Source organism: Panthera uncia, unplaced genomic scaffold (genome assembly GCF_023721935.1).
Source record: "Panthera uncia isolate 11264 unplaced genomic scaffold, Puncia_PCG_1.0 HiC_scaffold_276, whole genome shotgun sequence".
Taxonomy (NCBI): domain Eukaryota; kingdom Metazoa; phylum Chordata; class Mammalia; order Carnivora; family Felidae; genus Panthera; species Panthera uncia.
Genome location: NW_026059403.1, coordinates 8,459 through 70,678, shown reverse-complemented (window position 1 = coordinate 70,678; position 62,220 = coordinate 8,459). Strand labels below are relative to the sequence as shown.

At 51.8% G+C, this 62,220-nt stretch overlaps 1 protein-coding gene across 2 annotated transcripts; it reads right to left on the bottom strand.

Annotated features, from left to right (window-relative positions):
• Window positions 1–4,453: 4,453 nt before the first annotated feature.
• LOC125917884 (kelch-like protein 25) lies at window positions 4,454–38,874 on the bottom strand. 2 transcript variants are annotated; one of them, XM_049623979.1, is made up of 3 exons: window positions 38,732–38,874; window positions 12,360–14,163; window positions 4,454–6,390 (listed from the first exon to the last, which is right to left on the bottom strand). In XM_049623979.1, the coding sequence occupies exon 2, from the start codon at window positions 14,150–14,152 to the stop codon at window positions 12,383–12,385; it is 1,770 nt and encodes a 589-aa protein (XP_049479936.1). In that variant the 5' UTR covers window positions 14,153–14,163; window positions 38,732–38,874; the 3' UTR covers window positions 4,454–6,390; window positions 12,360–12,382. The 2 variants fall into 2 exon arrangements, with proteins under 2 accessions (XP_049479936.1, XP_049479935.1); XM_049623978.1 differs by lacking the exon at window positions 38,732–38,874 and adding an exon at window positions 19,515–21,111.
• Between the last annotated feature and the right edge of the window lie 23,346 nt (window positions 38,875–62,220).

The window sequence follows — 62,220 nt, the reverse complement described above, 5'->3', positions numbered from 1 at the left end:
TCTGGGGTTTGCCCATGACATGCTGCCGGTATGTACTGGGGGGGGGGCATGGGAGGTGAGGCCTAGTCATGCTCCCCTGAATTGCTGTCAGCCTCCAGCCATGGTGCCCAGGCCAGCTCCAGAGCCAGGCCCCCTCAGCCCAGGGGGCCAGCAGAGGGGACACAGGTGGGGTGAGCCCCTGTCCTGGTCTGTATGTCACTTTCCCACATCCTGGGAGCCCCTCAGCCCCAGGCAAACCAGGGTACAAACTCGCCAGGCTCTCCACCAAACCCCAAATTCTCCCGGTGGACGTCTGCACCCGGCCCTCCATGCAGAGGCCTCCACTCTGTCCCACTCAGCTTCCATCTGCAGGCAATGACCTCTGCGGGCCTACACGGGAAAACACGTCCTGGAGAGCTCGGGGACCAGGGACAAGCGTGCTCCCCCAGGGCTGCATCCCACGTCCCCCTCGGAGCCCGAGGCGGAGACCTTCTGGAGGGGGAGCGGCTGGCTCACTCCTTCCTCCTCACTCGCAGATCTCTCCCATAAGGCAAGAAAGAAATCCACGTGTTCCTGTTTAAGCCCCCCAACTGTGCTTCCAGGTGGGTGGCTCAGGTGAGCCAAGTCCGAGAATATCTTGCACAAGGCAGGTTGTAATTGGGATCTGCTTGGCTCTGAAACCAGAGTGTCAGCTGGCGAAGACCCTGCCCTTTGACCTTAAGCCTGTGTCTTTTCCATTAAAACTACACTGCACTCTGACCTTAAAAGTCATTTGGGGGGCGCCCAGGTGGCTCAGTCGGTTGAGCATCTGACTTTGGCTCTGGTCACGGTCTTGTGGTTCGTGGGTTCGAGCCCCATGTTGGGCTCTGTGCTGACAGCTGAGAGCCTGGAGCCTGCTTCAGATTCTCTGTCTCCCTCTCTCTCTGCCCCTTCCCTGCTCGTACTCTGTCTCCGTCTCTCAAAAATGAATAAACATTAACACAAAAATAATGAAAGAAAAACATTTGGGGGGTGGGGGGTCGCCTGGGTGGCTCAGGTGGCTAAGCGTCTGACTCTTGATTTTGGCTCAGGTCATGATCTCATGGTTTGTGAGTTCGAGTCCTGAGTCGGGCTCTGGGCTGACAGCTTGGCTCCCTCCCGGATCTGGACACCAGGAAGGCATGAGGTTACTGTGCTAAGCGTGGGTCCTGGGCTGAGGGCACCCCGCAGGACTGCAGTCCTTGCTGGGGTACCTCCAGTGAGCAGAGAGGCATGGCAGCCTGTCTGGACAGGACCCAGCACCCCTCGGCTCACCCTAGGTCAGGGCTTCCAACCCTAACCTTGTCGGTGCTCCAGCCCCACGTCAGCGGGTGAAGCCTGTGGACTCCTCAGAGGAATGGTGGTAAGTAGGTAAGTGGTAACATGCAAGCTAAGGGGGAAACCTATTGCATTAGTTTGCAAGGACTGCTTGAGCCACAGAAATGTGCGGCCTTGAAGTTCTGGAGGCAAGTCCAGGATCAAGGTGTCGGCAGGCCCGTGCTGTTGTCACACTAGGGAAGAGTCCGTCCTGGGCCTCTCTCCTATGTTTTTTCGTTTTTTTGATTTTGTTGTTGTTGTTGATTTATTTTTGAGGGAGAGAGACAGAGACAGAGCATGAGCGGGGGAAGGCAGAGAGAGAGGGAGACACAGAATCCGAAGCAGGCTCCAGGCTCCGAGCTGTCAGGACAGAGTCCGATGCGGGGCTTGAACCCACGAACTGCGAGATCATGACCTGAGCAGAAGTTGGAGGCTTAACCGACTGAGTTGCCCGGGTGCCCCTCTGCTGTCTTCTGATAGTGCCCTGGCCTGTGGGGTATAGCTTCAATGTTCCCTGTGTGTGGGTCTGTGTCCACATCTGCCCTCTAAGGACACCAGTCAGATTGGGGTAGGGGCCCGCCCTACTCTGCTATGACCTCACCTTAACTGATCACATCTGCAAAGACCCTCTTTCCAAAATGGCTACTATCTAAGGCACTGGGGATTGGTGAGGACTTCAACATAGGAGCTGGGGACACGGTTCTGCCTGGAACACCTATGAAATATTTTAGAAACCAAATTTATAATCTGTACTTTTACGTCCATGCTTCTCTACTCACACATTAGTAACGTGATCTGGTGGCCAAAGAATTACTATAATTTGGACACACAGTCATGAGTGTGTGTAACTTCAAGGTATTTATGACTGTAATGCCATGAAAACATCCAGAGAGAGTCATGGAGGCTGCTGATACCAGTGGGGTGTTTCCCTACGTTCCCAGTTGAAGAAAGTGTTGTCATTAAGAGATTCTTAAAGTTAAGGGTGTTAATTTTTTCCCCATTCAAGTGCACAGACCCAAATTCGATCCTGAATCCCAGGTTGACAGCTTCTGTCCAAACCCAAGCCCACAGCCCAAGGTGGCAACCAAGCAGGTGAAAAGCCAGAGCAGCTTGCTGTCCCCGCTGGAAATCGGCCCCGGGCACACCTGCCTCTGGGGCAGGGCACAAAGCCAGCAGGTGCTGTGTGGCCAGAGGCTGGAAGGTCAGGTGGGGCACCACGCTGGGGAAGCCGGCCACCTCCAAGGCCACCTATGTTGTTGCAGAAGACTGTTCCCCCTCCTGTGGGGCAGGGGCTGGGACGATGGACTTTGTTTCTTACTGCACAAAATACCCACCTACTGACAACCCAGAAGAGCTCTTTCTGAGCTGCCTCATTAAAGATAATTGCTGCTTGCAAGGCTCCTTCTTTCCCCAGCAGGATTTACATACAGCCTTGGGTGTTGAACAGGGATGGTCTCCACATGGCGTTGGGGTTGGTGGTCTGGGCTTGCCCCTCATCGGCTCCCGCTCTGGGAGGAGGGATAATCGGCCACCATTCCTGGCCCCGGGGAGGCTGACAGTGCTTCCCGTGGCCTTCCTGTCCACTTTTCCACATCAGGAACTACAACATAAATGCTCTGTCACCTTGAGACGAGGTTCCCAAGGACTTCATGCTCCGTCACTGATGGGCTCCCCTCCCCAAAGCTCCCTCCCAGACACGGTCTGGCCCCTGGGTGTCCAAGGAACCAATGCAATTGGGTGTGCTGGCCAGAGACTGGGTGCAAATCCCACATCCACCACTGGGAGGATGGCAGCCATTCTCACTGCAGCCAGGCTCTCCGGGTGCCCAGTGTGGTATTTAGTGCTTTACAGAACCTGACCTCAATTCCATTAGCCCTGCCATCACTGAATTGGGGACACACACACACACACAGACCCACAGCCAGCTGGTTCTGCCCCCTGCCGCTACCGGTATGAGCCCGTGGGGAGGAGCTTCAACCTCTTGCCTGGTTCCTCACCAGCAGGAAGCAGACAAGAATGCCCATCTCTGGGGTCACTGTGCGAATTAAAGGAGGCAATTATGCAAAGCGCTGGTCAGCGGCAACACAGAGGCTGGCACGCACATGGGGCCAGGCTCTGGAAAAGGCCCGCATGTCCCACGTCCGCAGCTCCAGAGAACGGGAGGCAGGTCGGCTTAGGCAGGCTCCTTCCTTCCTTGGCCTTCAGTATCCACCGCTCCTTGATTTAGACATCCGCTGGAGTTGTAGCTGGCGTGTCCCGCCTCCCTTGGGAATGCGCAAAGGTTACGTGTGCAAGTTTTGGGGCGTGCCCTTAAAGAGGCTTGCTGGTCCAACGTCCTCTTCTTCCCTTCCTACCAGCTGGAATGCAGAGGAGATGGCAGGAACCGGGTAGCCATGTTGGGCCAGGAGATGGAAGCCTTGCACGCAAGCTGCCAGAGCAACAGGATAGGAGACGGCTGGGGACCAACCCTGTGGAGCTACCCTGGCCTGGGCTCGCTTACACTCACACTGAGGCTGCATAAATGCGAAATACACCTTTACTTACCGTCTGTGCGGGCTGTCCTGCGGCCCATTAGGAGGTCGTCCCACCCCCTCCTGATGGCCCCTGTCTGGGTCTCATGCCTGCAAGGTGGCTGGCTGTCATTGCACCACCGGGGCAGGAGTGGGCAGTATGAGGGCTGGGTGTCCCTCCCAGGGCTGTGCCTGGGGGCCGCGGAGGCAGCTGGGAGGGCGTCTCTGCTCGGCTGTTCGAAGTGTGCCATCTTTTTGAGATTGACTCACTAGTTCAAGTGATGCTTGTTGAACCTGGTGAGAAAGGAGTTGTGACACTCCTGGGGCATCTGAATCAGCTCTTCATGCCATTAAAGGTCAGTTTGGGTTCTGGGGGCCTGCACACCGCCGAGGTTCCGAGCACCCGCTGCCCTGTCCCTTCGTTCACATGTGCCACGAAGGCTCATAAAGGGACATCAGGGGATGGGAGCGTCAGAGAAGCCACCTTGGGCTAAGTAATGCTGGTCCCTGGGGCGATGACACCACCCTACCCCTCGACCGGGGCTCACAGAGATGAGTGCATTTAGAGTTCCCCTCACAGGGGCTTTTCAGGAAAGCAATCTGGATTCTGCTGCTGAAATAATCCGAGGAAAGGAACCTCTCATCTGGGTGCCGGAGGGTCCCTGGGGAGGGGGTCTCCGCACCCCCCAACTCACCAGAGGGGCAGACGCCAGTGAGTGGGGGGTAACTTCGAGCCCCGGCTAGTGGGGCAAAATCCAAGTCTGCCCGCGCCTTGGGTCTGAAGACTGGTCCCAGCACCCAGGGGAAGAAGCAAGGTTTCAAGATTTTTCTCAGCTCTTTTATTAAGTTAGAAACAGAAGGAACACAACTCGGGGGACACACCACTGCAAGGCCCGCTGTGCTGTGCGCGAAGTGTGGTCACTCCACCTTGGCCGTCCTGCAGCCCGGGGCCTCCGGCGGGCGGCTTCCCCGCCACCCGCCTTCCCGGCCTCCCTGGTGGAGCTGCCTCCCGGAGCAAAGGAGGCCGGCCTCTGCTGTGGAAGGGCCTGCAGCCTCCAAGGGACTTGGGAACACACTCCGCTTCCAGCTTTTCCCCAGGTGGCAGCCGATCGATGATGCCCAGTGCCCGGTGCTCCGGGGTGGGGGGCAACCTAGCCCCCGAGGTCCCTCCCCGAGAGATGCCCACAGGCCCAGCGGCAGCACAGAGGTCCTGTGAGGGGGCAGGGCGAGACCACACACAGCAAGTGCTTTGTGATGTGGCCCCACCACCAGTTCAGCCCGCTCCGGGGCCCCAGTCCCGAACCGGCCAAGTAGCACCGAGTGAACAGCAGGCAGCTGGCAGGCGGCCGGGGAAGCCACAGGTTTGGTGCAGGCCCCTTCCCCCTCCGGTGGTGCCCCGGGGACTGGCAAGGGATGAGCCAGAAGCCCGAACACCAGGTGCAAGCTGACCCCTCCAGAACCCCAGATACTGGGGATGTGCCGGTGAGGGACCCAGTGGCTGGGGAGGTGGAGAAATGAGCGAAGGACTGGCAGTTCTCTCGGGGACCACACTTGCCTTTTGCAGCTCAGGGAGCAAACCGGCCAGCTGGACGCTGAGGGTCACGGGCCTTGCTGCTGTCCTCTATGCTGGTGGGCTCCAGAGTGGGTGCCCTAAGGTGACCCTGGGGTCCCCAGCTCACACCTGCTCCTGGTCTAAGGGCCCGCATGGTCATGTCGGGAGATGATGGGGTCATTGCCACCTCTTGGGACCGGGAGGCTCTGAGGGGGGAAGCCCCTGAGGGCACCCTCGTCTAACAGGACAGGGGGCCCAGAGTCCCACTGCGATGGGGCATGAGTGTCCCTCTGAACCTGGCACAGCTGCCCTGACTGGGAGGAAGGTGGGGAGGTCACAGAGAGCACAGCCCCACCCTGGGGAGGGGCGCACAAGGGTTTCTGCTTTAACGCTGGGGGGGTCTCGGGGCCATTTGCTAACGAAGTCCTGCAGGTGCCATGAGGTCACCCTATGGGTTTCTGCCCCCTACACAGTGTGTCTTCATTTCTCCCAGGTAGCTCTGCTCTCAGTCCTGGTGGACCCAGCTTCCATGAGGCCCGACACACCCCGTGCTGGGTGACATTACGGTCACAGCAGGGCGACGAGGCAAAGGCTGTTTGGTCGGTGCTGTGTGACTGCCTGGTGCCGCCCACCCCAGCCCACCCAGGGCTCCTCTCAGCCCCCCGAGCGGGGTTTGCGGCAACAGGACACGACTCTGCGGATGTGTCTCTGCCCCAAGGCCGAGGGAGTCCTGAGGTTGGTCCACGCCCCTCTGGAAGGTCCTCTCCTCTGCAAACCACCTCACAGAGGCCAAGGCCTCAGGCAGACACACAGGGCTCTCGAGACAGCTTCTCTTCCCTTGTCTAAAGCTCACAACAGCCCCGAGAATGCTGCTCCCAGAGCCGGTGGGGCCAGCTTCCGGCCACTTCAAGTGCTGGTGTGGGGCCGGGCCGGGCTTCCTGCAGTGGCAGACAGGGTCAGGGCCACTCTGGCGGTGAGGGCTGCGGCCGCGGGGTGGGGACAGACACACGGAGTCTGCAGAGGAAGAGAGGGAGGGAGGGAGACAGAGTATGAATCATGCCCACATGGTTCTGTCCTACCCTGGAACAGAGTGATAATCAAGAGGCCACTGTGAGGGGCTAGAGCCTGGGGCCCGACAACAGAAGGCCTGGGTGTGAGAAGGCAGCTCTCTCATTTACCAGCACTGCGGCCCCGAGCCCTGGTCTCCCCCCCGGAACAGGGGAACTACCCACCTGTCCATTCAGCCACTCCAACCACATGCCCGGCACACCCACGAGCCAGCAGGTGCCACACTAGGCCCTGGGGGACAGGAGGGCAAAGAAATACAGCTGCCATCTCCTGGATCATCCCCCAGGTGGGAGACACTGCATGCTTGTACCAATAAGTGCATACAGTAATCACAAGTTGACGGAAGTGCTATGCATGAAAAACAAAAAATTATGGATAAGAACCAGGACTTTATTTTGGTGGAGGGTATGGGAAGGTGGCAATAATCTAACCTGAGACGTGAAGGATGGACAGGAGTTTGCCAGAGGGGGAAACAGCAGTCCAGGCAGGAGGGACGGCATGTGCAAAGGTCCTGAGGTAGGAATCTGGCACATTTGAAAATTGAAATAAAGTAGGCCAGTGAGGTGGAAACAGCGAGGGGGTAGACCTGGTCAGAGAGTAGGGGGCAGGCAGGGGTGGACCGGCCATGTGGTTAGAAGAACGGGCCAGCTGTGGGCGGCAGCCAGCACATTCATTCACGCCCTCGACAGACATTCACTGTGCAGCCCATCGACCTGGGCCGTGATACAGGCTGTGGTGGCTGATGGTGGTGAATGAGGGGTGACCCTGCGCCCACCGAGCTCACACTCCAGTGCCAGCTTCCCAATCAATGCAGCGCCTGCTCTCTCTGAGCTTCAGCTTTTCCTGGGGAATACGAGGGGATGGATCTCAGCCTCCCGGAGAGGATGATGTGGTCTAATGCACGTGGAAGGCTTTGTGCAGAACCTCCTTGGAGCAGGTAAGATAACCCAGCAGCTGGCCAGCGCGGTCATCTTCAAAGCATAACCCATTGCGACAGCTCAGCATGACCCTGCGCGAGTTCGTGTGGAGATGTGGCTGTGGACGTGTGTCAGGAAGGGACACCCTCGGCTGGAGCCAGCAGGCAGAGGAAGAGGAAGCTCTTGGGACAGCGGTGGGGCCGTAGTCTACGAGCAGGTTCTCTGGAGTCCTGTGCGGAGGGGGCCGGGAGTTCTCCGGAGGATTTTCGGGCGTCCTGCTCGTCCATGCACCATTTCAACACCAGATGCCACTTCCTCTGGCCAGCGCCGTAAGGGCCGTGGGCTCAGAGGTGGCCCTAACCAAGCAGGCCCTTTGTGCCCGGGACACGGATGATGTCTGGCCAGCATGATGAGCTGCCCGAAGCAGGTGTCACGGTGGCTCCGGAGAGGCACAGATAAGCCAGCCCTTGGCACGGGCAGGGGGAGCCCTCCAGAAAGCCTGCATGTCCTTGCAGCCAACAGGCAAAGAGGCAAGACGCTCTCTGCAGAACATCAACGAATGATGACGCCATTCTTGGTTTTAGAGCTTTGGTTCTATTTAGCCAGCATGCTTGTGTCCACTGCACAGCCGTGTAAGAACTACACACATAAGGGGCTTTTACCTACTTGTCAGTCTGCACGTACTCAAGTAACATTTAAAAATTCAAGCCAGCACTGGAATCCGTGGGGCTTTCTTCTTTCAAGTGGGGTACACCTTCCCTCTCTCCCTGCCAAGGCTTCTAGAAGGTTGACTTGAGCTCTGTGGGGTCAGCACTCCCCAGGTGGTAGGCAGAGCAGCCACTGCTCCCTCAGCGGGGCTGGCGAAGGCCCTTCACAAGCGAGAAGCTGGGTCATGAGGCTTCTAGGACCCCGAGATACTCTTAAGGTGGCAAACCTAAACCTTGGGCCTGTCTGCCCCACACCCTCCGGACGCATGAGGCAGATGGGGCAGGGTGCTGTTCCCCTCTAGGCAGGGCCCCACTGCTGCCCCAAACCAAACCTCTGAGCCACCCACACCATGAGACCCTGACCTGGGGAACGGGGGCCCCTCTGGGCTGTCCCTTGTTGCTGAAGACAAGACTACACCTAGGGGCACCCTGAAAGGCTGAGGAACTGGGGAGCCACACTGGCTGGCTCCTGAATTCCCTCCCAGCCCACACAGCTGCCCCCAGACTGGGACAGCCATGGGCCACCCCAAATTTTGGCAGGTGCTTCTCTGAGGCCTAGTCTCCTCATCTGTGAGAGGGGACACTCCTCCACCTTGCAGAGACAGGGCGTCAATGGTCACCCTGCCCGCACACAACAGGTTTGCCCTGCCGGACTGCAGCAAGGGAGGGCGCTGGTGTGCTGATCCCAGGCCTGGCATGGGGCCAACCCTGGTAAACACAAGCCCAATGAAGACTCCAGGTGCATGGATGGATGTGTGGACAGACAGACGGAGCTGATGTGTTTCAAGAGGCCTGAACTCTTGCCTGGGTACCTTTCTCAATATACCAGGCCTGTCCGTGTAGGTCTGCGCTCTGGGATTTCCTCTCGGTGGTGATTTCTTTGAAGGCAGGACAGAATGTGCTGAATTGCCCTCTGGTGGCAGTGACTGAGCCCCTCGTGGGGCCCCGAGGGGGACTAACCGGCTCAGCCTTTCCCAGAGCTGGGATTGGAGGCCCCTCCGCCCCCACACCCCAAGTGGCTGGGGCCTAACAATGCCTGTGCAGAGATGAGCTCCTGGTGGCCTGGATGCCTGCACGACATGCTGGGTGGGGGTCAGGGGAGGAGACATGAGGGCAAGGGTTGTGCCTTTAAAGGGCTTGCTGGGGGCAGGGGGACTCAGTGGGAGAGAAAAAGAACTTTCGCGGCTGATCTACACTTGGTGAGTAACCCAGGGTAACCCAGCCCGGGCTCCGGGGGCCTGCCATCACCCACATATGTAGATCTGGCTGGGACACTGGGGCTGGTCCTGGAGGTCCGCCCTGCCTTTGACGAGGGCAGGCGGAGCTGAACTGAAGCAGGGCAGTGCAGGGCACGGGAACCACCCAGGGTCAACTTGGAGGGCAGAGCCTCGGGAGGGGCCGTCTCTCAGGCCCCAGAGGCACTGCGGGGAGGCTGGCTGGTGGGCTGCTGGGCCACGTAAAAAGGAGATGGCTGGGATGCGGGACAAGAGCTGAAGCCTAAAAAGGCCCTCTGTCTCTGATGCAGATGTTGCTCGTGCAGGAGTTCGGGAAACGTGCAGGCTGGAGCTGCTCAGTCTCACCAGGCAGCGTGACTCTGGGAGGGTAGGGCCCAGGCGTGGCGTTCCGGTCCCGTCCAGGACCGGCTCCATCTTGGGCAATCAGCCTCTTTGCACCCGCTTCCTCGTCCCGGAGATGGGGCTGACGACAGCACCCCCACCACGGACTGGGCCGGACTGGAGGGACAAGGCCCCTGTTGCACTCAGATGTGCACATACAACGTGCCTCGTGACTATGGGCGATGGACCCTTCTAGAAGAAGGGGCTAGCCCAGGGACGTGGAGAGGGCCCCCACCGCCCAAAGCATCCCCAAACCATCACGGCCACCATCCTTCTGCATCACTGACTCGCATAAGCGCCAACTCTCAACCTGCCCCTCACTTGGCCTCTTCAAATACTCTGAGTAACACGATTTTCACTCCTGTGTTTGAGATGGCAACACTGAGCTCAGGGGAGTTAGGTAACCGGGGTCAAGCAGCCAGTAAGAGCCAGAACCAAGGAATGATGTGTCCCTGGAACGGGGGAAACTCCTGGAGAGGTAAAGGGCTCACTATGTCCCCTGGCCTGCCCCCACCTCCTCCCGCACGGGGATGAACCACTGGTCAGGTCCGTGGGGAGGGGTGAGCACCAGCGGGAGGAGCCCTCAGGCTCCACAGGTGAGCACCCCAGGGTGCAGGAACTGGGGGGGGGGGGTGACAGGAGGCACCACCATTCTCTTAAAGCTTATGCCCCAGGGGACCAACAACTTGGGCCGCTCAGATTTTTCTCTCCAAGAGAGGGGGAGTAGATTAGAACAAAACTGGACAACTCGGAAGCCCCCATCTATCTAGGCTGGCTTTTGGGGGTCCAAACACCCTGGACGTAGGAGGCGATGCGACCTGGGCCTGCCTGGCTTGTCCCCGTCAAGGCCTTGAAGGCCCGGCCACGCCGGTCTGGCTGGAGCATCCGCTCGCCTGGAGGAGCAGTCCCAGCGAAGTCGAAACCGCTCTGCTGTGGACAGCCTTCGGCACGCAGGCCAGCAGCCGCCATGTCACGGAGCAAATTAGGTTTTCGGTCCGGGCTGGCTCCTGAGGGGGTTTCTGTGATCTGCACTGAAGGGGGCACCTGGCCTGAGGGCCGATTTCTCAGAGCTGCCAGAGAGCTGCCCGGGGGGTGCAGAGGCTTCCGGGTCAGCCTCAGAGCTGGGACTGGTCACCAGCCCTCCTGGGTAAGGAGAGCTGGCCTGTGCCGGAGGCAGAGCCTGGGATCTCCCACCCCAGGCCCCAGCCTCTCAGAGTCCCTGGGACCCATGCCTCCCTGCCTCCCATCCCAGAACCTGCTGCTCCTGTCCCAGGTGTGAGGGATCCAGGAGGAGGACTAAGGGCCGGGACACACAGCCTGGCTTCCCCAGGGCCTGACCAAAGAGGATGGAACCAGAACTCAAACCTTTCCCTTGTGTCTACAAATCCACCAGCCCCTATTCCTGAGCTCCCTGACAGGCTGGCTCGGGACACCCTGATCCAACCTCAGGACTGGCACTGACCCTGCCCCTCAAAGAGGCCGGTCTGGATAAGCTGGTCCTTCCCTCCACTTGACTCTGCACCTGCCCTCAGGCCTTGGGCAAGTCCCTCCCCCCAAAGGGCACCTGTGCCCCTTAGCCCCCTGCATCCAGTGTCTCCTCCCCCTTGGGTGAGGATCTCCTGTAATAATGGCACTGAGAACAAGGGCAGGAGCAGTACCTTGGGCAGTGCTCTGCAGCCGTCCTGCCCGGCCACGGTTCCCTCCTTCAGCATGCTGCCCGCGCTGAGGCGGCCTCTCACCACCTCGCGGGACAGGAGCGCCCTGCTGCCTCCACCGGGGGCCTGGCCCCATAGCTCCGGCACCCCCCTGGCCCCTTGAGCGCTCTGCCCATCATCCATGTTCCTCACAGGTCCCCGGGGTGCTGCTCACGTGTTGGACACACGCTAGAGTCGCCTGGTCTGGGGTGTGGTGTGGGCTTTAGCATTCGTGTTGTAAGGTGGTCTGGTCTTTGCCCCTGGCTTCTGGGAGATGATCGGTCATACCCATTAGACTGTCTCCACCTAGGGCAGGATTTGGGGTGGGCACATCTGTGTGACTTAGGGAAGGGGCTCTGGGTCACGCTGTATCAGCTGACCTGGAGGCAGAGTAACCACGTGGGCCATCAGTCGAGCCTACGTGATGGGGCCCTGGTAAAAACCCCGGACACCTGAGCCTGTGTGAGCCTTCCGGCTGGGGAATGTTCTGTATGTACGGTCAGTCACTGATGTGGGCACAGTGACACCATCCTGACCGCGTGGGGAGAGGACCCTGCCCTGTTCGTCTCTGTCCTTGGCTGATCTCAATCTGCATCCCTTCCCTGTACTTGACCGTGACCGTGAAGAGGATGCCCTTATGTGGAGACTGCCCTCGCACTTGGCCGGCTGGCCTCAACTCCACGTGGTGTTGTCTGAGGACCCCAGTGACTCTGACATGCAGCCGTGTCTGGGAAGCACCACACCTGTCTGAGGGGGCTGTCTCCACGTGGCAGGGGGCTGAGACGCTTTGCTCAAGGTCAACTGCAAGCAAGGGGCAGAGCTAGGCTGTAGCTCCAGACCCGGAAAAGGGTCCCGGAGCACCCGGCCACCTGCTGCCCCATCCACCCTCCCCTGGAAGGACACAGTGACCCTGACCCAGGTGGAAGGACACAGTGACCCTGACCCAGAGCAGGCCCGGGCCCCGGGGTGCTGGCGGCTCACCTGGCTGGGTCCTGCATCGCTCCTCACGAAGGCAGGTGTTTCCAGGTGCTGACAAAGGCAGTGGGGATGAGCGAGTAGGGCACCGTGGTGATGCAGTTCCACGTGTCCGACGTGGGGTCATAGCAGTCCAGGGTCTTACACCTCTGGGTCCCGAAGTAGCCCCCCACAACGTAGAGCTTGTTGCCCGAGGCCAGGGCGTGGCAGGACATGCGTTTGGCGGTCATGTCTCCGATCCGCGTCCACTGGTTGGTCTCACAGTCGAAGCGGTAGGCGGAGGCGGCCGTGAACTCGGTGTCACCGCCCATGATGAAGATCTGGCTGCCCAGCACGGCAGCCGCCGTGTACCGCCAAGGCTGGGGGCACTCGGCCTTGATGCTCCACCGGTTCTCCGAGGGGTCGTAGCACTGGACTTTGGACACCATGTCTCGGTGGATGCTGGTCCCCCCGAAAACAAACAGCTTCAGCTTGGCGCTCACCACCGCGGCATTGCTGACGCCATCCCTCAACGGGGCCACCATGGTCCACTTGTTAGCCCCGGGGTCGTACTTCTCCACTTGCTTCAGGGAGACAGACGGGGAGGCCGGGAAGACGCCTGCCAGGGACGTGTGTCCCCCGACCACGTAGAGGCAGTTCTCCAGCTCGGCAGAGCCGTGGCCGAAGCGGGCGATCAGCATGGGCGCCGCCTTGGACCACTCCTCGTGGACGGTGTCATACACCCACACGTCCTTGGAGACCCCATTCTCGGAGCCCCGGCCCCCGGTCACGTAGACCTTGCAGCCGATGGCTGAGGCGCTGAACTCCTTGCGGGGGCTGGGCAGGTCCGCCTTGGGGATGATCTCCTTGGCCTTGTGGTCCACCTGGTAGATCTTGTCGCACATGAAGGTCTGGCCCCCCAGGATCAGCAGCGTGTGGCCTGCCTTGCGCGGCCGGGCGCAAGGGCTGGTGACCACCCCGTCGTTCTGCAGGATCTTGGTCTTGCAGCGGAGCGCCTCGTCCACGATGAGCCTGGTACGCTCGTCGGCCATGAGGAGGGCCTCGCCGGAGACGGCCTCCTTGAGGCAGTCGGACGGCAGCAGGGCCAGCCGCACGCTGCGGAGCAGCTCGGGCAGGTGCACCTTCCGCCGCTCGAGGTCGTGCTTCACCCACTGCAGGATGGCCTCGAAGACCACGCGCTCGTCCTCCGTCTCCAGCTCGTCGCTGGAGATGAGGTCCAGCAGGGTGTCCTTGGACAGGCTGTTGAAGTCCTCGCTCTGCCGCACCGCCTCGAAGTGCACCAGGCACATGCGCCACGAGAACTCGTACAGCCGGCGGCACTGGTGAGCGTCCGACAGGAGCATCATGCCCAGGCAGTTGGAGGGGAAGAGGTTCTTCTCCAGGAACTCGGCGGCGGCGTCCCGCACGTCGTGGAACTGCAGCATGTCACCGGCCTCCAGCAGAGACTCGGCGTTCTCCTCGTTGATGACGATGCGGGACGAGTAGGCGAAGTCCAGCAGCAGCTCCAGCACCTCGGGGTGCAGGTTGTCCTGGAAGTTGACCGTGTCGTCCCGGCTCTCCCGCAGGCCGTGGCTGAACATGGCCTCGAAGTAGCGGCTGGAGGCGGCCAGCACGGCGCGGTGGCAGGGGAAGGCACGGTCGCCTGCCCACAGCGTGACGTCCGTGAACATGCAGTGCTTGCGCAGGGTGTTGAGGTGGGCCAGCACGCAGTCGGGGTGGGAGGCTTTGTGGAAGAGGGTGATGTTCATGGACCCCGTGCTGCTCCGCGACTTTCGGGTCTCATGGACGCTGACCGACATGCTGAGCCGACCTGCCAGGGGACAAGGCCACACGAGGTGAGAGGGGCTGGCCCTGTGCTGGCTCACCCTTCAGCCCCTCCTCTCTCAGCTCTGCCCCTCCCCTTGACCACGTGGCCAGGGAACGTGCGGGTGGCAGTGGCTGCTCTGACCTCTGCCCTTCAGAAATTGCTTTTGTTGATTTTGGACCAGCTGTGGAACCGAACGTCTCTGGCCTGGAGATGAGCCACGTCTGGGTGGCTGTGAGCTGTGGCTGCCCACCCTGGGACAAGAGAACATGCAATATGGTGTCCCTGGGCCACTAAGCAGATAGCAGGTCGGGGCGGTGCTAAGTAGCCTGTGCCCTGGGCCACATCCCACCCTCGAGCTGCCCTCTGGGGCCGAGGCTCCCGTGGCCCGTTTCTACAGCTGGGGAAGCCAAGGCTCAGAGAAGCAGAGTGGCTGGCTGCCCAAAGTGCCGGAGCCAGGATCCCCATGTGGGCCCTCCAGCTCCAAGCCCAATCTCCACTCTCCACAGGCCCAAGGAGGCTGATTCTTTCCGGGTTTTCTGTGGCAGACTGGAAACAAGGAGCCCAGGGAGCCATGGAGCCCGAGCAGGGCCTCACATGCCACCACCCCCTCCCCCACCCCCCTGCTCCCAGCCAGACCTGGGCTGAGCTGGGCTCCTAGCAGCACCGGCCAGAGTCCCTCACCAACCCTGCCCTTGGGAAGTTCCCAAGAGCCACCACTACAGCCTAAGGGCTGTGTAGACACGTTCTCCAAATCCAGGGTCTTCAGAGGCCAACTGACCCAGTGGGGATGAGCAAGGGTTTGAAGGCAAAGCTGGGCCGACCAGCGGCTCACCTGAAAGACACCGGCTCAATTCTGAGGTCCCAAAAAGCAAGCCACAAGAAAGGTCCAGGTGACAGTAGGGCATGCTGACCACTAACGCAATCCAGATTTGCCTCAGCAACTGAGTTTCCAAATGAGCTTCCCTAGGCCCTACAGGCGACTCCAGGATCTTGGGCCATAGTGAGTGTCTCACCTGCCTCCCTCCTGTGTTCTCCTCTGCCCCGCCCAGGACTTGGCCCTCAGAAGGCTGCTCTGTGTGGGCAGACACGGGCTTGTCACACACTTGAACGTGCAGGATTCCAAGGCATCTTCATTAAAGTCCAGTAGACAGGAGCACCTGGGTGGCTCAGTCAGTTAAGTGTCTGAATCTTGATTTTGGCTCAGGTCATGATCTCATGGTTTGGTGAGTTCGAGCCCCACGTTGGGCTCTGTGCTGACTACACAGAAACTGCTTGGGATTTTTTTTTTCTCCTTCTATCTGTCCCTCCCCTGATCATGCTCTCTTGGTCTTTCTCAAAATAAATAAATAAAACTTAAAAAATATTAAAAAAATTTTTTTAATGTTTATTCATTTGTGAGAGACAGAGTGAGCAGGGGAGGGGCAGAGAGAGAGGGAGACACAGAATCAGAAGCAGGCTCCAGGCTCTGAGCTGTCGGCACAGAGCCTGACATGGGGCTCGAACCCATGAACTGTGAGATCACGACCTAAGCCGAAGCTGGACGCTTAACCAACTGAGCCACCCAGGTGCCCCAAAACTTTAAAAAATGTTAAAAAAAAAACACCAAACCTAGCCTTTTTTCCTTTTTAATTTTCAAAAGTATATAATTCTCCCAACCCCCACTCCAAGTCAATTTTCTGCTTAAGTAATAATCTGGTAAGGGAAGGAAGCGATTTCATGCTTCAGTGAAATTGTAAATTAGTGTCCAAGTACAGTGCTGTCTCTCTGCCTCACTCCTCCCCTGGCAAAGAACCAAGGAAACCACAAACTGACGTGATCCGAGCTGCCTGGGCAAGGCCCCTGCTCCCTGGGCCCAGGCTGGGTCTGGCCCTGCTGCTCTGGCCCCCAAGCTCCAGGCAGACCTCGAGTCGATGATGCACCAGAGACACCGCTGTGCACACCAGCCACTGGGCTCTGGGGTCATGAGGTGAGCCCACGGGGATGGGGGGTGCAGCCAGCACAAGAGTAAGAGAGGTGGGCCAAGGCTGGACAGGATAGTTCCTGTTCGATCGTCATCCTGGGGCACCCCTTCCCTGCAGCTCGGTGTTCTCTTCTGTAAAACGAAGTCCTGTCCTGCTCAGGCCTCAGGGGCACTCAGCTGTTGGCAAGTATTTACGGAGCATGACCTCTCAGCCTGGCCCTGGGGCTGGGTGGCACGGGTATCGGGAGGCCTCAGTGGCTTAGCCCCCCGAGGCTTTCCTGGCAGCTTGGCACGTACCCCAGATCTGAATTCCGGACCCTGCACCACGTTTCCCCGAATCTTGTTCACAGACATGTTCCCAAACATGGACGTTCATTGAGTTGACTCTATCCATCCTGTCCCCACTGTGTCTGGGCTGAACAGGAGCGATGGCCTTTGACCTGTGCGCCATGCTGGGGGTGCGGCCCCAAGGACTCCAACTCAGGGGTCCAGGTGGAGACTCCCTACAGAGGGGGTTAAGGACGGGACAAAGCAGGACTCAAAGAATGAGAAAGCATCAAAAGGCAGGGCAAACCCACACAGAGCAGCCACGTTTGCCCTGGGAATGAGGTCAAGTGGTGGCAAGGCCAGTGCTGAGTGGGCAGCCCAGGGCCCCAGAGCTGACTGATGTCTTGCTTAGCACCAAGATGCCTGCCCGCTGACGCAAATTCCCCGCACAGGCAAAGAGCCAGGGATGGGCGTATACACCCAAGCAGGTTCCCACCCCCAGATGGCTGCCTGTCTGGGCACCTCCGTGCTGAGGGCAGAGGCACCTGCCCGGCTGTTTCCTCAGATTGTCCCACCTCCTTGTGAGCAGTGCCTGCATCTGAGCCAACCTCCCAGAGACAGCAGCCATCAGTCATGCACGGACTTGCCCCGGTCCATGAGGTGATGTCCCAGAAGCATCGTGATTCCAGAAGGTGGAGGGTCTCATCACCCCAGTTTACAGATGAGGATGCTGAGGCCCAGACACAGGAATGGAATCATGTGAGCTGCAAACCTGTACCCAGGTCCCTGAGGATCCCCAGGGCTGTGCCTCTGCTCTGGGCTGGTCGGCGTGGGAGGACCGGCCTAAGAGCCAGAGGCCCTGGGTGCTACTCGCCCTGTGTCGGGCCCCTCACCTCAACCACAGGACATCTGGAAGTGGCTCGCCTTGACCGTCACGCGTCCAGGAGAGCCCTCAGCATTTCCTCCAGACCCGCTGCTCCCAGGCCAGGCAAACGGGAAATGGCACCAGCATGCTCCTTCTTATTCAGGCCAAATGCCCAGGCTCCCTTCGTCCCTCCCCGGCACCAGCACCCGGCCCCCACCAAGTCCTGTGGCTCCTAAGTGAGCCCCGAGTCTGATCCTTATCCCCACCTCTGTCCCTCCCTTGACCTCTGGAAACCTCTGACTGGCTTCTGCTTCTTTCTCCACGATCTGTGCTCCATCCAGAGACCAGAGTGATGATCCCATCACGCCCAGCTCGAAACCCTCCAGGGGTGTCCCAGCGCCCTCAGTGAAATCCTAAGTTCTCACCGTGGCAGCCAGGTCCCACATGAGTTGGCCCCTCCTCAGTAGCTACCCCTCTGTCATCACATCCTGCCAGTTCCCAACTCGCTCGCCCCCTCAGGCCACACCGGACTTCTTACTGGGCCTCAGGACCTTTTTCACAGGCTCCTCCTCGGACTGGAATGCTCCCCTGACTGTCTACATGGCTCACTCTGTCACCTCCTCAGAGAGTGACCTGACCACCTTTTGGGGTCACCTCCTCTCCACACCTCACCCAATTCTGCCTTCCTCACAGCACCCACTGCTATGTAACACGCGTTCGTCCCCAGTCTCCCCAACGTGCTGAAGGTGGACACCACGGGTAGGGCTAACTGATGCGACCCCAACACCCAGTGGGACCTGGCACAGAGCGGCCACTCGCCTCGACTGAACGAACCCCGCCTTTGCTCGTGACGAAGCCTGGAGATGCATACAGTGCATGGAATCCCTTCACCTTGAGCGCTCGTCCAGCCGCCCCAGAGAAGACGAAGGCTGGGCTGGAGAAGGCACTCGAGGGGGCCGCCACGATGGACGCGTGTGGTGGACACTCACAGCCTCACTCGGGTCAGCGCTGGCAGAACCCGAGGCTGGGCATTTGGGCCCGGCTGGCCAAAGCGGCAGATCACCGGGCCCTGGCCCTGAGCGTGGAGCCCGATCCATGTGCAATCCTACCGGCCACCGCGATGGGCCAAGCAGACTCTTGTCTGCGACGTTTCCTGAACTGCAGGGCAAGGTAGAGGTGCCAAGAGCACTGGGGCAGGGCAGGGGCGGGAGTGGTCGGTGGCCGTGCCACCCAGGACGGGAGCTGCACGGAGGAGGCAGAGCCCACGGACAGGCTGCCCTTCTGCTCCGAGAGGGCTTTCCGTCCCTTGTCGCCTAGAGCCGCAAGCAGTACGAGCACTCACTGCACATCAGTTCCTGGGGGTCAGTGACCAGGGGCTGCTCTCCTTGCTAAGGGGTCTTCTACCTTCTCCACCTGCAGGGAGGGCACCCCCCCGCACACCGAAAACGGGTTGTATGAGATGGTTTTCCGTGTTCACTACCAGTCACACAGGCAGCCCCACGCAGGGCGGAGGATACGCAGGGTGCAGGACACAGGCTCCCGGCCAGTGGAGGCAAGGGTGAACGTGCCAGAGTGTGTGTGCCCAAAAGCGTGTCTGCCCAGAGCCTCCTTGGCTCCCTGCCTCGGGGGCCACGATAAATCAGACGCTCTCATGCTGTGTGTATCACAGAACTACTCTGACTACCTAAGCGTTGTCCTGGGCTTTGATGGATTTAAGGCACATGAAGTAATAGCCATGCTCCAAATGAGCAATTTCTCATCCTGCTAAGAGGTATTGACCCACGTCAGACCACACTTCTGCTCACACTGCGATCCTCACCTGCACAGAAGCAGTTAAAGTGCACCCAACAACAACGTGCCCGGCTCATTTCTCCCATCACCCTTGGAAAGTTAAAGAAACACACAAGGAAACAAAGTAGCCAGTGGTGAGACCTCCAGAAGAAACTTGCCCTGTTCTCCAAAGACCCCAGCCACAGGAAGCTGAAGGCCCCCACTCCCAGGGAGAAATGCGCCACAGGATCAAACTGCTGCCACTGTCCAGAAAGCCCGACTCCATCTGGCCGCAGCACCGACCCCCTCCCTGCCTCCCTCCACCTGCCAGGGGCCCGAGTTCCTCAAAATCAGGATGTCAACGCTACTGCTCCTTGCGGGGGGCCAGAGGGAGCGGGAAAGCCCAGGGCCCCGCCGGGGGGTTGCAGGTAATGTGGTTCTGACTCACTCATCAACCATAAGCTTCCCGAACAATCCCCACGTGCTACGTACCAGGCGTGGGAGACAAGGACGGACAGAGACAGGTTCCTGTCCCTGTGGGCCTGCGGTGTGGGAGGCAGAGACAGACTAGCAGTGAGGAAACAAAACAGCAGTAGGTCACGGTGACAGGAAGATGGTGGGGTCACTTAGGCTTCTGTGAAGAGGGGACACGTGAGCTGAAGCTTAACCAATGAGCCAGGCTATGACGACAGGGGAAAGGACGCTTCCAGGTGACAGGGCTGCGGACACAAAGGCAGGGCAGAAACAAGGTTGGCCCGTTGAGGGGAGAGAAAGGCCAGGCCGACAGGTAGGGGCACAGTCACATGGGGCTGGGGGACGACTAAAGATGCCCACAAACTGTGACACGGCTTCCACTGACAGGCGGGGTCTACGTCCCCTCCCTTTGAGCAGGTTCTGTGACCGACCAAAGGGAGCCGGAGAGACGCTGTGCCCATTTCCGGGCCCAGACCTTCAGACACTGGCAGCTTCCACTCTTGCAGTGCCCCCTCCAGGGGAAGCCAGACAACGGGAGGCCTGACCACACCGCGAGGAGACGGCAGCCTGCCACATGGAGGAGGGCAGCCCGGCCGTTCCCCCTGCCCTTCTGGCCACGGGAGCCCAGGCACCACACACGAGAGTGAGGAAGTCGCCTTGGACGGCCCAGCTGCAGCAGGTGGGTCCCCGCCAGCAAGTCGGAACCGGGGCCCCAGACACTGGCCCCAGTGACTGCAAAGGTCACGCATCACCCAACCTCAAACCCTGAGACAGATCCTGACTGAGCAACTGCTGGAGACCAGGCTACGTTGAAGGCCCACACCAAATCAAGATGGCGGCTCTCACTCTTGATCTCGGGGTCGAGATCAAGACACACGTAACAGAAAGGCCAAGGTGCGAGCGAGGTGGGAGGGGGCCTGGGGGTGGGGAGAGAAGGCAAGTATTCTGCAGATGCCTCTCTGGTGGCGGCATTCTGACGGCTGTGACAAAGTGGCCTGGAGGGAAGATCAGGGTACCTCAGGGACGGCAGACAGAACGGGGTCCCCGAAGGCCACAGCCATGACCGTGTGGCACTGGGAAAGTTCACTGGTCTCCCTGGGTCTGTTTCAACCACAGAGTGACACTAAAAGCAAGTGAACAACCAGACAGTACACGACACGCGCTTCCAGTGGCCTGGGCCTCTCGCATATGCTCACACGGCCAGCTGTTCCAGTATTGTTGCTGTTACTACCACGTCCGCTGAACAAAGCACGGAGCAGACACTCCGGATCCTGACTCCATCCCTACCCTCCGCTTTCTGGTTTTATTTTGTTTGTAAGTAAGCTCTACGCCCAACGTGGAGTTTGAATTGACGACCCCGAGATCTAGAGGCACCCGCTCCACTGACAGCCAGCCGGGCGTCCCTCTGCTTTGCTCTGAATAAGGCAGTGCTCACGGTCTATTCGTGTTTAGGTTGTTCGGATTTTTTAAATGATTATATGATATTGTTGCGATCAGAAAAAAAACACTAAAGGTTTCTGTCAAGCCTGTGAGATCTGTGAAAAAGGAAGGAGTTAAATGCTATTAAACACCACATAAGCACAGGGCTGTGTGATTCAACACCCGTTCCCAGGCAGGGATCTCGGTACTGACGCGTGACGCTGCGGCCCAGATGCCTGCCCCACCCCACCCCCACATCTGGGGATCCAAGCACCTCAGGGAGCCTGCAGGGTGGAGGGGTATCCTTCTTCCCCTTGCCAGGTGGAAAGCAGACTAAGCACCCTTGTAGAGCACACAAATCTAATTGTTAATTGAAAGCAAATCAGTATGACCAGGGTAACTGAATCAGAGGCGCAGATCATTCTAGATACGAGTGCACTACCACACAAAGGGCCCTTTCCCTAAAAGCCTCTGCCTTTCAATGGTCCTTTCTTTAAGAAAGTAATAACACTTTATGTACATTCAAAAAATTGTAGGTACCTTTTTATTATTTTTATTTAAAATTTTATTTTTTTGACAGAGAGAGCTAGCATGCACTCAAACGGGGGAGGGGCAGAGAGAAGGGGAGAGAAATCTCACGCAGGCTCCGTGCTGTCAGCACAGAGCCCGATGCGGGGCTTGTACCCACGAACTGTGAGATCATGACCTGAGCCGAAATCAAGAGCCAGACACTTCACTGACTGAGGCACCCAGGCGCCCCGTAGGTGCCCTGTTTTTAATTTAAAATGCAAAGGATTAGAATTATTTGTATTTTTGTGTGTGTATTTATTTTGATTTTGTTTTCCATCTCTTTATTGTGCAAGACTCCAATCCTGCAGTAAGGTCGTGATAATTGTGTAACACACGCCTTGTGTCGGCTGGATGCAACTTTGCCCCACGCCAGCCCACAGCCTCACCCCATCCCTCCTGCAGGGGAAATGGGGTGGCTGTAAGGGCGGTTCGAGAACGGAGCCTGGCTCAGGGAACAGGTGAGGGTGTTGCTTCACCCAGCACTTAGTAACAAATGAGGTTCCTCTTTTGGTGGTACCCAAATGACTCTGCGTCGGATGGCTCCCCATGAAAGGCAGAGAGCAGATTGGTTCGCCGCTGAGCTCATCTCACGGGGCAGATTTCCAACTGCCTTCCACACCTCTGACACACCACACTGCGGGACAACCCGCTTCTCGCCTGCTATCTGAGGTCTCGATCACCAGTGCCACCGTGCCTCCCCTACAGTGCCCCGTGGTGGGCGGTTAGTCCTAAGGCCCACCCGTCCACCTGCAACCAAAGCCTGGAAGGGGATGGGGATCCCAGGAGACCCCGAGGGTGGGCAATGGCTTCAGCACCTTCTCCACGTGCTCTTGCCTTTTCCCTCGGTGCTCCCGCAGGTTAAGCACACTTGAGGAAGGACAGCTTCTTTGGCTTCCGAGATTGAGCCGGGATCCAGGCTGCTGCAGCCTCTGCTAGCCAGGAGGCCGTGCTCTTATTACAAGCTGATAGACCTACCGGAGTGGAAGCCAACTCTGCTAGTGTGCAAACGCTGCTCTGGGGAAGGGCTTGGGGGGTTGCTCTGCGCTCGTTTACCCAGGGGAATAGGCCCCTCCCAGAGGAGGCACAGGACAGGAGGTGAGGGGTCAAGGCTGTGCAACCCTCCTGGACGATGAAGCAACACTTGTTGCAAACGGTAGAGAGTTCTGGTCAGGAAGGGAGCCAGGCGAAACGCATGACCACCGGGGGCCTCTGCCGTGCTGGGCGTCGCACGCAGAAGGGGTGGTCCCCCAACCACTCCCGGCCCGCTCAGGCCTGTCCGCTTTAATCAGGATGGGCCAGGTTCTGCAGCATCAACAAACACCCCCGTATCTCAGAGGCTTCGGAGGATGGCGATTTCTCTCTGGCTCATACCACTTGCATCATGGTTCGGGGGTAGTGGGGGGGGGTGACTGTGAGAAGTGTCCTTGTCATCACTATCAGCCCCAGGGACCCAGATGACACAGCAGCACCCTGTCACCGGTCAGTAAGCCACAGGGAAGAGAGAGGGCGCTTGGGAACCCCGCACACGGCCTGGAAGACACACGCCTCTTCCGCTCCCATCTCCCTGGCCCAAACCAGGCACATGGCTTCACTCACCCACGAGGGCCAGAGGCGCAATCCTGCCACCTGCCCCACTGTTTCGGTAACCTGCACGTGGGAACGGGAGCTCCGAGATTAACGGCAGTGACAGTTCCACCAGCACTAAGTTACAGTCACCAAGGACTTGCTCCATCGCGGGCGCTGCTCCAAGCGCTTTCTGTGTGAACGCGTGCAACCCTCACCACGGCCTTATGTCCAACCCTCACCTGCACCTCACGGGAGGGACGCTGGGCAAAGAGCTCCCACCTCTGCGCTCTGTGAGCCCAACATCACAAGCTGCTTGCGACCCAGATCTGTATCGTTCTTTCCCACACACCAAAGGGACAGAAGAGAGGCTCTGGGGGCCACAGCCCGGGGCTCCAGCCACCGGACACCCTTCTCCGTACCCCCCTTGGAGCAACCCTTGTCAACCCTTCTGCACACCTGGAACAGTGCCATCTCGAGGAGAATGAAGCCTCCGTGCTCCGAGACCCCCAATGCGGGTAACGAATCAACTTTTCTCCTGTGCGTGGCAAAGGGTCCTAGTGCGAAAGCGGCCTCTAGGGTCATTTTCTGGGTCCTGTTCAGATGAGGACACCCGGCTAAGCAAGGACACCTCAGGGAAAGGATCTGATGGTCCCCCACGCCGTGTCTAGCTGCTCAAAGACAAGGTCAGGATTCTGTCAGCTCCGCACCGGCCAGGTTTTGTTCTTTCAGAGAAGCCATCTTGCTAAGGAGAGAAGTGAACCCTCAGGAGGGGCTGTGTGGGCCACGTACCCAGCCCACAGCAGCCACGGCCACGGTGCTCAGCACCCTATTCTCTGCTCACAGCCCTGCCTTCTCAGTGTGAGCTCCACGGACCAAGTTAGACAGGCCAAGGGGCATACCCAGGAGCTCAATAATTTTTACTGACAAGACAATGTAGGATTGAAAAGCACAAGATACAAAAGACGCAAATCCCCTGGAATGTCAAGCCGGAACACAGGCATTTTCATGAGGGGGAGGGGGGGAGGGGGATGATGGCTGGGGACACTGCCCTGCGGGGGCAAAACCTCATTCTTGGCGGGGGGGGGGGGGGGGGAAGAATCTTGTTTTTTTTTTATACAAAGCATAGTTATGTACACAGCATACAGACTTATATCTGGTATTAACATTTATGGGAGGGTAAGGAGAATCGGGGGGGGGGGGAAGTTCTAAGAAAGTTTTGGGGGAAGGTGATAAGGTTAAGCCAGTCTCCGAACAGAGTAACTATTTTCGTGTTGGCTCATTTTTGCCTTTTATCCCCAAACGTTTTACATTGTTGCAGTTACAGAACGTTATTTTACATTGTTTTTACCTATTTACACAGTTTCCATATTCCTATCCTTCACTCACTACTGAACAAAGGTGGATTGAGCGCCCGTGGGGTGCAGGCCCTGGCATCCAGTCTTCCGGGCTCCCTCATGAAACGGCCCAGCGTCTGTGTGGTTGTCACATGTAACTTTTGGTGTCTGTGAAATGCAGAACAGCTATGACTTAGGAAGTCATTCATCCACAGTTCTAAAAGTTTCTATCAAACAAATCACATCTCTGCTTATGTTGAATTACTGGTATTCTCTTGAGATACAATCTTGGGAGAAGAATTCTAGATGTTTGATGTCACAAAGTCCTAAAAGTTCTGTTTGCCATGCTTAAACCACCCCTGCAACAAAGCAACTTCTTTCAGCTAAGGGGGAGGGGGGGTGGGTAGTGCAGACACCTCCAAACTCATCAGGGCAGGGCAGACAGAAGCTACCACTCAGCTTCTTCTGCCATATCCTGTCCCCCCTCAGCTCGGTGGGGCCTCCTGGACCATCTCTGGCCCCCAAAGCCGGGAGTCTGCAGGTCTGGCTGTTGGCTCCAGCTGGGATCAGGGCCAATGTAATGGATACCACTGCTCTAATCAGAGAGGGGACAGAGAACTCGGCACTCAGGCTCACCCATCTGTTGAAATAACTTGTTTCCTTTCACTTATCCAGAGTGACACAGGGAGAAACAAAGGGGGCAGAGAGAACAGTCCCCTCCAAAGCAAACATTGCATCATGACCCCGGGCTCCTCCCTTTTCAGAAGGATTAGCCTGGCCCTCAGCAAACAGAGCAGGGGCTGGGGACCCAGAGGGAGGCAGTCTCTTTTCCTGTCTGGTCCCTTGAAAGGTTCAGGGTCCCACAGATGGAGCCGCTGAAAGCACTCTCGCCTAGATATCACTTTCAACGAGCCACCTGGAGTCTTGGCGGCAAATGAAGAAGGATACAACAGGAAAATAAAAAAACACCAAGAGTAAAGCGCTAGCCATTTCCTGGTGTGGGTCCTTCTCCCTGTTCATTCTTCTCCAGGCTGTCAGTGCCGCTGTGCAACTGTAATCTGAGTGCTGTTGAACTCCCAAGGCCCAGGATGCAGCTCTGTCTTCTCCGTGGAGCCGGAGAGCGATTCGGAGTATCTTGCAAACTGACAGCTGCAGGCGCCCTCGGCCCGGCATTCCTTCAGTCCTACTTGCACATGGGCCTTTGGCTGCAAGCAAAAGGCTGGAAACAACTCAATATTCATAAATAAGAGCCCTAGTCAAATACACCTTGTTTCATTCATCGAGTGGAACACTGTGCAACCAAATATATACACATACATATTTTTTTAGAAAAATTTTTTATTATTTTTTCAATGTTTATTTGAGAGAGAGAGAGAGAGAGAGAGAGACAGAGAGACAGAGCATGAGCGGGGGAGGAGCAGAGAGAGAGGGAGACACAGAATCCGAAGCAGGCTCCAGGCTCTGAGCTGTCAGCACAGAGCCCAACACGGGGCTCAAACTCACAAACTGCAAGACCATGACCTGAGCCAAAGTCAGACACTCAACTGACTGAGCCACCCAGGCGCCCCCAAATACATACATATGTACATACATATACATACATATATATATTTACATAAGAAACCAGACTGCCTATGCTCACACACACAGAGACATGCTATACACACACCCGTATATACGTACAAGGACTATCTCCGGCAGGCTGTGTAACAAACCGGTTGACATTAGTGCGCTGGGGAGAACAGTGGAAACCCCGTACCCCTCTGAACCTGCTGAATTCCATGCCAGATACAGTATCACTTTTTCAAAACCCTGTCATGTGTGAGCCTTTGTGCTGGGTGCTTTAAATGCATCCTTTTACTTAATCCTTAAGACTCGTCTTCAAGGTCCCAATTGTAAAGATGGGCAAACTGAGGCTCACAGAAGATAAAAACAAAAAATGCACACACATCTTCAGTATTCAAAGCTGATTTGCTCCCAAGTCCCTGCTCAAATGGCACAATGGGGGCTATTTACGAAGACAAAGAACCTTCCTGGCCACAAATACTGGGTACATACAGCAGAATGGAAGAGCATATTTTAAATGAAAACCCCTGATTTCTCAAGCACCCCTGCTGCACTTAGCAGACCTGCATCCTCCCCTCCTGGGCTTCAGGAAAGGAGAGAGCGTGTGGGCTTAGTAAAGCCAGAAGAGTGCCAGCTGCAGAGGACAGTGGATGACCCGGGGACACACCAGGTCTGTGTCACAGGCTTTCTCTCAGGCACCTGCCTTCCCCCTTGCCTGGAGAACAGCCACATAGGCCTGGGGCCTCCCCTCTAGCTGGCACTGCCACGACTGTGCTGTAAGACCCGTGCCTGGTATTCAAATGCTCTGGGCCTTTGTTTCCACATTTGTAAAATGGGGATGAGAATAATCACACAACCTCACAGGAGTGCTGAGGGGGCTAAAGGCTGAGAGCCTTTAGTACTGAGAGCTGGGCTCAGGGTCTGGTACTCAGCTCCCCGTTTACAGGTGCATGGGGCAGCACAGTGCTTTCAAACATTTGGTCTCAGGATCTTTCTACAAGTTAAAAATGACTGAGGACCCTAAGGGGCTTTTCTTTATGTGGTTTTGCCTATTGATAGTTATCAAAATTAAATTTTAAATGTTTTAAAATTAAAACTGGGAAAAAGCTTAAAATGTGTATTAGTTAACAACAGGGGCGCCTGGGTGGCTCGGTCGGTTCGACGTCTGACTTCGGCTCAGGTCATGATCTCCTAGTTCATGAGTTCAAGTCCCGCGTCGGGCTCTGTGCTGACAGCTCGGAGCCTGAAGCCTGCTTCACATTCTGTGTCTCCCTCTCTCTGCTCCTCCCCCACTCATGCTCTGTCTCTCCCCCTCTCAAAAATAAACATTAAAAAAAATTAGAAAAAAACAATAAACCATTATATGTTAACATAAATAACAACTGTGTTTCATAAATCTATTTTCAAAAAAAAACTTTTAAAAAAAATTTTTTAAATTGAGAATACTGACTGGATCCCCATATCTGCTTCTGCATTGTTTGCTGTGAAACATTTCCACTGAAGAATGTGCAGAGAACCCAGCCTCACGGGGGCAGGTTGTTAGAAGAGGGAGACTGCAAGAGCCTTTTCAGATAATTTAGGATATTCTTCTTGGATACCACACCAAGACCTGACAAGTGGTAGTTTCCTAGAGATTCACTGCGGTGTAGAACCTGAGCCTGAGTCAGTGAACTTTTGTACTCTGTGACATTCCGACCTCCTGGTCTACCCTACACTTTGAATGGACTGTTCCACATTGTTCGGTAATACCGTGCAATGGTCACTGGGAAAACATCAGCTCACTAAGCTATGTGCTCTGAATCAGTGGAAAAGGCAAGTAACACTTTGGCATTGCCATGGAAACAGTTTTGACCTTGTGGACCCAGAAAGAGACTCCGGGATCCTCCCGACCACGCTTTGAGAACACCGGGTTAGCAGAATTCCCTTACCCTCCACATTAGCCATGCTTTTTGGGAAGAACTCAGAGGAAAATTTCTGCGGAGAGCATGGGGTGACTGACAGCTGGATCGCCTGCCCCTGCTGGTCTTGGTCCCCTGCCTGCTTGCACGGAGCAGTCACATGGGCCAGTGCCCTCTAACCCACGGCTGGCTGGCCTCCCCACCTGCCCTGCTCCTCCCTTCACCACCAGCCACTTTTTTCTTACCACAGGACCCCCTCCTTTTCCCCCAAAATAACAGATTTGGGCACCTTGTACTGGGCAGGGCCTCAGATAGCAAAGTACAGGGGCCACGCATGGGCTGCTGCCCTTGGGCTTTGCAGCTGATAGTTCTTGGTCTCCTGAAATTACATATGTGTGTATATTTATAGCCAAATGCACGGGTGCCCAGAAATCACGACTCACTCATATACATTTTTAGCACATCGTTTGGCCACCAAGTTCTATTAAATCTTCCTTCCCGGTCCATCGTGTCACTGGTTCTATGCTGGAGATAAGGTGAGGCCTTCACCTCTGCAGGCTGGGCTACCAGAGGCCCCGGCCTCTCCCACGCCCAGCAATCTGAGGCCAAATGCTTTGCTCCTGACCACCAATCTCTCCTGCTCAAAAACCTTCAGTGAGGGTTGGACATCCAAGCCTTGGCCAGCCTGTCTCCCCCTCCAGCTTCGTGGCCCACCCCAGCCCCTCTCCCTGCCTCATGCAGATACAGGCTGGCCTTTCCAGCTCTCCTGCCAAGTCTCAACTCCTCCATGAAACCTCATGTCACCGTCACGCCTTTCTCTGGCTGATATGTAGGGGGATTGCATATACAGGATGCTCAAATTCACGGGACAAGTAATCTGAGTACCCACCATGTGCAGGGCCCTGTACTATGTACCAGGGATGTGGCCGTGGTAAATACACATTTTTGTCTTGTTTCCTGCAGCTGACATTCTGATACCCGTTGACCCTTTCCTACAGCATTGTGATGTTTCTTGTCCGGCACTCTTACTCCTTCAGGTCATTGTGTGTTGTGCCCTTATTTTAATTTCCAGCTCCTCCAGGACAGTATTCTGTGTCATCTCTGCTGCCTAGAATGTATGCGATGCTCAATAAATACTGCTCAACGGAAAGTGGATAAGCCACGATACCCACTGAATGAGAATCAGAAAGGTCCAGACATCTGTCAAACCCAGGTGAGATGTTCCTGATGTCTGCTGTATTAACTTGCAGTATGGTTGACAGCTTTCATATTTAAATATTTTAAGTGCTACATGGGAAAGCGCTCTGCCCTGCCCTCAACCCTGCCCTGGACGGTGTCTCATAAATTGTAGGAATCAAACTGGAGAGGCCAATGAGGTGGCTAGGCTGGCTCTAAGCCTCTGGTTGCAAAGCCCAGTATTGCTGTCTGTACCCCAGATATTTATATTCCATGATCCTCGGCTTTCTCATCTGGAAAATGGGGGTGAAAGGAACTGTCCCTCTGTGAACATACTATCCTGGGATTAAAGGAGAGAATCCATCTGTCTCTGTCTCTCAAAAATGAATAAACGTTTAAAAGAAAAAAGGGGGGTGGGGTGGGGAATGCCTGGGTGGCTCAGTCGGTTAAGCGTCCGACTTCGGCTCAGGTCATGATCTTGCAGTTTGTGGGTTCCAGCCCCGTGTCGGGCTCTGTGCTGACAGCTCGGAGCCTGGAGCCTGCTTCGGATTCTGTGTCTCCCTCTCTCTCTCTGCCCCTCCCCCGCTCACGCTCTGTCATTCTCTTTCTTGCTCTCGCAAAACCATTGAATTTTTTTTTTTTTTTTTAAAGGAGAGAATCCAGGTAAAGAGCTTAGCACAACAGGGCACACAACATTTACTCAGCTCATGAGAACTGCTGTTCTTAATACTGTCCGTGTGGCCCCTGGTGGCATGAGCCCTGTGGCAAAGATGGCTGGCCCCCTGATCTCCACCCCTGGCTTTGCTCCTGCGACCTACATGGCATGCGTGCCACTGTCACCCATGTGGCAGAGGAATCTGTAGATATAATTAATGATGTTACTAACTAATCAGGTGACCTAGAAACAGAGAGCTTATCGGGGTGGGCCTGACCTAATCACAGGAGCCCTTTACGGCAGAGTTTTCTCCAGGTGATCACAGACATGGATGCCAGAGATTTGAAGCAGGAAAGGATTTGATGCCCCACTTTGGGTTTGGAGATGGAGGGGGCCATGTGGCACAAAACGTGGCAGCCTCTAGGAGCCAAGATCAGCATCCAGCTGACAGCCAGAGAGGACAGGGGACGTTAGTCCTACAACCAACCACCAGGAACTCGATTGTGCCAAAAACCTGAATGGCCAGGAAGTAGATTCTACCCCGGGGCCTCAGGGTAAGAGCTCAATACCTTGACCTTGGACTTATGGTCCAAGACCCTAAGCAGAAAACCCAGTCCAGCCAGCTTAGGCTTCTGCCCTACAAAGCTATGAGCTAATAAATAAGTACAGCCTAAGCCACTAAGTTTGTGGTGATCTGTTGTTATGCAGCAAGAGAACCTAATATAAGGCCAGCTTGGCCTTTAGCCATAATGCACATAGAGGAAAAGCATACCAGGTGCTTGTCCAAAGGGTTTGGGGACCATTCGCACCTTCTGTCTCCTTAATTGCTGCCATATGTGATGCTTCAGAGTCAGGACTGTCTTACTCATTTCCACCCCTCGCACTTAGCAGTGCGGGAATCGTGTAGCAGGCTGTCAATTTCACTGAACAAAACTTCAGCTTCTAGGGCAGTCAGGAAGAGAATGGCTTAGCTGGTTAGCTTCAGTCCCACGACCAGACAATTATAAGGTGATGGGGTGCAATTATCTGGGCAAAACCCAGCAAAGGCCTCTTTTTTGCCGAGAGGAGAAGTCCAGACCCTGCAGAGTTCAGAGGAAGCCACTCCCAGCAACTAGGGGAGGTATGTGTCCACGTGCAAAGTGTCTTGCTTTACACACCAACCGACCATGCCGTGGTTCCTGCCTCAGCCTGCGGCAGCCTCCCAGGGCTCAGCTGGCCAACCAAACCCTGACATTTTGCTTGTAATTGTACCTTCCAGTAAAAAGTCCTAGTTGCAGTGGTAAAAATAGCAACTACAACTTCCTGCAGCACCGATATACCAGTCCATCTCGGTGCTGGAAAGGAAAGCTGGGGTCTGAGCTCACTCCAGCTCCATGAAACGCCCACAAGCTGGGCTCAGGATGGCAGTGGGGGGGCCCAGCAAGGGCAGCTCACTGGTGCCCCTGACCCTGTGAACCACCCTCAGATCGGCTCCCGAGATGCTCCCCTCACTCCCTTCCTGAAAAACCCAACCCTCAGAATCAGAGGATATCTGAGAAAGGTAAAAAGTTGCCAGCAGCCAGGCTTCCCACCCTCTCCTCCTCCTACTCACTAGCTGCCAAGGTACAAAGAGGGGAGGCCTTCCACCAAAGCCCTTTGGGGATTCCAAGGTGCCCTTGTTCATCTGCTCTTTATTACCCTCCCCCATGTGTGTCTACCTTCCTGTCTGTGGCCCACTGTCCCCTGCAGCTGTCTTAACCAGGTCGAGATGGTGGGGATAACAGAAGCCTCCACCAGGACTTACGTCTGAGTCATCCCCAGGCGGCAGGGCTCAGCCCAGCCTGGATGCTGTCCCCCAAGAAGTGGAGGGGAGTTGTTAGAGCTGACTTAGGGAATGACAGGAGAGCCTGGCTAAAATGCCACCAGGCACCAGCATCCCAGCAGTCAGGTTGCCTGCCCCTTGAGGGCCCAATGCCACCCAGGAAACACATGGGTGAGGTTCTCCCTGGCCCCAGATTCCTCCTTTCCTCATCTACCAATATCCAGAGCTTCCCATCCTTCTGTCTCTGAATCAAGTGCAAGGGCCCTTTTGTCAGTCTTTTACTTGTTTTAAAGCCTCCTGTTACAGGAAAACTGACCAGGACCCCCAAAGTAATAGAATCAATAAAGTTCTAAGGGCCCCAGCCTTCGGTCTCCACCAACAGGTAAACACAGGGATCAGCCTGTGGTGGCCAATGCCCCTTTCTGAGTCTTTTTATGGACAGGCTAGAGAACTTTCTCTACCTTCCTGGCTCATTTCTCCATTCCTGCAGGTGAGACAGGGAGGAACACACCTACTCAGCTAGCCCTCTGACTTCTCTCTCAGGCCACGTGGTGGATGCCAGGCAGGTGTCCCACCTAAAGCCACCCCAGCCCTTCCTCTAGACACACTGGCTGTTTAGAAACACTCAGATTCACTCACATGTTCTAGGCTTCAGATATTTCGCTCTCACTGCTAAACCCCATGATGTTTGTAGAACTTTTCAGCATAAAATGAACTTTCGGGAATGTTTTCCCAAGCGCAATGCACAGCAGCCTGGCTGGGGCAGGACGGGGATTAAAAGGGCCTCATTTCACAGATGAAGCTTCGCTGGAGGTCAGGAGACCAGGCACAGGCAGAGCCAGCAATCACTAAACCTTGATATTCTGGAAAAACAAAGATGGATGAAAACAAAAAGAGAAAGCCTGGATAAACTGGATCACTTTTGTTTTGTTTGCTTGTTTTAAAGGAATAATGACATCATTCCCTCCCCCATCACATGAGCTAAAAGTGAAAACGTGGATAATATCAAGTATGGGTGAGGACGTGGGCAACCGGGCTCCCAAACACTATCAGTGGGCGAGTGATGTGCCTAAGTCTTCGGGAAAGGTATTCGGCTTTGACGACGAAAATTAAAAATCAGAAACATGCACGGTCAAGGACGCACAAGACTTCATGGACTGTATGAAGGGAAAAAGAAAAAAATATCAGACATGACCTAACATCTCCCAGGGGACAGGGTAAGATGAAAGATGGTGGCTTGTGTGGCTGTGCCATGAGGAGGGGTGCCACCACACACAGAGTGACATAAACACAAAATCTGTACAGGAAAAGGGGGACCAGAATGGTATGCACCAAACCACCGATGGATACCAAGGACGAGGTGGACCTCCACACCAGGCTGCATTTTTTTCCTACGGGGTTATTCTTTATGAAGGAAATCTACTGATGTATTACCGAAATGAAAGAAAACAAACAACTTTACATGTTTTCTGTAGCCTCCGTAGGGATCAGAAGATTCCAGAATGTGATGGCTGTCGCCTATCTCTGGCTGCATCCCCCTCCGCGGCCCACGATGTTCCCGGCCTACACACTCACCTGCTCCCTGGCTGGCAGGCCCTTCCGCAGACCTTCCCATGGGCACCTCGGTCCAGTCTTGCAGGTCTTGGCTCAAATGTCACCAGCCCAGAGAGGCCTTCTCTAGGCCCCCTTGAGCTCCCACCTTGACCTTTTCCTCCCCACCCACCTCCAGCAGCCCTAATGGCAGCTGTATTTATTTTGTCCATGTGGTGTCTGCCTCCCTCGGTTGAATAAGGCCTCCAGGATGGTGGGGACCTTGCCCTGTTTTCTGCTGCATCCCAGAGCGTGGTAGAGAACAGGTGGCAAAAAATACTCACTGGATACACTGGGAATGGGGATGCTAAAAATAGTCTACTTCCTCACCTCTCAGTGGGGAAACTGAGGCAGGCTCTTGCCATGCCACTCACACCCTAGCAGTGTGCTACAACCACCTGACTACGTGTCTGCCTCACATGCCAGGGGCCAAACTTGCTAGAAGGGATCCTCTGAACTCCACTTCTTTTTCCCAGTTTCTAGTTCAGGATGAGCCATTCAGAAAGTGCTAAACACCTACTTGTTGCATGAACGCAGCTGTACGGGTTTCTCCTTTGCATTTTCACAGCTGTGAACAACAGAGGCATTCACAGGTTAAGGGACCTGCTGCCCAGGGTCTCACAAGCCCCACTAGGATGCCGCAGAACTTGAACTCTGGATGCTGGATGTAATTGCTACAGCTTTCTAGAAAAAGAACTCCTGCATCTCTTGGCCCTCACTCCTGCCCAGACAAATCTGGCCTGGCCAACTGCAAACCTGGCAGGCAGCACATCCTGGAATTGAGTGAGCAAAGCTCCTCTTAATTAGGAAATTAATTCCATTCACCCTAGATTGATCTGTGGTCAGCCTCTCCTTGGGGGCCCAACAGGAACAGGTAGATAATAAGCAAGGCTTGTTTTTCCATCCTATGCCTGCATCCTACCCTGATGGATCAGCTGATGGTCCAAGGTTTCTTCTTGGCACATAGAGGTGGGTGGGAAGTGACACCCCAGGCTAATGTGGTCCTCCCTCTGGCAAGAGACAGTTCTCCCACGGCCCTGCTCAGCGCCTGCCTTCTTGCAGGAGGAGCTATCCCACAGGTCTTGCAGGCACCTCCTGGGCAAAGCCCGGTGTGTCGGGCGCCTCAGATCCTCCTGCACCCCTGGGCTCCCTCCTGATCCCTCCTGATCTCGGGAGATCTGTGCCTATCTTTCTTCTTCAAAATGGCCCTGGGGACACCTGCAGGCGAGGTCCTACCCCATCCATTTCAGGATTTGGGGGGTGGGGTAGGTGTCAGTCTAAGTGCTCCCACACCTGCCGCCTGGCTCCCCGCCTGGGACCAGCCAGAGCAACCTTGAGAAGTAAGTTACCCACGTGCCACCTTCCTTTGGGCCCAGCTTGGTTCTTCTCTGGCCCAGTCCTCTGGCTTCACCAGTCCCTCATCTGTGGGCACCAGTGCCTGTAGGCCCTTCACACCTGGGCCCTGGGCTCCTAGCCAGTGGGCAGAGGCAGGGAGCCCAGGGAGGCCTGAGAAACTGGGAGAGTCAGACTTGGTTTCCACTCACCAAGAAAGGAAAGAACACTGGGAGCTTGCCTACTGTATACCCTTCTCATTCTCCAGGAGGAATAATTAGGACCCAGAGAGGGAAACTGACTTACCTGGAGCCCCACAGCACACACCAGAGGCAGAGCTGGAACTAGAAGCCCAGACTCCTAACTTCTCATTTGCTCCTCAGCACTCTACTGGCTGCCTATCTCTTCCTGCCCATGAGGGCTAGGCAAATAACTCAAGCCTATAAAATTTCATGAGGCTGCAAGAACTTCTGGGAGTTTACAGCAAAACATTAAATAGAAGCACTGTACACAACAGCATCCACCCATTTTAGAGAAGAGCAAGTTGAGGCCCATAAAGGTATGGGGACCTCCATGAAATCACACAGCCAGGGAGAGGCAGAGTAGGACTTCCAGACACCCCACTTAAGTGGTCTTTCTGTCAACAGGCTCTAGGTGTGAAAGGTCCAACTGTGGGATGGTGAAGAGGGGGAGCTGGCCCTGAGCCTTGGTCACACATTGAAATGAGGTGTGGCCCAGAGAGCCTGGTCCAGACTCCGTACACATCCCAAGGGTGCAGACCACCATGGGAGAAAGAACATCTGAGTAGATTTTTATGTTTTTGCAGAAAATACAGTGAAACTTCCCAACTAAACTGGATTTCTCAGATCACAGAGCCAGCACTTAAAAAAAAAATTTTTTTTAATGTTTTTTTACTTTTGAGAGAGAGAAAGAGCGTGAGTTGGGGAGGGGCAGAGAGAGAGGGAGACACAGAATCCGAAGCAGGCTCCAGGCTCTGAGCTGTCAGCACAGAGCCTGACGCGGGGCTCGAACCCACAAACCATGAGATCATGACCTGAGCTGAAGTCAGACGCTTAACTGACTGAGCCACCCAGGCGCCCCCAGAGCCAGCACTTTTAAAAACAGGCCGGTGAGCCACACGTGCCTACCTTTTTTCATCCAAAGGGCATGGTCTGGGCTTGGAAGGAAAGGTTCAGCAGTAATAAAGCAGAGTCTACTGGCTCCAGAGGGAGGGGATGAGGGTGGGTGGAGGTGGCCGGGGGCCCAAGAGATGGCTGATTACAGACACACAGGCAGTATCTGAACCCAAGTCTGGTTCCTGAGCCTGTGCTCTTTCCCCTGACCTGGTGTTGAGGAGTCTTAACAGGAGGCCCTCCCATCTTTGAGCTCTCTCTCGGCTCCCACCATCTCAACCCCAACAGCTGAGGGGTCTGGAGTCAGTCCTGCAAGGCGAGTGCCTGAAGGTGACAGGTCACAGCTTTAACTGCTATCCACTGGGATAGTGGCAGTGATGCTCAGGGGCCAGGTGGTCCTCCAAAGAGGCTGGCACCTTCTGTGGAACCAGGGCTGGATTGCATCACCTGGGGACAGACCCAGATTGCTAAGGGGGGAGCCCTGCTGGGATGAGAGGAGTAAAGGCTGTGGAGGCACATATGCCCCCCCACCTCCACCCCCAGCTGTCCCAACTAAGTGCTTTCTGGCTGGGAAAACGCTTCAATGGCTCTGGCTGCCTGAGGCAATTCAATTATGAAATTTACCACTTTAGATGAAAACCGGCATCTCAGTCAGCCAATTCATTTGCATCTGGCCACTCTGTTTTCTCCCGCCAGCTCTGTTCACCCCTCCCTGGCCAGGCCGCACTGTAGGCTGGTCCAGATGGATTAGGGCTCAGTGATGGGCAGGTCTTTGGAGCTCCTGGGGCTGCTATTCCCAGGACCCCCTGAGCAGAGAGGCTGCATCCAGAAGCCACCTATCTTCCCAGAGACTCTCAGGACTGCTGACTCCACAAGCCAAAGCACCAGGGTCTCAGGTGAACCTTTCTATCACCTCACACCCACACTCTTCTAACCTCAACCTGCACCTGCCCTGAGGTTGCACGGGTGGTGGGAGAAGGAGGCCACCCAGAGCCTGGAATCTGGGCTGTGTCATGCCTTTCTCATCTTTATTTTGTCAAGGCATCATCTCCCCAGAAAGCTTTGCCATCCATGCCCCTCAGCTCCCCTTGCTGCCTTTATCACTGGGGTATTGTGCACACCTAGGTGTGTCTGTGTATCCAGGTCCCAATCCATGTGCCCACACACCCTGGTCTAGAAGCTCCCAGAATACAGGGTCAAGACCCTTCAAACAATGACTCATTCGTCAATTAACAAAAGAATGAACTAATGAATGAACAAACCACTCACAGAATAACACTCCCACCCCCCGCCCCCACCCCCTGGCGCATCACAGTGGTAGATGAGAAGCCTGCTTTTACTGCAGACCACGAAGTCCCAGGCCTGGGTAATCTTCCCCTCCTTCCGGCTCTCCTCCCCCACACTGGGTGCCCAGAGGTTTGAGAGGCCATTAAGGGGCATCGGGCTGCAGAGGCTGTCTCCGATACCGGGGGTGCAGCTCGCCCACAGCCCCTCTTTCTCTGCACCACAACCATAAATCCAGCTGCAGCCCGAGCCCCAGGATGAAGGTTTCTACCATTTCTCTCTACCTTCCTTTTAAGAGCCTCCCTGGAGTCACTTCCTGACAAACGGAATGACTCCAGACCAAGAGAGCTGCCAGGCCCAGAAGACTGACTCCATCAAACTCCTCAGGCACAGCTTGGGGACCTAAGGACCCCTGGTCTCAGAAGGATACCAAATCTGCCTGCAGTGGGGCGGACCTTGTGTCCTACTCCACCCCCACCCCCAGCCCCCAAATGCAAGCCTTTACCAACAACCCCTAGGAAACTGAACAGCACACTGGGGGCCATAGAGCACCAGTCCTACCTACGAAGGGGGAGACTGAGGTCCAGGATCCCAAAGGGAGTGACTGCACATCGCTGCCACCACAGCCCAGTCCATGATAAGAAGGGGGGGGGGGGTTCCCGCCTCCTCCCCCCAGTGCCACATGGCCAGAGTGAAACCAGAGGCCCAGACACATGGTGTTCTCTGCCCTGCCTCACCAGGGAGGGCCAAAGCTCAGGGAGCCTGTCTCCTGCTCAGAGGAAGTCAGCAGGACCAGAGTGCCCAGATTAAACCTGCAGGGGCCTGGAACGGCCTTTACCCCAATCCCTTTGATCAGATCTCTATAAAGATTTTTCTTTGCTCAAAGAGAGCTATAATGCACCTTGGGGACTTTGAAGCAGCAGCACCAAAAAAGTGTAAGGTGCCCCCTGGGGGCGGGGGGAGGGGTCCAATCTCTCAAAGGAAAAGCTTCCCAAGCAACTAGAGGAAGAAAAGGAGCAGTGGGGGGCGTGCCCGAATGAGGTCCTGTGCCAGGCAAGGGGACAGCCGGGCTAGCTGTCTAGAGAAGACTTGCTCTGGACCTGCGTGGGTGGCGCCACCTCGGTGGGCAGGTGGGTGGGACTTAACCATTCCTCCGCTGTTCTCCAGCTCTCTAAACCCAGAGAAGGGACCCCCGTCAGGCGGGACGTGAACGGCCCAGGGCACCAGGGGCGCCGGACCCGGTCCCGGCTCGCGTGGACAACCGCCCCTGGCTCGACCCCGGGCCCTCGCTCCGCACGAGGCAGGCGGCCATCTGGCCCTCGGCGTCAAGTGCGCGGGGACTTCTCCGGGCCCGGGCGCAGAGCCCGGCCGCTCACATCCTCAAAGCCGAGCAGCCTCCTCTTTCCAGGATCGATAGTAATTTTTTAAAAAGAGAGTCTGCGGACTCAATGAATCAACCACTCCCAAGGGAAAGAGTTGTAGCTCCCGCGCGCTACATCCATTTGCAAAAACAATTCATTCCCTCGCCCGGAGCTCTCTGCAAATACCCTCGCAGGGTCCCCAGGCACGCGCGGGGCGGGAGCAGCCGCGGGGGCTGAGAGGGCGGCGGCGGACTGCGGCCACCCCTCTCTCCACCATTGTCCCCGACTCCGCCGGCCCCCGAGACCCTGCGGCGGCCCGGGAGCTCCGGGGACCCGAGCAGCGCTGGGCTGCTCCCGGGACGCGCAGCCCCGCGGGGGCTCTCTCGGCCGGGGCGGGGGGGAAGCTCAGACGGTGAGGCGCGCAAACCCCCGCACCCTCCGGCCCCGTCGGGGGGGGGGGGGAGGTGACAAGTGTCGAGCCGGCGGCCGGGCGCGCAGCCAGAACAGCCCGAGGCGGGCGCCCCCAGCCCGGCCCAGCCCCGCCACTCACCGCTCGGGGCGCCGCCGCCCGCCGCGCTCAGAGGCTCCTGGTCGCCCGCGCGAGGCTCCACAGCCCCGGCCGCCGCCGCCGCCGCCGCTCCCCTCCCCCGGCTCGCCACAGCCGGAGCGCGCTGCCGCCGCGGTACAGCCCGGGAGCCGCCAACAAACTAGTTTCTCAGGCCTTCCCGCCCCGCCTCCCGGCGCGAAGCCAATCAGAAGCGGCGCCTCTGTGACGGATGGGTGGCCGAACCAGTAGTTCAGTCGGCGGTGGGAGAAAGGGGTGGGCGCCCGGGCCCCGCCGGCACAGCGAGGGGGCGGGGCGGGGAGAGGAAAAGGACTTCGACCAGATTCTTAAAGGCACAGGCGCCTGCCCGCCCCCGGCGCCGAAGTTGGGGGACAAAACCCGACGGTGTTCTAGAGCTTTCCGAAGGAGGCAACTTTATAGATTGCAAATGCCTCTTCTGCACCGGGTGTGCGGAGCCACGCTTTTCGTTGTGAAAGTGTTAGGGAAACCCTTTCATTTTGATCTGGGCTTGTTTCAAAGTTGGGGATTTTCTGCAGCCACGAAACCCCATTAGTACTTGGAATACGTACTTTTCAGGGTACTTCAGCTCTCCCTCTCCTGCCATTGCTCACTAAGTTTTTTATGTAAGCCAGTCTTCAAATATTCACATATTCATCCATTCATTAATTCCTTGCACAAACGTTTACCGGACGCCTGCGCGATGTGCTAGTTTCTGAGATGATCTATAATTTCTATTTCTTAACTTCTGGTTTTGTATCTCGTTCCACCACTTCAGGTTGCTGTGTATACAATTTCTTCATCTGTAACGCGGCAGGTAAAAAGTCCTAATGGGATCATTTGCGGTGTGAAAGGAGACAAACTTCTATGACAAGGTAAGTGTGCAATAAATGTGTTTTCTTTTCTCTCTTCCCCTGAAAATTGATAATAGGGTAGGTTACTTAAGGATACAAAAAGCTCTGGTAAAGTTTATAAAGTCCTAAGTGTTGTAGGAGCCAATTATGGGGCGGGGAGAATTCCCAGGAAGCAGAGGTCACCGGGATGGGAGGTGCCAGAAAGGTTTATAAAGGGGGAGGGGAGCGCACAAAAGATTTGCAAGAGGGTGGGATTTTAACTCGTGGAAAGTGGGACGAAGAACCCATGCCTAGAAAGCTGTTTAGACTGGACAAAAGAGATTCCAGGCTTAAAAGGGTGTGAGATGGCAGGGGAGGCGTGTCGGGGAAGCAGCATGGTGCACAGGAGAGCGGAGGAAACCCCATCTGGGTTTGGATTCTGGTTCTACCCCCTCAGGAGCTGTGGAGGACTGGAGGCAGATTGCTCAGGCTCTCTGGGTGTCAAACTCTTACTGGCAAAAGAAGGATTCTAGAACCTATGGCAGGGTTGCTGTAAAGATTAGGTAAGAGAATGGACGTAATAGACCTGGCACTTAGTAAGTGCTCAATATAGTTTTGTGTCTCCCTTTGGCCTAGATCTGGAGAGAGGGTTCTGGTATTTAAGAGCAGTCTTGGCCAGCGGTAAGCAGTTGGCCAAGTGTGCTGTTCAGGTGCCTTCCAGGGGGAAAAGGCGGCATCAAAATAATTGGCGCATTAGAGAAATGGCACAGATCACATTTGTAGTTTTAGCGTCCTGCCAATTTTGCGGAGCTGGAGTATTTATATAATTGTTGGTTGGATGAAGCTCCACATACAAAATTGATTTTTAGCAAGCTCATACCATTGCTTAGTATTCCATTCAGGTTCTCTGAGAGATTATAAGTACCAAGCATCTAAAATCTAGCTTGCGTGATCATTTCTCCCCTCTTCAACTCCACGGCTTAAATTAGCTACTGGAATATATTAAAATCAAATGCCGGCAACGGAACCAAACCAGACCAAGAACACGTGTTGAGTTATTGAATTTAGATGTGATTTGAGAGGAAAAGAGGAGATGAAGCTTGCTTTGCTCGGTCCTCACTCTAGACCCTGGGGCATAACCACCGTCATAGCCCCTACCCCTGTGCTGTAATGAACCACTTACGACCTGTTAGCCCACCCCACTGCGCAGGGAGTTCTGAGAAAGTGGGGATCACGACATCTCTGAATCCTTGCTTCCTCTTACAAGTCGTCTGCACAATTTTGAAATCCTATGAACAAATCTCCTATCAGTTAGATTTCGCTTTTGCTACATGTGACAGAAATAACTATGAATTTTAAAAAGGTAGAAGTTTGTTTCTTGCCCGTGCGAAATAAAGCTGACATTAAGTAATCTGGAACTGGTTGGCAACTCCACAGTTACCAAGTGCATAGGCTATATTTCCACTCTGCCACCCTTAATGCTTGATTTTCCTTTCCAGTTGCCTCATGTTCCAAAATGGCTGCTGGAACTCCAGCAATAGCACCCGCATTTCAGAGGCAGCATGGGATAGAGTAGAAGAGCAGATATGTGCCTCCCAACTGTGTTCACTCCATTTAAGCAGAAGTCCCACACGTACTTCCATTTACGTTTGTGAGTGTATAGCCTCTCCAAACAGAGTCAGGGGTCTTTTACCAAGAAAGAAAAGAGGGAATGGGTTCTCCATGTCAACCAACAGTTCTGGCCCACACCTTTTTCTTTTCCTCCTGTGTCTGGCGTCTTTCCAGTGTTCTGGTGGCTCAGAATCTAAAGTCTTAAAACTTCTCAGATGATGTGCAGAATTCAATGCAAATTTGTTAATAGATGATTGAACTCTTGGTTCGTCTGCCTTCTGGAATGTTCCTTTTCAGTTTCCTCTGCTGATTCCCACTCCCTTCCCAGAGGACCAGATACTGGGGTGCCTAGCAAGTGAGTGCAGGGAGGTAAGACCTCTTCTCTACCCATATTCACACTCCAGGTGATTTCACTAAGGCCTGTGCCTTATGTGTGCAAAAACTCTGGCAACTTCCTGATCTGTTCTTCCCCCCCCCCCCCCCCCATTCTGCATACCTCCTGGCCCACAGGTCCAACTGCTTACTCCATGTCTCAGCTTGAATGTCTAAGGGCACCTCTCCCTCACATACCCCCCTGAGCCCCTGATGAACTACCCTGCAAAAGATATGTTGTTCTCCCTGTCAGTGACGAGTGTTGTGGGTATAAAAAAATTTTTTTTAATGTTTATTTTTGAGAGAGAGAGAGAAGAGAGACAGAGTATGAGCAGGGGAGGGTCAGAGAGAGAGCGAGACACAGAATCCTAAGCAGGCTCCAGGCCTCAAGCTGTCAGCACAGAGCCCTATACGGGGTGCGAGCCTCAAACCCACCAACCGTGAGATCGTGACCCTGAGCCATACACGGAAGCTTAACTGACTGAGCCTCCTAGGCGCCCTTTGTTGCACTTAGGATTTCAAGACACCCTTCAGCAACAACCATCAGAAATTTTGAAAAAATAATATTACGTACAAAACCTGGAAATTACACAGCACCCTTGGGGCCAAACAGCAAGGTTGCAGGTAAAGAGAGAGAGAGAGCACACAAGTGAGTATGGGCCTGGGGTTCTGTGTTTACTGAGATAACACAGTAACACAGCACCTTGGGTTCAGGGTTGGGGTCTAGGGTTTCATGGGCTGACCCTTTCTTGGTAAGTTCAAAACGTAAGAGCTGGAATTTCAAGAGCAGGAATAGAAAAAAATGTAAGTAGCCCAAATGGTCAGTTATTGAAATCAAACAAGATTTCCAAAACAAAGGAGCCTCAGTTGGGGGCTGGGGGTAGCCTGGGTCTGATCTCCAGCCAGTGTGTGGCCGGCCATGTATTTATTCCTGATAGCCATCTTTGAAGTCTATGCCCTTATGGTCAAAGAGAAAAAAAGAGAAAACCCAACTGTCAGGGCTCACACTACAACAACTCGGTCTTTTGCTCAAATGAAGTCTTGGCCCCGCCCTCCCTTACCGACCTCTAATCCTTGTCAAGTCTGAGCAAATGGGTCTCACCAAGTTCACCGCTACCACCATACTGCTCCAAACCACCATCGTCTTTCCCCCGGGTCATCAGAGCAGACACCCAGCTCACCTCCCTCCTTTCCCTCTTGTCCCCTAGAGTCTGTTCTCAACACAGCGGCCAGAGGGATCTTACCACATGATGTGTCGTCCTTCCCTCAGGATCCTCTCATCTCAGAGTCGAGGCCAGAGTCCTTCTGTTGGCCTGACCTGATCTGGCCACACATCATCTTCCACTCCCCTGTCCTCACCCGTTCTGCTCCAGAATCCCTGACCCCTTTGCCAGGCCTCAAACAAGCCAAACGCATTCATACTTCGAGGCCTCTGCCTTTGCTGGCTGGCTCTACCCAGAAAGTTCTTCCGCTCTGATGGCCACACAGGAACACTCCCTTGCTTCTCTAGGTCTGCTCAAATGTTACATGACCACATAGGCCTCCCTGACCGCCTCTCTAAAGTAACCACATTCCCCATCCTGGGAATCCCTAGCCTTACTCCACAGCACTTTTTTTCTGCCTGAAATTATATTTATATATGTATATATTTTGGGGGGTGGGGGAAAAGTGGGAAGCAGTCCTGACATCTAGAAACTGGACCTGCATGTATTGCATGATGTTCTCCTGCTGAAAATAAAGAATCTCACAGAGGGGCTCCTGGGTGGCTCAGTCGGTTGAGCGTCCGACTTCGGCTCAGGTCATGATCTCGCGGTTTGTGGGTTCGAGCCCCGTCTCAGGCTCTGTGCTGACAGCTCACAGCCTGGAGCCTGCTTTGGTTTCTGTGTCTCCTTCTCTCTCTGCCCCTCCCCCGCTCACACTCTGTCTCTCTCTCTCTCAAAAAGTAAACATTAAGAAAAAAAAAGAATCTCACAGAACGTCAGCATCAGACAAGGCTTCTCTTGGCCGTGATAGGTCAAAACAAAAAATAAGACTGCTTCCTAATCATGTCTGAACACAGCAAATGTAAGCATTGTCCAGGTCACAAAATACCAAACATCCACCTCTCCTAGTTAGTGTAAGTACTGTTTATTAATTACAGCTGTGACCTTGATCTGGTCTTCTGTTTTTCAGATAGGGTTTATTGAGCAACACTATAATAGACTCATCCCTGCTTTCTGACAGCACCCAATCCAGAGAAAGCCCCGCTTCCTTGGGCCCTCTCCCAAACCACCCACCCAAAGCCTAGATCCTAGGCAGGCTCTTCTAACACCTTTGGACCATGGTGCATGGTCTCCATTGTGGCAACAAGTGCTAAACCCAAGTCACTCATCTGCACACGTTCCTGGTGGGCAATACAGGCCCAACACATCGACGGTATAAATATACACGTGCATACATTCGTACATTTTATTTGGTATGGGGATTTAATTGGCTGGCTGCTCTCCAAGAATGTAAGTTCTACAAGGGCAAAGACTTTGTCTTGCTGCTCTGTTTACAGACCTAGAAAGTGCGTGGCACATAGTGGGCTCTCAACAAATATTTATTCAATGATTTCAGTGTGTTAGCCACCATTAAGTCAGTGGTTTCTTTTTATTTTTTTTAAGTTTATTTACTTTTGGCAGAGAGAGAGGCAGAGAGAGAGAGAGAGAGGGAGGGACGGAGGGAGACAGAGAATCCCAAGCAGGCTCCCCGCTGTCTGCACAGAGCCTGATGTGGGGTTTGAACCCACAAACTGTGAGATCATGACCTGAGTGGAACTCAAGAGTCAGACACTCACTCAACTGACTGAGCCACCCAGCTGCCCCGTGCCAGCGGTTTCTGATCTCAGTGTTGGATACGTTCAGCCAGCTCTTCAATTTTGGGTCAAGCTCCCTAAAGATGGAACCCCTGGTCAGATGGGGCCTGCCCAGGGCAGGGCTGGGGATGGCTTTGTCAGCTTCAGTTCCCAAGGGAGGGGCCAGGTGTCAGTGATTGCTCCTCTGGGGGAGCAGCTGGGATCAAGGTCACCGATGAGTCACTGAGTCGGCTGTGGGTGCATAAAGGAGCAGGGCAGGGCTGGGTCTGGCAGGAACAAAAGCTGTGGAAAACAGACCGTGTCCTGCCTTCACCTGGTGGTGGTGTGGGCACTGCGTGAGGAAGCAGCCTTTCGGAACTGGCGGCTGCCTCCACCCCAGGAAGCAGCAGCCACGTGGCAGCGGTCCCCCTTCAGCGGTGCCCATGAAGCCCCTTCCCCAAATGCACTCTCCCTATACCACCCGGAAGGCCATAACTTAGACCTTTATTGGCTAGCAAAAGCATACTCACGGGACTCCTGGGTGGCTCAGTCAGTTAAGTGTCTGACTCTTGATTTCGGCTCAGGCCATGATCTCACGGCTCAGGGGTTCGAGCCCCACGTCAGGCTCCGCACTCACACTGTGATGCCTGCTTGGAATTCTCTCTCTCCCTCTCTCTCTCTCTCTCTCTGTTCCTCCCCTGTGCACCTGCATTTTCTCTCTCTCTCTCTTCTCTCTCTCTCTCTCTCTCTCTCTCTCAAAGAAGTAAACATTAGGGGTGCCTGGGTGGTTCAGTCGGGTAAGCATCCGACTTCGGCTCAGGTCATGATCTCATGGTTCGTGAGTTTCAGCCCCACGTCAGGCTCTGTGCTGACAGCTTAAAGGCTGGAGCCTGCTTCAGATTCTGTGTCTCCTTCTGTCTCTGCCCCTTCCCCGCTCGTGCTCTGTCTTTCTCTCTCTCTCTCACAAAAATAAACATTAAAAACAAAATTAAAAGAAAAAAGAAGTAAGCATTTAAAAAAAGCAAACTCCTGTTTCTGTGCCATACAGTCCAAACTAGCGGTATGGTAAGGCCAAAGGGGGTGACAGTTTCAGCCTGTGGGTCGGGGCACCTGCAGAGACACCGGGAAGGAGATTTAGATGTCCAGAGCCCAGCCTGTGATGCCAGCAGTGGGGGAGCTGGACCCAGGGGGTGGGAGTGAGCTGTAGGAAGATAAGAGAACATCACAGAACAAACGCCTCCTTTTAGAAATGTAGGCTGGGGCCTGCCCTGCTCCCTTGCTTCCCAGAAACCAGAAGGCAACACACAGTATGGAACAATGGTTAATGAACAACTGTTGAAATGCAAAACAGTGTGTGTACTGTGCTATCTTTGGAGCCCGAAGTGGGAAAAATCAGCAAGTTCGCTTGTAAAGGCGTGTATGTAAATGAAGATGCTCTGTGAGGGTGATCAGAGAATGGACCCAGTGGTCCCTGTTGAGTGAGGACAGGCGGTGGGGCCACTGAGGGACCGAGGTCGAAACAGCGCAGGAAAGTCAGACGGTTTGAGTTCTGAGCTGTGGGAATCTATTGCTTTTTTCTTTTTTCTTTTCTTTTTTCTTTTTTTTGCCGCGGGGGGTGGGGGGGCGCATAGAATCTATCACCTAAGCAAAAACGAATTTAATTTTTAAGTCTATTTATTTTGAGAGACAGAGAGGGAGGCAGGCAAGGAGAGAGAGAGAATCCCAAGCAGTCTCTGTGCTGCCCGCACAGAGCTTGACGTGGGGCTCAAGCTCACGAACCGCAAGATCATGACCTGAGCTGAAACCGAATCAGACGCTTAACAAGACTGAGCCACCCAGGTGCCCCTCAGAAGAGAATTTAAAAACAAAGTCAGAAGCTTAAATCCCCTCCAGTTGGTTGTGAGGGGATGGCCTCCACCCCCAAGGCCCTCTCCCTGGCATTCAGGAAAGCTGTGAGGGGCACAGGCAGGGCAGGACTCCTGGGCCTGGCTCCAGAAGAGCTTCTCTGGGAAAATAGACACTGTACCCCATGCAATTTAGATCCATGCTCTTATGGGTCCCTGCATAGCTGAGTGGCAGTGAGACCGAGGAGTTGTTTAAAGGCCAGAGGCTTTGTTCATTGACATGTTGATTTCAAAACATTCAGTATGTTCTAGGCACGAGGCTGCCAGATGAATAGTTCCTGAGGGAGATGGGGCTCTGAGGTGAATAAATCATCGTTCTTTATCCTTAAAAAGAAATCGTGCCCCATAGAGCAGAAAATACACGAACCACAAAATAAAACTAAGAATGTTGCTGAGATTCAGATATAATGCTGCGACAGGACGGGAGAGGGAAGGATCAGTCTTAGAGGCATTTGGACCTTGCTGGGTGAGTAGCATTTAACAGGGGGCAGAGAAGGCATTCATTCCAAGGCAGAAACAAAGAGCCGGCATGGGGAAATTGCAGGGACAGATTCTAGAAAAGAAGAGATGGCCCTGGGAAGAATATTGTGTGTGTGTGGGGGGGGGGGTCATGGGGGTGCTGGGAGAGATGAGAAGACCAGAAGGAAGAGGAAAGCCGGGACTGACTCCTGGTTACTGTCCTGCTGTAGACCCTACGAAGGCCTATAATAGAACCGGCTTTCCTACCACACAAAGAGTCACTAGAACGGATAAAGTGTTCATGTTTATTCACACAAAGGGTTACAGCACAGCCTGTTGAGAGCAATGAAGTATCCTTATGTGTCAACACGGATATATCTTGAAAACTGAACTGTTGAGTGAGAAAAAAAAAGCGATTTGCAAATGGACACAAAGAGACCGTCACATTTAGGAACATTATGAAATCTTACAAAGCAATGCAGGTGAAGTCTATGCTGTTTGCAGATAGTTGTTCATATCGTATAAACGTTCAAACACCATGTAGGCCTACACCCACAATGCGCTGAGGTGAAACAGAACACTTTGGGAACCCCAATGATACTGAAGATTTTCTGGGAAAATACAAGTGTTAAAACTACCTCAAAGATGTGCGGGGGGCGGGGACGCATATCAGTTGCTCAGTTGGTTAAGTGTCTGACTTCGGCTCAGGTCACGACCACATGGTTTGTGGGGGCTCTGTGCTGACAGCTCAGAGCCTGAAGTCTGCTTCAGATTCTGTCTCCCTCTCTCTCTGTCCCTCCCTCACTCATGCTCTTTTTCTCTCTCTCAAAAATGAATAAACATTTAAAAAATTAAAAAAAAAAACATTAGAAAAAGATATGTGGAAACCGTGAAAGGCTCGATGCCAATAAAAGAATTTTAGGGGCGCCCAGGAGGCTCAGTCGGTTGAGCGTCTGACTCTTGGTTTTGTCTCAGGTCATGATCTTGCAGTTCGTGAGTTCAAGCCCCTCATTGGGCTCTGTGCTCAGTATGAAACCTGCTTGGGATTCTCTCTCTCTCCCTCTCTCTGCCCCTTCCCCGCTTGCTCTCTCTGTCTCTCTCTCAAGATAAAAAAAACGTTAAAAAAAGGAATTTTAAAAGCTATTGATAAAAAGGGTCAATCCACCAGGAAGATGGACAATATCATGGCTCTAAATATGTGTGCACCACACATCAGAGCCTCAAAATATGTAACATAAAAATGGAGAGATAAGTCCACCACTGTGGTTAGGGACTTCAACACTCCACTCTCCTCTGATAGAGCAACTGATGAACCACCAGACACAAAATCAGCAAGGATGTAGAAGATCTAAAAAGGACAATTACATTTACAGAACACCCTGGCAACAGCATAGACATTCTCTTTCAGGTGCCTATGAGACATTCCCTAGCATTAGGTCTTGGACCATGAGAGGAACGTCAACTAAAAAAAGAAATTGAAATCATACAGAGTGTGTTCTCTGACCATAATGGAATCAAAGTAGAAATCAATAACAGAAAGACAAATAAAGTCTCTAAACATGTAGGAATTAAACAAGACGCTTTTCAATAATCCATGGGTCGAAGGGAAGTCTCAAAAGAAATTTAAAAAACAAAACAAACCAACACAGTCAATCTCAGCAAGACATCTGTCAAGATGATACCATATTAAAAGCCACAGAGGTCCAATTCCCTATAAAACCTGTTGTAAGCAGAGACATGAAGGTCTTCACATGATGCTGTTTGGCAGACTTAGAAGAAGACTGATTTGTCATGCACCAGCAAGAATGTGACCTGAATTTTCCCCCTCGCAGAAGAAAACTTACACACAGCTGGCCAACAGCATTCCCTACACCCCCTTCTTCCAATATAATTAGAATATAATTTAATACAATATAATTTCTTACTGACTTTCCTCCAAGATTGGTATGATGTCTCAGATGTGCACCTGAGTTTGAAAGCATTTATCTGTGTTTTTATTTTCCTTTTTTTTTTTTTTTTTAAACACAAGATGTGGTTGAGAACTCTCTGTTCATTGAAGTTCATCGTTTGTATAAGAGTGGGTCATGGGCAACGAATCACGTACACTTCTGACTATTAATGATGACACAACTGAATATGAATAAAAATACAACATATCCCAGTATGTGGGATGCATTGAGGCAGTACTAGGGGGAAGAAAGGTATCACTAACTGCTTCCATTAGAAGAGTCGCAAGTTAATAACCCAAGTTCCCGCCTCAAGGGACTAGAAAAAGAAGAGCAAAATAAATCCAAAGCAAGGAGAAGGAAGGAAGGAATAGAGACAGGAGAAGTAATCAATGACATGGAAACTAGGGAAACAACAGAGAAAATCAATGGAGCAAAAATCTTGTTCTTAAAAAAAAATCAATAAAATTGATAAGCCTCTGGTAAGAATGACAAGCAAAAAGAGAGAAGACACAAACTATTAATAGCAAGAATGAAACGGGATATCACTATAGATTCGGTCCCTCTGTTAACACACAATATGGAAAAAAACTCATTTTTTTTCTTTAAAAAAAAATAAAGATCAGTGTGGCATGTTCCAGAAATAATTAAAGGAAAGAAATAATAATCAGAGAAGTTATAATGCTTGTTTGAGGCTCCAGAATTATAATTAAAAAAAATCACTGCTTCCGTGTTCACAGGGTACACACCTTGATGTATCCTGTGAACACAAATTTTTAATACTAAACAACCCCAAAATAAAAACGAATTTGAATTATGGCAGTGATATATTACATAAGCCAGTTGTTGGTATATGTCGTCTTTAAACTGCATTCCAGACTCTAGTTCTTTTGTAACATACAATACAGTAACAAATTTTTTCTCTTTTTTAAAAATAAGGGGCATTGTAGGGGTGCCTGGGTGGCTCAGTCGGTTGAGCATCTTGACTTCGGCTCAGGTCATGATCTCACTTTTCGTGGCTTTGAGCTCCACGTTGGGCTCTGTGCTGACGGCTCAGAGCCTGGCATCTGCTTTGGATTCTGTGTCTCCCTTTCTGTCTGCCCCTCCCCCACTCGTGCTCTGTCTCTCTTTGTCAAAAATAAATAAACATTAAAAAAAATAAGGGGGGCTGTAGATCTTCTACTACAAAGAGAATAGCAGTATACTATAAACAACTTTACAGTGATAAATTTGACCATTTCCTCAAAAACTACAAACTGTCAGACTCAACCAAGACGAAATAGTCAATCTGATTCTTCCTATAACCATGAGAAAAACTGAGTTAGTAATTTTAAAACTCCCAGAAAAAAAAATCTCCAGGCACAGATAGTTTCACTGGAGAATTCTACCAAACATTTAAAGAACTAATGCCAATTCCACATATTTTCTTCAGAAAATAGAAGAGAAAGGAACACTTCACAGTTTATTTCATGAAGTTAGTATTACCCTGATGCCAAAAGCAGTAAAAAAAAAAAAAAAAAAAGGAAGCTATAGAATGATCTCTCTCATGAATTCAGACACAAAACTCTCCAACAAAATATTAGCAACTAGAATTTAGCGATGTATAAAAAGAATTAATTGAGGTGCCTGGGTGTTTCAGTTGGTTGAACGTCTGACTTTGGTTCAGGTCATGATCTCACAGTTTGTGAGTTTGAACCCCACATCAGTTCGCTGCTGTCAGCACAGAGCCTGCTTCGGATCCTCTGTCCCCTTCTCTCTCTGCTCCTCCCCTACATGCACTCTCTCTCCCTCAAAAATTAAAAAAAAAAAGGCATTAAAAAATTAATTATATGCCATGACCAACTGGGATTTATTCCAGGTATTCAAGGCCGGTTCAACATTTAAAAGTCAAACAGTGAAATCTATCATACCAATAGGCTAAAACACAAAAATTATATGATCATATCAATTAATTGATCCATAAAAAGCGTTTGAATCCAACACCCACTTGTGATCAAAACTTCCAACAAGTTTGGAATTGAGGGGAATTATCACAACTTGTAAAGAGCATCTACAAAAATCATACACTAAACATTAAACTTAATGGTGAGAGACTGATGTCCCTCTCAAATGGGGAAAGAAGCAAGGATGTCCACTCATCACTATTACTCAGTCTAGTACTGGAAGTGCTAGGCACTGCAGAAATGTAAGAAAAGGTAAATTAAAAGCATACGGATGAGGAAGGAAGAGATAAAACTATCTTTATTTGCAGATGACGTGATTATTTACATAGAAAATTCCAAAGAATCCATGCAAAAAATCCTCAGAGACTAATAAATATTTTTTTCAGGATCACAGCATACGGGATCAACACAGGGCAATCAATTGAATTTATATACAATCACAATGAACATGCAAGAAAGGAAAATAGAAACACAATGTCTACAGTGGCTCTAGTGAAAATGAAATCATTGGATTATACATGTAACAAAACAGGTACTTTATGTGTACAAAATTGATGAAAGATATCAAAGAGGAAATAGGTAAATGGAGATATACTGTGTTTATAGATTGTGAAACAACCTAGTAAGATGCCAGTTCTCCCCACATTGATTGATAGGTTTAATACAATTCTTATTACTACATCAGCAGGGTTTTTAGAGACATAAACAAGCTTATACTAAAATTCATATGAACCCCACATGGGGCTCTGTGCTGACAGCTCAGAGCCTGGAGCCTGTTTTGAGTTCTATGTCCCCCTCTCTCTCTGCCCCTCCCCTGCTCATGCTCTGTCTCTCAAAAATAAATAAACATGAAAAAATTTTTAAGTAAAAAAAGAGAATGTAGAGAGACATTTAGACACTGAGGAAAAAACATATTTGCAAACCCACATCCAACAAAGCACTAGTTTCTGGAATATAAAAAGAAGTCTCAAACTCAACAATCAAAGTGTTAGCAAATAATCCAATAAGAAAACAGGCAAAAGACATGAATATTGGATTTTATTGAAAAGAGTATGAGATGACAAATAGGCACATGAAAAGATGCTCAACCTTATTAGCCATTAAAACCACAATGGGGTGCCTGGATGGCTCAGTCAGGTGAGCAGCCAACTTCCTCTCAGGTCATGATCTCACAGCTCGTGAGTTCAAGCCCTGCGTAGGGCTCTGTGCTGACAGCTCGGAGCCTGGAGCCTGCTTCGGATTCTATGTCTCCCTCTCTCTCTGCCCCTAACCCACTCGCATTCTGTCTCTGTCTCTCTCAAAAATAAATAAACATTTAAAAAAATTAAAAAAAAAACCCTCAATGAACTTGGAAACTTACTATAATGTCATATGTCCATTATATCTCAAAAACAAAAACAAAAACAAAAACCCCACCCACCCCACAATGAGCTCTCACCACCTACCTATCAGAATGGCTACAATAAAAAATAGTGACAACACCAAATGCTGGGGAGGAAACACAGAAACATGGATCCCTTATACATTTGCTAGTGGGGATACAAAATGGCATTGCCACCCTGGAGAACAAGTTTGGCAGTTTCTTATAAAATGGAATATGCACTTACCATCTAACCCAGCAATTGAGCATTATCCCAGAGAAATGAGAACTTATGTTCTCACAAAAACGCATATGCAGATGTTCATAGCAGTTTCATTTGTAATAGCCCCAAACTGAAAATAACCCAGGTGTCATTCAGCAGATGAACAGTTAAACCATGGGTCATTCATGTCATGGAATAGCACTCAGCAATGAAAAGGGAAAAAACTATTGGTTCAGGCAACAACTTGAATGAATAGCCAACGACTTTGTTTTATTTTATTATTTTTTTAAAGTAAACGCCTTCAGCTCAGGTCATGATCTCACAGTTTGTGGGTTTGAGCCCTGCATCGGGCTCTGTGCTGATGGCTCAGAGCCTGGAGCCTGCTTCGAATTCTGTGTTTCCAACTCTCTCTGCTCCTCCCCCGCTCATGCTCTGTCTCTCTCTCTCCCTCAAAAATAAAAACATTAAAAACAATTTTTTAAAAAGTAAACTCTACACCCAACATGGGGCATGAACTTACAACCCTGAGGTCAAGTGTCACATGCCCCACTGACTGAGCTGGCCAGGTGCCCTGCAGGGACTTAGGCTGAGTGACAAAAGCCAATCCCAATAGGTCGCACACTGGATGGTTCCATTCAGATAGCATTTTTATTTTTTGTTAAAAATTTTTTTAAGACATTAACATCTTTTTTAAAAAATAAATGTCTTTTTTATTAAAGTTTATTTATTTATTTTGAGAGAGAGAGAGAGAGAGAGAGAGAGAGAGAGAATCCCAAGCAAGCTTCACACTATCCATGCAGGGCTTGAATTGACGAACCGCAAGATCATGACCTGAGCCTAAATCAAGAGTTGGATGCTTAACTGATTGAGCCACATCCAGGTACCCCAATATCTTTTTTATAAAATGTTTCTTATTTTGTTTTGAGAGAGAGAGAGAGAGAGAGAGAGAGAGCGTGAGCATGGGCAGGGGGAAGGACAGAGAAAGGGTGACAGAGAGAATCCCAAGCAGGCTTGTGCTGTCAGCCCAGAGCCTGACACAGGGCTGGAACTCATGACCCGAGCTGAAATGAAAAGTGCAATAGCCCAACCAACTGAGCCACCCAGGTGTCCCCATATAACATTTTTTAAATGAAAACATTTTGAAATGGAGGACATAGTAGTGATTTTCAGGGATGAGAAGTGGGTAGGGGAAGGGGTGCCAGGAGGGGTGTGGGTGTGACTATACAAGGGCAGCATGACGCATCCCTGTGATGTAGGGGCTGTTGACTGTTGAGTAGCTTAACTGTGGTGGTCGATACCTGAACCCACAAAATTGTATATTTCTTACACACACGCACACACAAGTACAACTAAAACTGGGGAAATCCAGATAAGACTGATAAATTATATCAATGCCAATATCCTGTCAGCTTACCATAGTTATGTTTTTTTTTTTTTTAGTTTTGTTTTTAATGTTTACTGTTGACAGAGAGAGACACAGAGCACGAGTGGGGGAGGAACAGAAAGAGAGAGAGACACAGAATCCAAAGCAGGCTCCAGGCTCTGAGCTGTGAGCACAGAGCCCGACGTAGGGCTGGAACCCACAAACCATAAGATCATGACCTGAGCTGAAGTCAGACGCCCAACCGACTGAGCCGCCCAGGCGGCCCATACCGTAGTTTTGAAAACATCAGCATTGGGGAAAATTGGGCAGAGTGTACAAGGAACCTCTCTGTATTATTTCTTACAATTGCATGGGCATCTACAATGATCTCAATACAAATTTCAATCCAAAAAGTCTTCAGAGTTACTGACCCTCTTACTACACCCCCCCACCCCCCAATTAAGAGGACCCAAGTCCAAATGATCTTAAGGAACAGACTATTTCCCGTGCCTATTTCAAGTGTGTCAGGATATATGAAGAGATGGAAAACGACCAATTCCTTTCACTCCAACGTGAATACTAAAACCACATGTAGAAGCCCCATGTGTGAAGGAGGTTTCGAAGAATGAAGCATCTCCAGCTGAGGCAGAGCCAAGAGCATGAAGCCTCTTACCTGCGTTCACCGCCCTCCCCCCTGGCCTCCTCCCCGCCCCCAGCTACACTTAGGGCCTCCGTGGAAACCAAGGGCCCTACAGCTGACTGTTGGAAAATCACTGCTTTGCAAACCCCTAATTATTGAAAATCATAGCTGTGAAAATCCCAAACAAAACACTACTAAACTGAATTCAATGGAAAACAATTATCTGCTATCACAAGGAAGTAATGTTTGTCTCAGGAGGGTTAAAATGGCATAAAAGGGGGGAATATGTTAATATGATACAGCATATCAGTAGATTCAGTAAGAATTCTACCTGCTGAGTTTTAGAGAGGCAAGAAAAAGAAACTTAGTAAAATTAATACTTCTCGTTAAAAAAAAAAAAAAAGAAGCCTAATTTGCTAATATAAGGCAATTTCCTTAACCCCTTAACCCCGACTATCAGGGGTAGGGGAATCTCTGTGGCTCTTAACGATATGGTCTGCAGCGTAGGAAGCCTCAGTTTGTGGAGGGTATGTGGGTAGAGGCTCCAGGTTGGGAGAGCAATCAGATGCCAGTTGGGGAGTCAGGATAACAGGCTGGATGGAACAGCAGTGCTCGCCAGGTAGAGACGGGGCACCGTCGATGAGGCACCTGACAGTGCCTGGAACGCTGAGGGTAAAAGAGAAATCGAAAATGCCTCCAAGGTTCAGAGAGTGACTCAATGAACAATGTCAGACTCAGAAATGGAGCAGAGATGGTGGAGAAGCAGGTTTGGTGAGCAGTGAAGGAAATTTCTATTTCTGTCTGTACCTCTGTAACTGCACAGAAGGTGATGTGAAGTGTGAGGAAATATTAGCTCCTCCGAGAACACCTGTTGCTTTCTTCCTGACTTGAGGTCTTTTAACACTCCAGTGAAATTTTTGAAAATATGTTTTGTGAGAAAGAGAGACAGAGACAGAGCATGAGCGGGGGAGGGGCAGAGAGAGAGGGAGACACAGAATCCGAAGCAGGCTCCAGGCTCTGGGCTGTCAGCACAGAACCTGACGCGGGGCTCGAACTCACAGACCGTGAGATCATGACCTGAGCCGAAGTCGGATGCTCAACCGACTGAGCCACCCAGGCGCCCTGGACATTTTTTACCATAAACAAAATTTTGATTAATCACATTGTTCTCTAGTAAATGCTAGAGATCATGAATATGGTTTTTAACATCCAAACAGCAGCTGGAGAAACCCCAGATAGAACTGTGGTCTTGCAGTGCACTGCTTCTCATGGCTGCACTGTCAGCAGACTGGAGGAAGTTGGGTCAATAATTAGTGTCATAATTATCATTACCATCCTCTGCCCATGAATTAACAGTAATGAGAGAATATCCTGCTTTGGATGAAAGGAGCTTTCAAACTAAAAAGATAGGGAGGAAGACAGGAAGAAACACCCCTCTTCCTGGATCATGGAGAAAACTAAGAGCTAAATATTCCAGGAACATTTTAAGGGGTATGGGGAAGGGTTCCAAGCAGGACAGATGACAATGGAGAGGGGACATTGGGGACACTTACTCATCCCGAGATTTGCCCCTGGGAATCCAGGTCCCAAAGCCTTCCTCAACTGGTGCTTCCCTTGGCAAATAGTGTAACACCATGTGTGAGACTTAGAAAAACCAAGTTTCCGTGGGGCACAAGAAATGACGGAGAATTTCCCTTTGCTTGCGTTTTGTCTGGGCCCGGGTGGCAGATTTAGAGTGGGATTGAGTGAGCAGAGAAACCGGAGTAGGAGGTGGGGGTAGGAGTGTCTCCAGGGAGCCATGACTCATTCTCTGATCTTGAAAAAGGAGAGGATAAAGAATGACAGAAGAGGTCCTCAAAGAACCTTAAAAAATTTATTGGCATTTGTGCAGACACTTCTTTCAAAGCACTTGAATTTCTATGCTCTCATTTAATCTTCACCCTGTGAAACTCCTGAAAGGTGTCCTAGTCTGCAGATCCACCTTGGGAGTTCTGGGGGGGCCATGTAAGACTTCGGAAGGGCAGGGGCGCTGCTCACTTTAGAGACTGCGCCGCCCAAAACACATGGAAATGAACCCTGGAGCCAGACTGAATGTAATTCATGCAAAACCAACGAATAGCTGACTGGAGTTGCAATCGATTAGCTGCCTCGTGTTACATTTGATAGACGTTTAAATATGTATTTATATTGATTTTTTTTTTTTTAATATTTAGAGCGCATGTGTTTCCCCTGGTTCCTAACACTACAGTAGGTCCTCTAAAAGCTTGTCAACCTTAGTCACCTCCGCCGAAGTGCCCTGTGGGTAAAAGGTCCTGGAGTCTAACATATCAGGCAAGACAGGCTTCTAAAGTCCCAAAAGAATGTCCTGGCAGAATGTGACAAAGTGTGGGACGTATGGTTGCAACATCACACTTTGAAGACTTATTTTAGACAAACAAACAAAATGGGGCAGTTGGTGAAATGAGTGGAGGCTGGGAGGCGAGGTGCCAGGGCTCTGGGTACGGTAGTGGGTGAAAGTGTTCGAAGAGCTTCCAACCAACCCCTAGGGAACTTCTCCAGAATCCCTTGGAAGTGACACAGCTTCCTTCTCCCGAAGGTGAGAAAAAAGTCGTCTCCCTTTTGACTCAGAGAGATGTGGAGCAGATCCGATTACCACCGTGTTGATGTCGAAGGACAGAGGGGCCAGAGGCTCTCAGTCTCCTGCTCCATCATTAGGTTTGTGACATTTCTTCACTCTGCTTTCAGATCCTGGCTGCTGTGTGTAGTTGCCGTGCCGGATCCCCGAGCGTGCTTCGCTTTTCCTCGGGAGCCCTCCAGAAGCAGTCTTGCAGCATTATTTCTACCATTAATTATTTTTCTTTCAATCCACATGGCAGGTCTCACCCTATGAGAGAGAGAGAGACTCTCACATAGATGGGATCTGGACCTTGCCGGGGAGAAATATGCAACATGAACAAAGTGAAATGGAAATGGAAATCTACAGCTCCAGAACCCTGAGTATTTTTGTTTTGTTTTCTCTTTTTAAAAATAATCATTTTTGAGCTATATGTTCTACATCCATAGGCTCCAAAGCCAGGCAATGTTTGATGATTTTGATGCTGTCCTAAAAGGAATTTATTTTAACTTTTTTAATGTTTATTTTTGAGAGACAGAGAGAGACAGAGAGACAGAGACAAGGGGGAGTAGGAGAGGGGCAAAGAGACAGGAAGACACAGAATCTGAGTCAGGCCCCAGGGTCTGAGCTGTCAGCACAAACTGTGAGATCATGATCTGAGCCGAAGTTGGACACTTAACCGACTGAGCCACCCAGGTGTCCCTAAGTGGCATTTATTTTGAAATTTCGTTTTGAAAGTGTTTATTTATTTATTTTGAGAGAGAGAGAGAATGTGCACTTGTGCAGGAGGGACAGAGAGAGGGAGAGAGAGAATCTCAAGCAGGCTCTGTACTGTCAGCACAGAGCCCATGAGATCATGACCTGAGCCAAAATCAAGAGTCAGACGCTTAACCGACTGAGCCTCCCAGACATCCCTAAAATTTCATTTTTTATTAGCATGTTGCTCCTATGTGGAAATACAATTGATTTTTTTTCAGTTTTATTTATTTATTTTGAGAGAGAGAGACAGCATAAGTGGGGAAGGGGCAAAGAGAGAGGGGGACAGAGAATCCCAAGCAGGCTCCTCGCTGACAGCAGAGAGCCTGATGTGGGGCTCGAACTCATGAACAGTGAGGTCATGACCTGAGTCATAGTCAGATGCTCAACCAACTGAGCCACCCAGGTGCCCCAAAATACAATTGATTTTTATTTTTTATTAAAAAAATTTTTTTTTAACGTTTATTTATTTTTGAGACAGAGAGAGACAGAGCATGAACAGGGGAGGGGCAGAGAGAGAGGGAGACACAGAATCTGAAACAGGCTCCAGGCTCTGAGCTGTCAGCACAGAGCCCAACGCGGGTCTTGAACTCACGGACCGTGAGATCATGACCTGAGCCCAAGTCGGACGCTTAACCCACCAAGCCACCCAGGCGCCCCTACAATTGATTTTTAAACGGACTTTTTTCTCATGGTTTCGAATAAATTCATTATTAATAGTTAATGTATAGATTCTTCTGAATTTTCTAAACACACAATCATATTCTCCGTGAATAATAACAGCTTTGTTTTTTCCTTTCCAATCCTTATAGTTCCTACTTCCTTCTCCTTTACCAAACTCCCTTTGACCCCAGGTTCATTTTTGATACAAACGGAGCTCCTAGGCAACTTTGTTTTCTCTGCAACTTGAGGGAAAAGCATCCAACGTTTCACATTTGAATGTACTGTTTGGTGTAGGTTTTGTACATATTCTGTATCAGAGGCCTCCTATGTACCATCTGGATTCTTTGCCTCAGATGTCCTGTTGGAGCTGTTGCCTCTAGAAGCATCTTTCCATGGACTCTGATCACCATCGTGTGTGCCTGGACAGCACCTCCTTTGTGCCCATGCTATGTGATTCTTCCCCCATGCCCAGAGGCTTTCCTGCTAATGCTGAAGTGGCAGACAATGGGGGTCCCCACTGGGTGCATCCCCAGGGCCACGCTTTGACAGTGGACATGGGAGCCAGTTGATCAGATCTCATCCCCCCCTTCTCCCCTCCTAGACAGATTGTGCTGAGAAACAGATGGTCTCACAGGACCGTGCACATTAAGGCAATGACCAGCTGGCATCCTCCTAATGGCCATCCTCCTAATGGCTCTCCCACTTCCCTGTCTCATTCCCTCTTCTCCAAACTCTAGCTCTTTGGGATTGTCTCAGGCTCTGCTGTCTGGGAGACTCGGAGAGAGTTGAGAACAGGTGTGACCCCAGAAAACAGACAGAATGTCAGAGCCGGATCACAGACCAACTGAAGTCTTAAGGACCCCACTATTTGTGACAAGGGAGTGATCACACCTGGCATGCAATGGCATCACCATTGACGCTCTCTGCCTGTGGTTAATTTGGATAAGGTGTAAGATGGGGAGGGGAAAGTGAGGCATTTGTTGATGCAGTGGCTGGGGGACTTGGACGCTTAGGGGCAATGATTAGCACAGGCTGTGGATCGTGCTGGCTTTCGGTAATGGCATGGGGAGCCTTAAAAAAGTTAACTCAGGGCAAGCAGCTGGCTGTCAACTCCAGACATGCTCTGAAAGTGACAAGCGAGAGACTTAGCCTCTTCAAGTACAGGGAACTCTTGGGAAAATCACTTCTGTCAAATTTTGTTTCATGTATCTGGGAGCTGTGTTATGAAGTGCACTCAAGATTGTTATGTTTTTTTTTTTTCTGTTTTCTTTTTTTCATTAAAAAAATTCTTTTAATGTTTATTTTTGAAAGAGAGAGAGACAGAGTGCGAGCAGGGGAGGGGCAGAGGTAGAGGGAGACACAGAATCCGAAGCAGGCTCCAGGCTCTGAACTGTCAGCGCAGAGCCCGACTCAGGGCTGGAACCCAGGAGCCGTGAGATCACGACTTGAGCCGAAGTCAGCCGCCTAACCGACTGTGCCACCCAAGTGCCCCAGATTGTTATGTTTTCTTGATGAACTGACCTCTTACTGGAATGAAATGCCCTGCTTGACTTCTTGTAAGTACACTGTCTCTTGAAGTTTACTTTGCCTGTTATTCTTAGGGTCATACCGGCTTGCTGATGCTTGGCGTCTTTGTAGGTCTTTCCTCAACCTTTTTCTTTCGACTTGTTTTCATCTTTATGTTTACAGTGTGTTTTTTGTAAAGGACATATCGTTACGTCTTGCTTTTTTATTGAGTCTGCTAGTCTCTGTTTTTAAAGTGGGCATTTCAGGGACGCCTGGGTGACTCAGTCCATTAAGCGTCCAACTCTTGGTTTCGACTCAGGTCATGATCTTTCGGTTTGTGAGTTGGAGCCCTGCATCAGGCACTTTGCTGGCAATGCAGAGCAAAGTGCATTGGGATTCTCTGTCTCCCTCTCTCAGCCTTTAACCCACTCGTTCTTTCTCTCTCACAAAATAAATAAATAAAAAAAATTAGGTGAGCATTTTAAAGATTTGGTTTCAAGTAAGCATTTAGGTAAGGGTTTTTAAAAATTGGTTTTGTTTTATTCTTCCATTATGTAAAAAGTATAAATACATATTTTTACATTCATATTTCCTCCCTTCTTACATAAAATGTAACATAGTCTGTAAACATTGTTCGATGCTTTGATTTTTCCTCCTCTGTTAACAATATATCATGAACACAGACTCAGCAATTTATAGGTGGCTTCCTCATTTCTTTGTGGAGTTGCAGGGCTTTGTTTTGATGTCCCAATGTTTATTCAATCCATTCTTACTGATGACATTTGGGTCCTGTTTTTCACTATTACAAATACAGTTGCAAAAACCCAAAAGACTCCACCAAAAAACAAACAAACAAACAAACAAACAAACAAACCCTGCTAGAATTGATGAATGAATTCAGTAAAGTTGAAGGATACAAAATCAGTGCACAAAAATCTGTTGCATTTCTATACACCAATAATAAAGGAGCAGAAAGAGAAATTAAAACATCAATCTCATTTACAATTGCACCGAAAATAAGATAGCTAGGAATCAACCTAACCAAAGAGGTGAAAGACCTGTGCTCTGAAAACTATAAAACACTGATGAAAGAAGTTAAAGATGACACAAAGAAATGAGAAGACATTCCATGCTTGTGGATTGGAAGGACAAATATTGTTAAAATGTCAATACTACCCAAAGCAATCTACAGGTTTAATGGAATCCCTATCAAAATACCAACCACATTTTTCACAAAGCTAGAACAAACAATTCTAAACCTTGTATGGAAGCACAAATGACCTGAATAGCCAAAGCAATCTTGAAAAACCAAAGCAAAGCTGGAAACATCATAATTCTGGACTCAAAGGTATACCAGAAAGCTGTAGTAATCAAAACACTATGGTGCTGGCATAAAAGTAGATGCATAGATCAATAGAACAGAAAAGAAAACCCAGAAATAAATGCACAACTGTATAGTCAATTAATCTTTGACAAAGCAGAAAAGAATATATAATGGGAAAAGACAGGCTCTTCAACAAGTGGTGCTGGGAACACTGGACAGCTACATGGGAAAGAATGAAACTGGACCACTGTCTTACACCATATGCAAAAATAAACTCAAAATCTGTTAAAGACCTAAATGTGAGACCCGAAACCATAAAAATCCTGGAAGAGAACACAGCCAGTAACTTCTTTGACATTGGCCATAGTAACTTCTTTCAAGATATGTCTCCTGAGACAAGGGAAACAAAAGCAAAAATAAACTATTGGGGCCTCATCAGAATAAAATCTTCTGCACAGTGAAGGAAACAATCAACAAAACTAAAACATAACCCATGGAATAAGAGAAGATATTTCCACATGACATTTCTGATAAAGGTTCATATCCAAGATCTATAAAGAACTTATATAACTCAACACATAAAAAATGAATAATCCAATTAAAAACTGAACAGAAGACATGAATAGACATTTTTCCAAAGAAGATATATATATATATATATATATATATACATATATATATATATATATATAGCCAACAGACATATGAAAAGATGCTCAATATCACTCATCATGAGGGAAGTACAAGTCAAAACTACAATGAGATGTCACCTCACACTGTCAGTATGACTAAAATCAACAACACAAGAAACACCAGGTGTTGGTGAGGATGTGAAGAAAGAGGAAACTTCTTGACTGTTGGTGGTAATGCAAACTGGCATGGCCACTCTGGAGAACAGTATGGAAGTTTCCAAAAAAGATAAAAACAGAACTACCCTATGACCTAGCAATTGCACTACAAGGTATTTACCCAAAGAATACAGAAATGCTAAGTCAAAGGGATACATGCACCCCATTATTTTATTTATAGCAGCATTGTGTACAATAGCCAAATTATGGAAACAGCCCAGGTCTTCGCTGATTGATGAATGGATAAGGAAGATGTGGTGTACATATATGTGTATATACACACACACACATATATAT

Coding starts and splice junctions, on each gene's coding strand:
- LOC125917884 (XM_049623979.1), bottom strand. CDS start 14,152: ATGTCGGTCAGCGTCCATGAGACCCGAAAGTCGCGGAGCAGCACGGGG.